Source organism: Notamacropus eugenii, chromosome 2 (assembly GCF_028372415.1).
Source record: "Notamacropus eugenii isolate mMacEug1 chromosome 2, mMacEug1.pri_v2, whole genome shotgun sequence".
NCBI lineage: Eukaryota > Metazoa > Chordata > Mammalia > Diprotodontia > Macropodidae > Notamacropus > Notamacropus eugenii.
This window is the reverse complement of record NC_092873.1, coordinates 88,195,056-88,267,144: the sequence shown is the minus strand read 5'-3', so window position 1 is coordinate 88,267,144 and position 72,089 is coordinate 88,195,056. Positions and strand designations below refer to the sequence as shown.

At 38.6% G+C, this 72,089-nt stretch overlaps 2 protein-coding genes and 1 pseudogene across 4 annotated transcripts; 2 read left to right on the top strand and 1 right to left on the bottom strand.

Moving 5' to 3' along the window:
• The first annotated feature begins 38,860 nt into the window (after positions 1-38,860).
• Positions 38,861-42,312, top strand: LOC140523614 (patr class I histocompatibility antigen, A-2 alpha chain-like). The gene is made up of 8 exons (XM_072638413.1): positions 38,861-38,977; positions 39,181-39,450; positions 39,691-39,969; positions 40,310-40,585; positions 40,755-40,856; positions 41,299-41,331; positions 41,503-41,547; positions 41,742-42,312. The coding sequence occupies exons 1-8, from the start codon at positions 38,914-38,916 to the stop codon at positions 41,744-41,746; spliced, it is 1,074 nt and encodes a 357-aa protein (XP_072494514.1). The 5' UTR covers positions 38,861-38,913; the 3' UTR covers positions 41,747-42,312.
• Positions 42,313-54,015: 11,703 nt separating this feature from the next.
• Positions 54,016-64,699, top strand: LOC140525906 (antigen peptide transporter 2-like). Of its 3 annotated transcripts, none has more exons than XM_072641679.1 (13): positions 54,069-54,231; positions 54,796-55,305; positions 55,414-55,528; positions 58,914-59,044; positions 59,333-59,538; positions 59,757-59,954; positions 60,193-60,321; positions 60,518-60,706; positions 60,903-61,076; positions 61,257-61,416; positions 61,810-61,946; positions 62,342-62,565; positions 64,355-64,699. In XM_072641679.1, exons 2-12 carry the CDS (start codon positions 54,804-54,806, stop codon positions 62,528-62,530), a joined length of 2,130 nt encoding a protein of 709 aa, XP_072497780.1. In that variant the 5' UTR covers positions 54,069-54,231; positions 54,796-54,803; the 3' UTR covers positions 62,531-62,565; positions 64,355-64,699. The 3 variants fall into 3 exon arrangements, with proteins under 3 accessions (XP_072497781.1, XP_072497780.1, XP_072497779.1); XM_072641678.1 differs by having other exon boundaries at positions 62,342-62,577; XM_072641680.1 differs by lacking the exon at positions 64,355-64,699 and having other exon boundaries at positions 54,016-54,231; positions 62,342-62,798.
• Positions 64,700-71,104: 6,405 nt separating this feature from the next.
• Positions 71,105-72,089, bottom strand: part of LOC140522748 (H-2 class II histocompatibility antigen, A-S alpha chain-like) — a 14,172-nt pseudogene continuing 13,187 nt past the window's right edge.

The window sequence follows — 72,089 nt, the reverse complement described above, 5'->3', positions numbered from 1 at the left end:
AATTTACAGAGAATTGTTGTATTTTGGAATTTGTGTGGTGGTTGTGGGAAATCACTTTGGCCTTGGAAATCACTGTTTGTAATCCAACTTTCCCCCTTCCCTGCACATTGTGATATATATATATATATATATATATTACCTCCGTCTTCACTTCAGCAAGGTGCAATTCTGATCAGGAGAATTCCCAATTTGCAAATTTATTCCTCATAATGAAACTAATTAATTAAATGGCTACCTGATTACTGATACTTTATCTCTGGTCTGCTGTTTCATCTTTCTCATGTTAGAAACTGGCTCAGGAAAATTCTGTTAGGACTAATTGGTTTCAGAAGCTTTTAAGGCATGGACACAGGATAAAACTTTGAGCTCACTAGTACTGGGGAGAAGGGACAAGCAAGAATGGATTTTTACCAGGATCCCAACACACCTTGTGTAGCAGGTTCAATGCTCACTCTTGCTCCATCACAGGCTAAGCCTTTTGATCAAGTCTGCCTTTCAGTGGAGGGAATGTTCCTGGAGTCTTTCTTTGACCCAGATTACACTGGTAAGGTCTATTAGCGCACAGATTTGATTTCTTTTCTGATACAAGGTCAGCTACAGACTGCAGTTTTTCTCTTCTCTCCTCTTTTATAAACACATGCCTGAGTTATGGACTGTAGTTTTTTATTTCTGCACTTGGTAAATTTTATTTGTGAAAGAATTGCTTGTGAAGTTGGTTTTGTATGAGGTTAAACTGGTTGAAATAAACATTTTTATTGAGTACTTGATTAGAGCTATGGAATGTTTATTTCTATAATTTAAGTGAATTGTAAGCACAATATGAATTACTTTTGTTTGTGTACTTGTATTTTGTGTATTTGTGTTGTTCTGTCCCTTTATAGTGTATTTGTATTTGTGTGTTGTGTATACTCGTGAGTGAAGTGGTGTTATGATCTTTGAGTATTTAACTTTAAAATGAGACAGATGTGTGGTAAAGGGAAAGGGGAAGATACAGGAGTTCCTATTAACAACTCCCCAGTATGTGTCTTTCAAATGTATTAAAAAATATTTTAATTCATTGTCTTTAATATTGCCAGGATTGGGTTGGTTTGACTAGTGATGACCTTAAACTTTGCTGGTCCCATTAAGGCAGCTTTGATAAGACCAAATTAGAGTATTTAAGGAAGAAACTGATGAATAAGGAAACTCAGCCTCTTGAGTGGGGCAGCTATAATAAATGGTAGATAAAGGCAGAGAAAGAGAGTATAGGTCTAAATTGCAATCAGTGAAAGTAAGTATTAAATCATTTGAAAATCTCCTTAAATACCCCGCAAAGTACCCAACTACCTAAAATATAACTACCTTTATCAGAAGAAACCAACAGCTCCAGAGCTTCTGTATTCCCTTTTAAACTGCAAGCTAAAGCTCTCCCAGGGGGAAAAAAAAAGCAACCTCAGTAGAGTGGCTTGATTAGGACATGTGGTTTCAAGTCTTGGCAGCATGGAGAGCTCCAGGGTATTTCCAAGGAGTTTCCAAGCCCCATGGGAGATCCCCTATGCTTCTCTGAGCAGTTTCAACTCACCCTATGTTCATAAAGACCCAGGGATATGGATTTGTATCAATTCATGGTTGTCCCAGTTGTGAAAGGGAGACTAGAAGTTCATACCAGAAAGCACCCCAGAAAACATAGAGGGACCCTCCCCACAATTCAGATCACTCAGAATGTCTAGGATTCAGAGAGAGCTGTCAGGAGGTGTGGCAAAAGGAGAAAGATGTCCAGACGATGCTGAACATCCCCATAACTCTTGGTGGAGATGTCTCCTTGTTCGTATAGGGGCAAGAGGTGTCAGCTGTAGGTGCCACACTCAGTTTCAGATGCCTCTGCCTTCTCCATTTCCCTCTTCCAGAGTCAAGAATGTATCACATTTATTGGGATTGTTAATAAGATCATTGTAACCCATACCTCAGAAGCACTTTTCATTTTTATTGGAGAGGTCAGAGCGTTTCATACATTTGTCCTGGTCCCTGAGGCAAGTAGACACTTATTAAGATAGGCACTATTTCATTTGACTTAGGAGGGACCACTTTCTTGTATCTTTTATCCCCAACATCCTGCTTAATCCCTTCCAACCATTTGGCTCTCAAGGATCTCAACTAAGTTCACTCCAGTTTATAGGATTCCGATATTACTGTGATTGGGTCAGTAATCAGTACCCACCTATTATTGTACAGTTAGCTTGCCCATCTTATTTATTCACCTCTGAGAAAGGAGGGAATACAGTTGGTGTAAGCACATGCAATTCTGTCACCTATCTACCTCAGATGGAAAGTGAGGATGAGACTTTGGCATATGACTTTGAGATACTATGGTAACATTGGGACTATCTCACTTCCTCAGGATGTTAAAAGTTATTAGTGATCACCCTAAACTTTGCTGGTTCCATTGGGGCAGCTTTGAAAAGATTAAATTAGAGTCTTTAAGGCAGATACTGATGAATTAGGAAACTCAGCCTCTTGAGCAAGACAGTTATAATAAATGATATTCAGAGGCAAGGGCCCCTAACCAGTTAAAAATTAGAAGTCAATTTCTATCTATTAGACTGTTTATTGCTTCTCTAGGCTATAGCAGTAATCTAAATTAGAGGGCAGAATTGAGATAACAGTATTTTTGCATAAGAAATGATTTGGTTAACCGAGCAATAAAAATCATATCTTTAACTCCTCAAACTCCTGAGGGCGTGGCTCCCACAGTACAGGTCCATCATAGTACAGAAATTTTCACTTTGCACCATAAGTATGCTTTTAGTATATCCATCTCACTCTGAAGGTCTGCCTAGTACTCCTACCCTCATAAAAGAAGAGATAGCCACTGTCCAGAAAAGACTGCTTATCAAAAAGTGGGAAAAAAGTTGGAGCCAAGATGGTGGAGTGAAAGCAGGGACTAACCCGTGCTCTTATACAAATTCCCTCAGATATCTCTAAGAAGTGAATCTGAATGAATTTTGGAATGTCAGATAACACTGTGAGATGTATTGTGGTGGATATCCAGCCCAGGACAGCCCAAAACATTGCCTGGAAAGATCTGTTACACTGAAAAATCTGCTGGATCAGATGGATTTAGAAGCAAATTCCATCAGACATTTAAAGAATATTTAATTTCTATCTTATGTAGACTATTTGGGAAAATTGGGGAAGAAGTCCTAAGAAATTATTCTTATGATACAAATATGGTACTGACACCTAACTTGAGAAGAGCTAAAACATAGAAAGAAAATTATAGACTAATTTCCTTAATGAATATAGTTACAAACAATTTTAAATAAGATATTAGAAAAGAGATTACAGCAATTTCTTATAAGAATAATACACTTATATCACATAGGATTTATACCAACAATGCAGGGCTTGTTCAACAGTAGTAAAACTGTCAGTATAATTGATCATAACAACAACAAAACTTAGAGAAAGCATTTGATCATCTCAATAGATGCAGAAAAAGCTTTTGAAAAAATGCAACGCTCATTTCTATTAGAAGCACTAGCAAGCACAGCAAGACATAGAGCCTTCCATGAAATAATAAGTAGTATCTACCTAAAACCTTCAGCAAGCATTATATGAAATGGGGATAAGCTAGATGTATTTCCAATAAGACTGGGAGTGAAACAAGGATGACAATTATCATGACTTTTATTTAATACGGTGCTAGAAATATTAACTTTGTCATTAACCGAAGAAAAAGAAATTGAAGTAATTAGAATAAGCAAAGAAGAAACTATGTTACCATTCTTTGCAGATAATATGATGATATACTTAGAGAATCCTAGAGAATTAAGTAAAAAACTACTTAAAAAATAAAAACTTTAGCAAAGTTGAAGGATACAAAATAAACCCACATAAATCATCTGTGTTTCTAGATACTTCCAATAAAACTCAACAGTAAGAGATATAAAGAGAAATCCCATTTAAAGTCACTATAGACACCATGAAACATTTGGAAGTCTACCTGCCAAAACAAAATCAGGGACTTTATGAATACAATTATAAAGCACTTTTTGCACAAATGAAGTCAGATCTAAATAACTGGGAAAGCAGCAGTTGTTTGTGGGGAGGCCAAGCCAATACAATAAAAATGACAGTTCTACCTAAATTAATTTATTTATTCAGTGCCATACCAATCAAACTACAAAAAAACTGCTTCATAGATATAGAAAAAATTATATCAGTATTCATATGGAAGAAGAAAAGTCCAAAATATCAAGGAAATTAGTGAAAAGAAATGATAGGAAACATGGCCTAGCCATACCAGATCTGAAATTGTATTATAAGGGATCAATCATTAAAACCACTTGGTATTGGCTAAGAAATAGAGGGGTAGATCAGTGGAATATGTGGAGTACACATGACACATTTGTGAATGAGTATAGCAGTCTATTGTTTGATAAATCCAAGGACCCCAGCTTCTGGGACAAGAACACATTGTTTGACAAAAACTGCTGGGAAAACTGGAAAATAGAGTGGAAGGAGCTGAGCGTAGACTGATGCCTTATACTGTATACCAGAATAAAGTCCAAATGGATACATGATCCAGGTATAAAGGCTGATAGTATAACAAATTAGGGGAGCAAGGATAGTGTTATTGTCAGATTATGAAGAATGGAGAAATTTATGACTAAACAAGAGACAGAGAACATTATGAAATTCAAAATGGATAATTTTGATTACATTAAATTGAAAAGTTTTTCAGAATCAATGCAACCAAGACTGCGAAGGAAGCAGGAAGTAGGGAAAGAATTTTTACAACTAGTGTCTGTGATAAAGGCCTCATTTCTAAAATATATAGGGAACTCAGTCAAATTTTAAGAATACAATTCATTCCCCTATTGATAAATGGTCAATGGAAATGAACAGGCAGTTTTCAGAGGAAGAAATAAAAGCTATCTATAGTCATATGAAAAAATACTCTAAATCACTATTGACTAGAGAGATGCAAATCAAATCATCTCTGAGGTACCACATCACACCTATCAGACTGACTAACATGACATAACAGGAAAATGATAAATGTTGGAGAAGATGTGGGAGAGTTGGAACACTAATTCATTGTTTGTGGAGTTGTGAGTTGATACAACCATTCTGAAGTGTAATTTGGAATTATGTCTAAAGGGCTATAAATATGTGCACGCTGTTAGAGACAGCAATACCGCTTCTATGTTTGTATCCCAAAGAGATCATAAAAATGGGAAAAGGACCTATGTGTACAAAAAATATTTATAGCAGCTCTTTTTGTGGTGGTGAAGAACTGGAAATCAAGGGATTGCCCGTCAACTGGGAAATGACTGAGAAAGTTGTGGTATATGAATTCAATGGGATATTATCGTGTTATATGAAATGAGGAACAGTCAGACTTCAGAGATACCTCGATAGACTTATATGAACTGATGCTGAATGTAGACAGCAGAACCAGGAGAACATTATACACAGTAATAGCCACAGTGTGCAAAGACTGTTTTTGATATTCTTAGTCCTCTACAGCAAGGGAAGGACCTAAAACATGACAAAGCAAGAAGCAAAATGCCATCCACATCCAGAAAATGAAACATAGAGTAGGAATGCAGAATGAAGGAGACTATTTTCTTTTTTGTGATGTTTGTTTTTGTTTAGTTGTACTCATGCTTTCTCCCATTCATTTTAAATCTTCCAAGTGACATGTCTAATGTGAAGATGTGTTAAATAAGAATGCATGAGTAGATCCGTATAGGATTGCTTGACATCTTGGGGGAAGGTGGAGGAGAAAATTTTAAACTTATGGAAGTGATTATCGAAAATTGAAAACAAATAAATAAATTTGAAAAAATAGGAAAAGCTTCAAAAGGAGGGATGTGAGCTTCATAAGACTATGGGACTATGGGTCAGAGTTTTCACAGGTTGTTGTCACTGCTTATGTGTTGTGTCTCCAGAACAATGCATCCAAATCACAGAAGTCTGGTCATGAGCAGTTTCCTCTCCCAGATTGGCCCTTTGAAAACTGGCAGATTTCTTCAATCCATTTCCACCTGCCCTTGTTCAAAAATATATTTTGATAACGTTCTGTATGTTTTCCTGTTAGGTTGAAGTGTTTCCCTGTCATACTGCCACATCCTCTGATACAGCAAAATCATTCTAGGGATTTGGGGGGCTTCTTAAGTAAATGCATAGTGATAAAGGAAACCATTTCACAGGAGCTCCATTAGCTGAGCTGCTTTCATCCTGGTCAATTGCTCAGCATCTCCATTGTGCTCATCATCCCCAATCACCAGGAAATGACCGAAAAATATTAATGGGATACTTAAAACCTCCCTTCCTAAATTCTCTGAAGAGCTAATCCAAAGCCATTCTTTTCTTTAGCCCTGCTAATCCTTAGCTCTAGACCATTAGATTTCCATAAGATCAGTCCCTCTGAGACAGAAGCAGGATGCCAAATGCCTCTTTATCCATGGGTGGGAAGCATTGCAGCAGAAGGCACCTTCCGACAATTTTAGATTGGCTCAGAAAATATTAGAGACTTACCAACTTGTCTGCAGGTCCCATTTTTTTAGAAATTCTAAAGGAGACAGCCTCTGACCCAACTCAGTGACTAGATCTTTTGGAAATGTTATCTCTGAAAACACTTCTTTAGAGCCATGATGTACAGGACCCTTTGAAGTTCCACTCATCACCCCATACTGCATTCAAACTCTGGGGAATCCACCTGTTACATCTCAAAAGGACAGTACCACTGAGCTGAATTGTGGAACCCATATATGGCCAGACTCTAAAAGTTAAATAGTATCTGAAGCAGCTGGCATCTGGGGTGGACAACTATTCACAAGACCCCAGCATGAGAAGATGAGAACAGATGTAGACTACAGACTCAAGAAACTGGATGTGGCCTGAGGTTTGCAATTACTTCCTCTATGAACTAAGTGTTTTAATTCTTGCTACTATAGCAGTCTCTGGCCTCTCATTTTCCAAAATACTTGCCCTATTCCTGATCCCTTTACTCTGGTTAATGGGCTTATATGCCTTCATCTCCGTTCAGCCACCCAATCAGGAGCCAATTACAATGTTTCTCTAAAACACTCAATTTCTCTGACTATTGGGCATGTTATCGAAGGTCCCATCCTCTTGAAGCTTTAGCCCTAGTTATACCATTAGAAGACTGGATCATGAGCAAATGGAATGGTTGTATTTCTCTGAAAACGCTGCTCCTCTCTGGACTGAGAATCCACAGTCTCTGTTTGCTTCACAGAGCAGCAGTTTATGTAAAGGGAGCAGTTAGTGTCCCCTCAACAGAAGGTTTTAGGGTCCCTAGCATACCAGACCCTTACATTCGATTACACTCAGGGGTTTCCCTAGAAACACAGGTTCCACTCTGAATCCAGGGCATAAGTGGCAACATGAGCCATCACCTTGTATAATTAAATACCATGCAATGTAATTCCACCTTTATTCTGAATGTCACATGGGTTGCTTTCCTAAATGCCTCAATTGATTCCTCTGACCAGATCCTGTGGTTACAGATTTCCCTGAATGGGACTGGGTTATCTCATAACATTGCCGAAGACCCCTGTAGCAAGTGGTGTATGGGGATCTGTTCTACCAAATCAAGAATCAGACTTCTGACTTTTACCCACAACAAAGGCACTCTAAAAGCATCTATTCAATTTCACAGTTAATGAGGAAATTCAGAAAGGCCTCTTGTTCCATAAACATGCTGGAGTTAAAAACCCATGCTTGGAGGCACTGAGTTCTGTGACTCTCACTCTGCCTGGGGTTTACCATTTGATACTGTTTCCTTTGCCATTGAATTGCCCCCTCTACGGCTCCACACAATATCATGGCTTCCCCTCCTTCTGGAAAGACCTCTCTGCTTTTGTCTACAGTTTGCTCAATTTGTTCCTATTCCCAAGGAACCACATTGCTGAAATTCCTCTCTATTTAAAGTTGTCCTTCATCAACAGTGAACTCTTGCTTTCCTGCCCATCACAGCCCTGCTGGAATCCCTTTGATCCTTGATTTCTACTATAGGCACATTTGATACACTGTATCCATCTGTTGAGAACCTCTCAGCAGAACTAGCCATCAGTCTGGAGAGCACAGGGAAGCTTGTGTTCATACTCCAAATGCCACTTAATTCACTTGCCCTTGTGATATTGCAAAACCACTGGGGACTAGATGCCGTAATGACTGAGGTAGGGCCTGCCATGTCATTCTTCATGAATGATGGCTGTATGTCAACCAGTCCTCTCAAATAGAGGAAGATGTGAGTCCTCTAACTAAACAAGCATAAGCTTTATGGAATAGGAGCCAAAATATTCTGAAGCATGTTTCCCTCTCACCTTCCTTTGATCTATGACTTATAAATCATTTATTCTCACATAAAATTCAAATCATGTTTCAAACGAATGTTCCTCATCAGTTGTCAAGAGTAGTTCAGACCTTTATGAGTGAAAGGAGGGAATGTGAAGGAATTATGATTTTCAAATCAATCAATATTATGTGTGTAATGAATATAATAATAGATTAGATGTTTCAGAATTACCTATTCTAGCTGATGAGTTAGAAGCTAACAATGCAGCTTGAAATGATCAAAAACTTGACAGTGCCTATTAACTACTGACATTCTTGTGCCTGTGTCCCTAAATCAAAGAACCTGTGCCCATCACATAACTCTGGTTCTGTGTGTGTAGGTGCTTATAAACCCCAAATTTGCAGAAAATTGTATTATGGGATTTATGGTTTGGTTGTGGGAAACCACTTTAGCCCTGGAAATGATTGTTTGTCATCCACCTTTCTCCCTCTCTTCCCTTTGGGATTTATGTATATAACCTTTGTCTTCACTTCAGCAAGTTGGAATTTTGATCAGGAGAATTCCCAATTTGTAAATCTGTTACTCATATTGAAACTAATTAATTAAACAGCTATGTGATTACTGGCATATTGTCTCTGGGCTGCTATTTCATCATTCTCAGGTTAGAGATTGAATTAGTAAAATCCTGTCAACACCCTGAATGTGAATTGGATGAACTCTTCTATAAAAAAAAAAAAGTCAAGAAGAATAGAAAAAAAGATTAGAAAACAAAATATGATAATTTTTTTGTAAGAAACACAAAGTTTCACATAACTTTAAAATGTCCAGTAGAATAAAATCTATTATGGTTCTAAGGAACTGAGTAAAACAGGAGCAGCAATCATGAATTCAGTTATCTACAGTAAATAGAGACATGATAAAAAAATAAGTAGGAATATTGCATTATGCTTAAAACACCACACATAATGCATAGATATAAAATCCTTTCTATGCATTTGCATCTAACACTATAGCATTTAAAAGTTAATATAAATGGAGTGAGAAATGGATAGCAAAATTATAATAGTGGGAAATCTCAGTGTATCCTTTTCACACCAGAAAACATCTAACCAAAAGATAAGAAAGAAGTTGTGGACCTGAACAGGACCTTAGAAATATAAAAGATGATAGATCTGCAGTGATTACTAACTGTGGAAAAAGGAATTACCATATTTCTCAGCTGCATATGGGAACAGTATAAATATTGACCATGTACTGGACATCAAGACATCACCAAAAAATACAGGAAAACAAAAGTAATTAAATATATTATACTGAAAACAACACAATAAAATTATGTGTAATCGAAAGTTCTAAAATATTTGAAGTTTAGTGTTATATTAAATAACATAATTCTGGAGAATGAGTGGGTCAAAGAAAAATTATGGAAACAATAGAAAAAATAATCAAGGAAAATAAAAATACTAAGATGACATAGCAAAATTTATAAAACTACCTAAAGTGGTTCTTAGAGGAAAAGTATGCTTTTCTAGGACTGAGTCAGGATCACAGAGTAGAAACAGGAACTCTCTTGACCACCCCTCTTGCACATCTCACACAGTGAACTTCATGATAACCCTATGGAAAATCAGAAAGACTTCATTTGTTCTCTGCCTTGGCACATACCAGCCAGCATAAACCAGGTAAGCTGCAGCATTCTAGCTTCTAGCTCAAACAACAAGAGGCCACAACACACAAAACCTTAAGTTCTCAGCACAAGAAACATGGGACACAGTCCCCTGTGTCCCAGAAGCAGAGATCCACTTTAAAAGATGGAAAAAAGCCAGTCATCATGAGGAAGAAGCAAACCAGAAAAGCAAAGGCTGTAGAATCTTACTATGGGGACAAAAACCAAAATATGAATTCAGAAGAGGTCAACATGTAAACTGTACTCACATATGAAACCTCAGAAGGGAATATGAATTGGTCTCAATCCCAAACAGCATTCCTGAAAGATATCAAGAAGAATTTGTAAAGACAAATTAGAGAGGCAGAAGAAAAAAATGACCAATGATTTTAAAATTACAAAGAAAGAATTCACTGAAGAATTAAAAAGGAAAATGGGACAAATGGATAAAGAGACACAAAACCTAACTGGAAAAAATTGGAAAAAATGGAAAAGGAGATGCAAAAGTTAACTGAATAAAACAATTTATTATAAATTACAATTAGGCAAGTAGAAGCTCATGACTCTATGACTCATCAAAAGTCAGTCAAACAAAATCTAAAGACTGAAAAAATAGAAGAGAATGTAGAATATGGCATTGGAAAAGCAACTGACCTAGAAAACAGATCCAGGAGAGAAAATCTAGGAATTATTGGTCTACCATGATAAAAAAAAGAGCCTGGACAATATCTTCCAAGAAATCATCAAAGAAAACTGCCTTGAGGTCCCAGACACAGAGGGCAAAATAGTAACTAAAAGAATCCACCAATCACCTCCTAAAGAGATCCCAAATTAAGACAATAAGGAATATAATTTCTAAATTTCAGAACTATCAAGCAAAGGATAAAATACTGCAAGCAGCCAAAAAGAAACAATTCCCATGTCGAGGAACTACAGTCAGGATCACATAGGACCTTGCAGCTTCTACATTAAAAGATCTGAGTGATTGCATTATGATATTTCATAAGGCAAAGGAGCTTGGACTACAAGCAAGGATCAATTAACCAGAAAAAAATGAGCATAATATATCAAGCAAGGAGATGGACATTAAATGTAAAAAGGAATTTCAAGACCTTCTGATGAAAAGGTCAAAGCTCGATGGAAAATTTCATCTTCAAATACAAGACTCAAGAGAGGCATGAGAAAGTAAACAGGGAAAAAAGCCACACTTGTTATCCAATAGGGGCAACCTGTTTACATCCTTATATGGAAAAAAAGATACTTGTTAATCTCAAGAAGAGCATATTTATTATAACATTTAAAAGGGAAATGCATAGATATAAGGAATGGGTAAAAATAAACTGATGTGGTGATAAAGACATAATTAAAAAGTGTAAAGGGATTGTAACAGGAGAAGAGAAAAGAAGGCAGAAAAAGGTAAAATGCATCCCAGTAAGAGGCACAAAAACATATTATAGTAGATGGAAAGAGGGGAGGGAGATGAGAACTGTTTGAGGTTTATTCCCATCTGATTTGGTTCAAGGAGGAAACAACATACCCACTTAAGTATAGAAATCTAACTTGCCCTATAGGCAGTAGGAGGGAAAAAGGGAAAGAAATGGGAGGGAAGATTAAAAGGGAGGAAAGAAGTAGTAAGGGGAAAAGGAGAATAAAAGGGAGGGGGGGCTGATAAAAGAGAGGGAAGACTGAGGGAGGCAGTGATCAAAATAAAACTATTGTGAATGGCAAGGGAGACAAGAGAAATAAAAGCATCAATGAGGGAGATAGGATGGAGAGAAAGACAGATAGTAATCTTAACTTTGAATGTAAATGGAGGTGGAAAGCAGAATGGATTTAAAAAATATAATCCTACAGTACGTTGTTTACAAGAAACACATTTGAAACAGGAGGATGCACACAGGGTATAAGTAAAAGGTTGGAGCAGAATATATTATGCTTCAACAGATGTAAAAAAAGAAGTAGAAATAGCAACTCGAATCTCAGACAAAGCAAAAGCAAAAATAGATCTAATCAAAAGAGTGAAAAAAGGAAACTATATCCTGCTAAAAGCCACCATAGATAATGAAATAATATCATTACTAAATATATATGCACCAAATGGTATAGCATCCACATTCTTAGAGGAGAAGTTAAGGGAATTACATGAAGAAATAGACAGCAAAACCATACTTGTGGGGGACCTCAACCTCTCCCTCTCTGAATCTGATGAATCTAACCTCAAAATTAACAAGAAAGAAGTTAAGGAGGTGAATAGAATTCTGGATAAGGTAGATATGATAGATCTCTGCAGAAAGGTGAATTGGGATAGAAAGGAATATACATTTTTGTCAGTGGTATATGGTACATACACACAAATTGACTATATCCTAGGGCATAAATGCTTCACAATCTGGTGCAGAAGGCAGAGAGAGTCAACATATCCTTCTCAGATCATAATGCAATAAAAAATTACATATAACAAAAAGCCATGAAAAGATAGAACAAAAAATTAATTGGAAACAAAATAATCTTATCCTAAAGAATGAGTGGGTTAAACAACAAATCATAGGAGCAATCAGTAACTTCATTCAATAGAATAACAATAAGACAGCCTACCAAAACTTATGGGATGTTGTTAAAGCAGTTGTAAGGGGAAGTTTTATATTATTGAACGCCTACATGAATAAAATAGACAAAAAAGAGATCAATGAATTGGTTTTGGAACTGAAAAAGCTAGAAAAAGAACAAATTGGAAATCCCCAAGTAAATGTCAAAGTAGAAATACTGAAAACCAAAGGAGAGATTAATAAAACTGATATTAAGAAAATTATCGAGCAAATAAATAAAACTAAGACTTACTTTTATGAAAAGACCAATAAAATTGATAAACCTTTGGTCAATTTGATTTTAAAAAAGGAAAGAACAAAACCAAATTACCAGCATCAAAAATGAAAAGGGTGAACTCACCTCCAACAAGGAGGAAATTAAAATAAAAATTAGAAATTACTTTGCCCAACTGTATACCATGAAATTGAAAATCTAAGTGAAATGGATGAATATATTTAAAAAATATAAATTGCCCACATTAACAGAAAAGTAAGTTAAATACTTAAATAAACCCATCCCAGAAAAAAGAAATTGAAGAAGCCTTCAATGAGCTCCACACGAAAAATTCTTCAGGGCCATATGTGTTTACAAGTGAATTCAATCAAACATACAGAGAATAGTTAGTTCAAATACTAGATAGACTATTCAGGAAAACTGGCAAAGAAGGAGTCCAATCAAATTCTTTTTGTGATACAAATGTGGTTTTTATACCTAAACTGGGAAGAGCCAAAACTGAGAAAGAAAACTACAGATAAATTTCCCTAATGAATATAGATCCAAAAATTTTAAATAAGATACTAGAAAAAAGAATACAGCAGTTTATCACAAGAATAATACATTATGATCAAGGAGGATTTATGGCAGGAATGAAGGGCTGGTTCAATATTAGGAAAACTATTAGCATTATTGATCATATCAACAACAAAACTAACAGAAACTGCATGATTATCTCAATAGATGCAGAAAGAAACATTTTGAAAAAATACAACACCCATTCCTATTGAAAACACTGGAAAGCATGGGAATAAATGGAGTCTTCCACAAAGTAATAAGTAGTATCTATCTAAAACCAGCAGCAAGCATTATATGTAATGGGGACAAACTAGGTGCATTTCCAGTAACAACAGAGATGAAACAAGGTATCATCAAGGATGATCGGGATATAAATGCTGATACTATAAATAAATTAGAGGAGCAGGGGATAGTGTTTTTGTAAGATTTATGGAGAATTAAGAAATTTATGACCAATCGTGAGATAAAGAATATTCTGAAGTGCAAAATGGATGGTTTTGATTACACTGAATTGAAAAGGTTTTGCAATCAAGATTAGGAGTGAAGCAGAAAACTGGGAAAGAATTTTTAAAACTAGTGTCTGTGATAAAAGTCTCATTTTTAAATATATTGGGAACTGAGTCAAATTTATAAGAATTCACATCTTTCTCCAACTGATAAATGTTCAAAGATATAAATAGGCCATTTTCAAAGGTAGAAAATAAAGCTAGTTATAGTCATAAGAAAAAATGCTCTGAATCACTATTGACTATACAGATGGAAATCTAAATAACTCTGAGGTACGGCATCATACTTAACAGTAGGGCTAACATGACAAAACAGGGAAATGATAAATGTTGGAGAAGATGTGGGAAGTTGGAATACTAATTCATTGTTTGTGGAGCTGTGAGCTGATCCAACCATTCTGGAGAACAATTTGGAACTAAGTCTAAAGGGCTAAAAAATGTGCATATCCTTTGACCCAGCAGTATCACTTCTAGGACTATATCCCCAAGAGATCATAAATATAGGAAAGGGTCCCACATGTACAAAAATATTTATAGTAACACTCTTTGTGGTGCCCAAAAACTGGAAATCAAGGGGATGCCCATCAACTGGGGAATGGTTGAAAAAATTATGGTTTATGAATGTAGTGGAATATTACTGTGTTATAAGAAATGATGAACAGTCAGACTTCAGAAAAGCCTGGAAACACTTATATGAAGTGATGCTGAGTGTAGAGGGCAGAACCAGGAGAATATTATATACCACAGTGTGCTAGGACTGTTTTTGATAGACTTAGTCCTCCACAGCAACGCAAGGAACTAAAACATTTCCAAAGCCTGAAGAAAAATGCCATCCACATCTAGAGAAAGAACAATTGAATTGGAATGCAGAATGAAGCAGAGCACTTTCTCTTGTGTTATATTGTGTTTTGCTTTGTTTTTTTTTCTTATGGTTTATCCCATTTGTTTTAATTCTTCTATACAACACGACAAATGTGAAGATATATTTGATGGGAATGTATGGGTAGAACCTATATAATATTGCATGCTATCTCAGGAAGGGAGGAAAAAGGGAGGAGAAAATTTAAGACTTATGGAAGTGATTGCTGAAAACTGAAAACATATAAATGAAATTAAACAAAACTTACTCTGGTGATAAGGAAGATTAAGACACAACTCAGAAGAAGCAATAATATAAAAACAACTACAAGAAAATCCTCAAAGTAAAACATGTGGATTGTACACAAACCCAACAAGAATTCCTGGAAGAGTTCAAAAAGATTTTTAAAGATTAAATTAAATTAAATTAAAGAGGAAAAAATGAGAAAAGAAATGAGAATGATGGAAGAAAATTAAACAAAAGTAATTTAAAAGTTTTTAAAAGTGGTATCAAAAATACATTGAAGAAAATAACACCTTAAAAATAAATTTGGCTTAATGATAAAAGAGACACAAATATTCACTGAAGAAAAGAAGTCCTGGAAAAGAAGAATAGGCCAAATGAAACAGAAATATAAAAACTCACTGAAGAAAACAATTCTTTAAAAATTATAATTTGGAGAATGAAAGCTAAGTATTAACTGAGGCATCAAATGCCATTTTAAAAAATGTCACAGAATGAAAAAAACTAGAAGGAAATGTCGGATACCTCATTCCAAAAGCAGGTGACTTGCAAAAATAGATTGAGCAGAGATATTTCAAGGATTATTGAACTATTAAAGAAGGTAACATAGAAAACTGTTTCTGTATCTCAAAGGATGCAGAGGGTAAAATAGAAACTGAAAGAAACCACTGATCATCTCCTGAAATGGAAACTCCCAGGAATATTATAGCCAAAATCCAGGACTGTCAGGTCAAGAAATTATGTCAGAAGGAAATAATTGATATATCATGGAGTCACATTCAGGATTTAGTACAGATATAGCAGTTTCTGCATTCAAGGATCAGAGGGGTTGGAATATGCCAGAAGGCAAAGCAGCTAGGATTAGAGAAAAGAATAACTCACTCACCAAAACTGAGTAAAATCCTTCAGGTGAAAAAATAGATTTTTGAATAGAGCATTTTCCAACATTCCTTATGAAAAGAGCAGAGTTGACCATAAAGTTTACTTTTAATTACAAGACTCAAGAGAATCATGAAAAGACAAACAAGAAAGAGAAATCATAAGGGGTTTATCTTCCTATATGTGAAGAAAATTTTAACTCATAAAAATTTGTCATTATTGGAGCAGTTATGAGCATACATAGACAGAAGGGATGGGTGTGAGTTAAATATGATGGGGTGACTTCAAAAAAGTAAAATTAATGGATGAGAAAGAGAGATGTACTGGGAAAAAGGAGAAGGGAGAGGAGAACGTGAAAAATTATCTCACATAAAAGAGGCACGCAAGAAAGAGTGGAACAGAAAATAGGGAAGGGCTGAAGGTCAATGCTCAAACCTTACTGTCAGCAAAAATGGCTTAAAGAGGGTATAATGTGCATTATTGAGCATAGGAATCTATCATACCTTACATAAAAGCCAGAGAGGAAGGGCATAAGAGATTTTGATAGATAGGGGAGTGGATTAAGGGAGGCAATGATCAGAACCAAAACAGATTTTCAAATAGGATAGGGCAAATAAAGAGAAAAAAAATAAATGACAAAATCAGATTAAGGGAAACACACAACCATCATAATGTTAATACGAATGGAATGAACTTGCTTAAAAACACAAGCAGATAGAAAGAATTAAAAATCAGATTCCAACAATATGTTGTTTACAAGAAAGTTACTTGACACAGATACATGAACATACAGTAAAAATAAAGGACTGAAGCAAAACCTGTTATGCTTCTGTTGAGGGAAAAAATGAAACAAGGGTATCAGTCAAGATCTCTGAGAAACCAAAAGTAAAATTTGACCTGATTAAAAGAGATAAGGAAGAAAACTAAATTTTTCAAAAGGGTGCTACAGAAAATTCAGTTACATAATACTAAACATACATGTAACAAATGATATAGCATCCAAATTCTTTTTTTTTTAATTAAATGAGTTACCGGAGGAAGTAGACTGTAAAACTATACTAGTAAAGGATCTTAATTTTCCCCTATCAGAGTTAGATAAATCTAACCACAAAATGAGAAAGAAGTTCAGAAGACAAATAGAATTTTAGAACAGTTAGTTATGATAAAACTCTGGAAAAAATTGAATGGGAATAGAAAGTAGTATACATTTTCCTCAGACATAAATGCATCTCCTCAAAACTGATCATATGTTAGTGCACAACAACCTTACAATCAAATGCAGAAAAGCAGAAGTACTAAATATATCCTTTTCAGACAGAAATGTGTTAAAAAATTACATTCAATAAAGAGCCATGGAGATATGGATGAAAATTTAATTGGAAACAAAATAATATAATCTTAAAGAACGAGTAGGTCAAAGATCAAATCATGGAAATAATTCATAATTTATTAAATGATAAGGACAACAATGAGACAATATAACAGAATTTAGGGAACATGGCCAAAGCAGTACAATGGAGAACTTCTATGCCACTAAATGCTTGAATCAATTGAATAGAAGAAGAGTAGATCAATAAAGTGGTTGTGTAATTAAAAAAAAAACTAATAGATGAATTAAAAAAGCTAAAAAAGCAAATAGGAAATTCCCAAAATCAAAGGACAAATGAAGAAAATTAAAAGCAAGAAAATGATTGAAATAATAAATAAAAATTGGTTTTGCTTAAAATCCATAAAACTGTTTTTTTTATGTTTAGTTATTTACTTTTAGTTTTCAACATTCATTTCCACAAAATTTTGATTTCCAAATTTTCTCCCCATATCTTTCCTCCTCCCATCCTATTATGCCTAACATTCTGATCACCCCTTCCCTCCATATGCCTTCTCTTCTACCACACCGCTACCTTCATTTATCTCCATCTTCTCTCTTTTCTTGTAGGGCAAGATAAGATTTCTATACTCCATTACCTGTATTTCTTATTTCCTTGTCGTATGCAAAAACAAATTCTCAACATTCATTCCTAAAATTTGGAGTTCCAATTTCTCTCCCTTCCTCCTTCCCTACCCAGCCTCACTGAGAAGGCAAGCAATTCAATATAGGCTATATATGTGTCTATATATGTCTTTTTGCAAAAGACTTTCATGATAGTCAAGTTGTGTAAGACTAACTATATTTCCCTCCATCCTAACCTACCCCCATTTATTCTATTCTCTCTTTGGACCTTGTCTCTCTCCAAAAGTGCTTACTTTTACTTACTCTCTCCTCCCATTTGTCCTCCCTGCCATCATCTCTCCCTCCCCCACTTGTCCTCTTGTCCCCTACTTTCCTGTAGTGTAAGCTAGGCTTCATACCAAATTGAGTGAGCATGTTAGTCCCTCCTGAAGCCAAAAGGAAAAGAGTGTAAACTTCACTTTTCTCCTCTCACCTCCTCCCTTTTCTCCTCCATTGGAAAAGCTTTTTCTTGCTTCCTTTATGGGAGATAATTTGCCCCATTCCATTTCCCCCTTTCTCCTCCCAATATATTCCTCTCTCACCCCTTAATTTTATTTTTTTAGATATCATCCCTTCTTCAACTCACACTATGCTGTGTGTGTGTGTGTGTGTGTGTGTGTAATTCCTCCAACTACCCAAATACTGAGAAAAGACTTAAGAGTTACAGATATTATCTTTCCATGTAGGAATGTAAACAGTAAAACTTTAGAAAGTCCCTTATGATTTCTCTTTTCTGTTTTCCTTTTCATGCTTCTCTTGATTCTTGTGTTTGAAAGTCAAATTTTCTATTTGGTTCTGATCTTTTCATCAAGAATGCTTGAAAGTCCTCTATTTCATTGAATGATCATTTTTTCTGCTGAAATATTATACTCAGTTTTGCTGGGTAGGTGATTCTTGATTTCAATTCTAGTTCTTTTGACCTCTGGAATATCATATCCTCCCTTTGATCCCTTAAACTTCTAGATCTTGTGTCATCCTGATTGTATTTCCACAGTACTCAAATTGTTTCTTTCTAACTGCTTGCAATAATTTCTCCTTGACCTGGGAATTCTGGAATTTGGCTTCAACATGCCTAGGAGTTTCTTTTTACGTATCTCTTTCAGGAGGTGATCTGCAACTTCTTTCAATATTTATTTTGCCCTCTTTTTCTAGAATATCAGGGAAGTTTTCCTTGATAATTTCGTGAAAGATGATGTCTAGACTCTTCTTTTGATCATGGCTTTAAGGTAGTCCCATAATTTTTAAATTGTATCTCCTGGATCTATTTTCCAGGTCAGTTATTTTTCCAATGAGATATTCCACATTATCTTCTGTTTTGTCATTCTTTTGATTTTGTTTTTTAATTTCTTGGTTTCTCATACAGTCATTAGTTTCTATCTGCTCCATTCATTCTAATTTTTAAAGAACTGTTTTCTTCAGTGAACTTTTGAACCTCCTTTACCATTTGGCTAATTCTGGTTTTTGAAGCATTCTTCTTACTAGCTTTTTGGACCTTTTTTGCCAATTAAGTTAGCCTATTTTTACAGGCATTATTTTCTTCGGCATTTTGGGGGGGTCTCCTTTAGCAAGCTGTTCACTTGCTTTTTATGATTTTCTTGCATGGCTCTCCTTTCTCTTCCCAATATTTCCTCCACCTCTCTTACTTGATTTTTGAAAATCCTTTTTGAGCTCTTACATGGACTATTGCATATTTATTTTGGAGGTTTTGCATACAGAAGCCTTGACTTCCTCTGACAGTATACATTGTTCTTCCTCATCCAAAAGAATGGAAGAAAATACTTGTTCACCAAGAAAATACCCTTCTATAGTCTTATTTTTTCCCCTTTGGAGGATATTTTTCCAGTAAGTTGCTTGACTTTTGAGTCCTTTGTCAAGAGGAGATATACTCTGGGGACTTGTAAGTTCTCAGTTCCTCCAAGGTGTCACAAACAAGGGAGAGGGATTTACACCTCTCCTGGCCTGCATGCTGGTCTAGGAGCAGCAAAGTAAGCACTTTTGGGGAGGGACAATGTCAAAAGAGAGAATAGAATAAATGGGGGACAGGATAAGATGAAGGAAAATATAATTAGTCTTTCACTACATGACTTTTATGGAAGTCTTTTGCATAACTACACATGTATAACCTATATTGAATTGTCTGCCTTCTATGTGGGAGTTGGGGGGGAGGAAGGGTAAGAAGTTGGAACTCAAAGTTTTAAAAAAGGAATGTTAAAAATTATTTTACATGCAACTGCGAAATAAGGAATACAGGTAATGGGCTGTAGAAATCTATCTTGCCCTACAAGAAAATAAAGGAGATGGGGAAAAGGGGAGGGAGAGGTGTGATGGACAGGTGGACAGATTGGGGAGAAGGGGTAATCAGAATGCTTTGGGTTTGGGATTGCTGGGAGGGAAGAGATGGGGAGAAAATTTAGAACTCAAAATCTTATGGAAATGAATGTTGAAAACTAAAAATAAAAAAAATAACAATTTACAAACACTCACTTTTTCTTAACTTTAGTTGTCCTTGACAGTCTCAGCTGATTCCGAGTTTAGCATTCCTGACACATTGTTGCTGGACAATGAGATCCAATCCTGTTCACCCTCTCTTACTTTCTCTTAGTTTCATTTTCTGCACATAACTTTTTAAAATTTATTAAATGTAGGCAGTTTGTTGAGTAATATTTCCACTTTGATCTCTTTAGATAACAGTCTTATACCCACTTTTTCCTTTTTATAATTGTTTCTCTTTGTGTCTTCAGAATTTCTAGTGTGAGAGATGTCCCAAACTCTCCATTGCACCTGCCCATGTGTCTTTGTTGATAGCTGTATCTGGTGGGGGGTGAGGAGATGTATTTCCAATCCTGAGATGAATACAGACATAGATTTTGCTTCTCCTTGTTGCTTTTCTTGCAGAGCTATTTGAAGATAGTTTATGAAACATTGCTCATTTGTCATAGAGAAAAGCAGGAGACAGTAAAATAGAAAGAGAGGAAACAAGAGTGTCCCTCTGAACCTAAAAGACTCAGTTAAAGGTGTTGACTGAAATGGAAGGAGGTAAATAGTTAAAGACTAAGCATATATCAACACAGAGTGAGATACTCTCTTTTTGTAACACATGAATTGTAGAACCTGATTAATAAAAATAGAAAATTTAAACAGATTAAAGACAATTCATGATTCATGGCAGGAAGAAATTATTGCACTCTCAACTCAAGTTGTGTGGTGACTTCACAATCTGAGATGCTCAAGAAGTAGACCTTATTAAGTGAGAATGGAAAACAGCTCAGAATGGAAAATGGCATCACTGTCATAAAGGATCCAATATGCCTGCCAAGAGATGTCTAGTTATAGAGGAAAAAGAACAACACAGATGAGACAGAATCAGGGTTCCCACATTTCCTCAGAATAAGGATCATTTTTCCTTAAACACCAATAATGTTTCTCCTCAGATTTAATTAGCTCCTACTTCCTTGGCTTTATTTTATTTTATTTTGAATTCATGGAATAAAACAAGCCTTTTCATGAAACAGTGTAATAAAAAGATGAGTACACATGAACCTGTGAATTTATCATTTATAACTTGCTATCCGTTTTAAATATATAATAAAGCTATAAGGTGAATTCCTTTTTTATTTGTTTTTTCTTCCCTTCCCCTTCCCTAATGCAGAGATGGCTACTATCACAAAAAATGAGTATTTGTGTATATAGACATAAATATATATGTATATGAAATATACATATATGTATATATGTATCTATACACGCATATATGTATATGCATACATATACATGTATATAAACAAACACACACATATATATATTACACACATATATAGTGTATATATTTATATATTCTATACAAACTTTTATTTATCAGCTCTTTCTCTGGATGCCAATAGCGCATGTTTTTTGTTGTTAATTTGTATATTTGTAATAGCCAAAGTGACTTATTTGCTCAAAGTTCTTCTTAAAAAATTATTGCTGTATACAATGTCCTCTTTATTCTGTACATTTCTTTATTTTAGGCAAATCCATCCATGTTTTTCTAGGATCACTAAATTCATAAAGTCTTATAATGCGGTAGTATTTTATCACAATCAAATACCACAATTGTTCAGCCATTCCCCAATCGATGGAAATCCCCACAGTTTCTAGGTTTTTGCTACCACAAAGAAAGTTATATTTTCAGAGATATAGTTTCTTTTCTTTTTCCCCAATCATCTTTGTATACAGACCTAGAGGTGGTATTTCCCTGCTGTGATGTTAATTAGATCTTTCCTGCTCATTAATAGGTCTCAGGTACCTTTTGTTCATTTCTATTGAGGCACTGGGTGAGAGGGTCATGTCCTCTAGTCCTGAAAATTGTATAAATACTCTGAGGTGAGGTAATACTTTGAGGCTTAGTTTTTGGAAGAAACTTTGTGTGCCAGATGAGACTCTGGGAAGCTACTAAGGAGCCTCCCCCTAAACCACGCCCCCACCTACCCCCTTCCCCTGTTTTGAAATCCCAGATGTTGGTGTTTCTCTCTCTGATAACTCTGTAAGTATTTCATATGATCAGACACCTGAAAGCCCTATCTGTTGATCTTTGTTTCCCTGTTTGTATTTTCTCTGAAGTTCAGGGTGCTGACATTTTTCCCTTCACTAAGTGAACGATATATGTGCTTGACTAAAGTGATCATTGACTTTTCAAAAGTTGCTTTCCTTTTCAAAATGTAGATCTAAGAACCTGTACAGTAGGCCATCATGGTGCTTGCTGAAAAACCTGCATCCTTAGATATAGCTTCCTAGTCACCTAAGGACATAAAAGTTTCACATTTGTAGAGTTGGACTCTTGTGGACATGATGGACGTCTGAAGAACAGATAAGTCACCATATGGTATTCGGCTAACCAGATGTGTTTCCATATGGAGACAAAAGAGATGAGTTGAGAGAAGGTGTCTCTATGAATCCTTGTTGTATTTTGTTGATGTACTTAGGCAAAGTAAACTTCATTTTGTTAACTGTGCAATGACTTTTTGATCACCTCATTGTATCCCAGCATAAAACCTGAGTTAACAGGCTGTTGTTGGTAGGTCAGTCCCTAATTGTGTTTAAAAAAATTGTAAAAGAACCTGTTCGCAAAATAACAAAAGAATTCAGAGTGCTAACATGATGAAAATAAGCCTGGCTTGTTTTGGAGCTTCAATTAACACAAAGAATTTAAGAAAAAGTGTGTGTTTACAAACATGGGAGAGGGATGAAAGATAGTGGTCAATAGGAAAGGTATATTGGATGTGGGTGAGAAGAGGACTACAGTGGAGCTCTGGCTTCAGCACAGTCCTTGCCCCAGTAAACAGCTCTTGGGAGTGACTGAATCATTAGTGCTGGCGAAGCAGCTGCTTCCAAAGATCTCAGCCCGCAGATGATAAGGGCATTGAAGAACTGATGAGAAGGAGATTACAGGGGTCTCTGTGCTAGCACTAAGACAGGACTATTTTGCTTTGGATCTGGGTTGCAGTCCTGGGGTGAGGAGAAACACTGGCATAGTAGAACTTGTGGCAGAAGGGGAGGAGGAACACTTCTCACAGTTCCAGAACAGAAAAGAGTGCTTGTGGTCACTCCTACATGAGAATACTGGCCAGGAGAGGAATAAACATATCTCCTAAGATCACACCACATAAGGAGAACTGAAAACTTACAAGTTCCTAGAAATATCTCTGAAAACAGATACACAAAACCCCTAAAGCTTGGAACATTATACCCTCCACACTGGAATCAGAGACCTACCTTAACAAAGAGTTAAAAAGCTAAGTAGCTGTCTGGCAAAATGAACAAGTAACAGAAAAAAACTCAGACTGTTAGAAATTTACTTTGGTGACAAGGAAGGTCAAAACATACAACCAGAAGAAGACAACAAAGTCAACACTCCTGCATTCAAAGCCTCCAAGAAAAATATGAATTGGTCTCAGGACATAGAAGGGTTCGAAAAGAATTTTGAAAATCAAGGAAGAGAAGTAGAGGAAATTTTGGGAAGAGAAATTAGAGTGATGCAAGAATATCATGAAAAATTGATCAAAAGTTTGATAAAGGAAAAAAATTCTGAGGAAAATAATACCTTTAAATATAGTAGGCCAAATGGCAAAATAGGTTCAAAAATCCAATGAGGAGAAGAATACCTAAAAAGCAGAATTGTCCCAATGGAAAAAGAGGTCTTAAAGTTCACTGAAAAAAAATTCCTTAAAAACAAGAATGGAGAAAATGGAAACTAATGAATCAATGAGAAATCAAGAAAACAGAAAAACAAAACCAAAAGAGTGAAAAAATCAAAGACAATGTAAAATATCTCTCTGGAAAAACAACTGACCTGGAAAATAAATAGAGGAGACAAAATTTAAAAATTTTTGAACTACCTTAAAGCCATGATTAAAAAAAAAAAAAGCCCTGACAAAATTACCAAGAAAAACTGTGCTGATATTCTACAACCAGAAGGTGAAGTAGAACTTCAAAAAATCCACTGATCACCTCCTGAAAGAGATCCTAAAATGAAAACTCTCAGAAATATTATCACCAAATTCTGGAGTTTTTAGGTCAAGGACAAAATATTGCAAGCAGCCAGAAAGACACAATTCAAATATTATGGAATCACAATCAGGATAGGACAAGATTTGCCATCATCTTCATTAAGGGATCAGAGAGCTTGGAATATGACATTCTAGGCATCAAAGGAGCTATTATTAAAACCAAGAATCATCTTCACCCTGCAAAACTGAATGTAATCCATGAGGGGGAAAATTGGCATTCATTGAGGTAGAGGAATTTCCTGCATTCTTGAGCAAAGACCAGATTAAAATAGAGAATTTGACAAGACTCAAGAGAAGTATTCTGGTAAATAGGAAAGAGAAGGCACAAGGGACTTAAAAAAGTTGAACTTTCCTACGTGGAAAGTTGATATTTGTAACTAACGAGACCTTTCTCATTACTAGGGTAGTTGTACAGAATATATACACACACACGCATGCACATACACACACACACACACTGAGGGTATAGGGTGAGTTGAAAATGAAGGGATCATATCAAAAAATTGAAATTAAAGGATGAGAGAGGAATGTTCTGGGAGAAGGAAAAAAGAAGAGGTAGGAGGGGGTAAATTACCTCACATAAAAGAGGTAAGCAAAAGCTTTGCAATGTGTGGGACAAGGGGTGAGACGAGAGGGAATGGGTGAACCTTACTCCTATCAGAATTGACTTACTGCAGAATAACATATACACTCAATTGGGTATGGAAATATATCTCACCCTACAGGAGAATGGGAAGGAGGGGAATGGGGTGGGGTGATAGAACGGAGGCTATATTGTGGTAGGAGGTGATCTGCAGCAAATCTTTTTGAGAAGGGGCAGGGAGCAAGGAGAGAATAGAATAAATGGGTAATGGGATAGGATGGAGGGAAACAGTCTTTCACTACAATGGAATATTACTCTTATAGCAATGTTTTTCATGATCACACATGTGTAAGCTGTATCAAATGGTTTGCCTTTTCAATGAAAGTAGGTGGGAAGGGAGGAACAGGGGGAATTTGGAACTCAAAGTTTTAAAAACTAATTTAAAAATTGTTTTTACATGTAACTGGGAAATATGATACACAAGCAATAGGGTATAGAAATATGTCTTAGCCTACAGAAAAATATAAGGGGAAGTGTATAAGAGGGAGGAAGTGATTGTAGGGAGGGCATATTAAAAGAAAGAGTAATCAGAAGTGAAACACTCTTGAGGAGGGACAGGGTGAAAGAAGAGAACAAATACAGTAAACTGTGGCAGGAAGAGTAGAATGGAGGGAAAATACAGTCATCAATAATAGCTGAAAAAGATAGAAGCAAGTTTCTCTGACAAAGTCCCCCTGTATCTAATATATGGAGAATTATGTCAAATTTATAAAGATAAGAGCGACTCTCCAATTCATAAGTGAACAAAAGATATGATCAGTTTTCAGATGAAGTAATTACAGCTACCTATAGTCATGAAAAAAATATTCTAACTCACTATTGATTGGAGAAATGAAAGTTAAAACAGTTCTGAGGTACTATCTTATACTAATTAGATTAGATACTAGTATGGAAAAACTAAATGACAAATGTTGGAGGGGATGTGGGAAAGATGAGACATCAATGTCCTGTTGTCAGAGTTGTGAATTAATTAAACCACTCTACAGGGAAATTTGGAACTATGTCCAAAGGACTACAAGACCAAGCACACCCTTTGACACAGCAATACCACTCCTGCATCTATATCCTGAAAGATATCACAACCATAAAGTCATTGGCCTCCAGCTGTTCCATTCTAATTTTGGAAGAACTATTTTCTTCCGTGAGCTTTTGAATCTCCTTTCCCATTTCGCTAATTCTGCTTTTGAAAGCATTCTTCTCCTCATTGGCTTTTTGAACCTCTTTTGCCAATTGAGTTAGGCTAGTTTTCAAGGTGTTATTTTCTTCAACATTTTTTTGGGTCTCCTTTAGCAGGGTGTTGACTTGTTTTTCATGCTTTGACTGCATGTCACTCATTTCTCTTCCCAGTTTTTCCTCCACCTCTCTAACTTGATTTTCAAAGTCCTTTTTGAGCTCTTCCATGGCCTGAGCCCATTGAGTGGGCTGGGATACAGAAGCCTTGACTTCTGTGTCTTTGCCTGATGGTAAGCATTGTTCTTCCTCATCAGAAAGGAAGGGAGGAAATGCCTGTTCACCAAGAAAGTAACCTTCTATAGTCTTATTTTTTTTTCCCTTTTCTAGGCATTTTCCCAGACAGTGACTTGACTTCTGAGTGTCCTCTTCACCCCCACCTCACCTCCAGATCCACCCAGCCAGCACTTGGGGTCTGAGATTCAAATGCTGCTTCCCAGCCTTAGGGCTTTGGGTGGGGGCAGGGCTGCTATTCAGTGTGAGATTAAATTCAGGTGCTCAGGTCAGGGCAGGGCCGCCTCACAGGCTCAGTTCCCTCAGGGGGTTTATGCAGAGACCTTCAATAATGGATCTGGGCTCCTGCCTGCTTGGGGAGCCCTGGTCTGCTCCCGCCTCCACTGCTGCCTCCCAAGGGGGCCTGAGTTATGGGGGCACCCCACACCCCTCTCGACCTGCCGAAGAGACCTTCTCACTGACCCTTGTCACCTGTGGGTGGGGGACCCGCGGGGCTGCTGGAGATTCTGTCCCTGAAGCCTGCTCGGATCCACTCCTTTCCATGCTGCGCCACAGAGGTAAGGTTGGGCTCTGCTCTGGGTCCAGGGCGCCAGGTACCTTTTGCGAGAGGTTTTCAGGCTCTCTGGAGCAGAAATCTCCAGAGATTGTTCTGTGGCTTCTGCTGCTCCAGAATTCGCCAGTGGTTCTTTTTTTACAGATATTTTATGGGCAGTGGGTTCGGAGGTAGCGTATGTGCGTCTTTCTACTCCGCCATCTTGGCTCCACCCCCAGGAATGGTCTTCAAGATATCACAACCAAAAAGAACCTATATGCACAGAAATATTTATAGCAGCTCTTTTCTGGGGGTAAAGAATGAAAAATTGGAGATGCATGTCAACTGGAGAATGGATGAAGAAGTTGTGGTATGCAATTAAGAGGACTATAAGAAATGATGAGCAGGATGCTGTTGGAAAAACCTAGGAAGATATAGTGAAATGTACAGGGTACAATGTAATATCAATATTATAAGATTATCAGTTGTGAATGACTTAGCTATTCTCAGCAATCCATGACAACTCTGAAGGAATTAAGGTGAACTATTCCATCCATCCCCAGAAAAAGAACTAATGGTATCTGAATACAGATTAAAACAGCTTTTTTCCCTTTATTTTTCTTGAGGGGTTTTAATTTTGTCTGTGTTTTCTTTCACAACATGACTAACACATAAATAACCTTTGTGGAATTGCCTGCCTTCTCAATGGGGGTGGGAGGAGGGAGAAGGAGAGAATTTAGAACTGAAAGTTTTACAGAAGTGTTAAAAATAGTTTTTATGTGTAACTGGGGAAAAATTAAATATTAAATAAATACCAAAAAATCCCCTGTGTGTCATAGGGATGATATAGCTTCCTTGGAGAAGGGTGATACACTTGGAAAGGGATGTCACTTGACTTTCTCAGTTAAAAGACGAATCTTTTCTATATCCATGGCTTTATAAATGAAGTATTTCAAAGTTTTATAGCCTTGTGAGCAAAGAAGGTATTTTGTGGCTATCCTTAAGGAAGTGCTAGTATGGAAGTTCCCAAGTTCCAGTTGAGTGGTGACAATGAGTCAAATAAGCAAGAGGTCCATAAAGTACATGTCTGGCCTTTGTGTCAGAAAAAGCCCCTCTACCCTAAATTTTATATCTGTATAGAGGTTCCTTTTAGTTTCTGGAAACCAAACCGTTTCCTGATAAATTTATGTCACATGCTTTTTTCTCCCAATCTGCTTCTTTTCCTTCTTTACTTTACAGATTTTGCTTTCTATTAAATAAAGCCTTTTTCATCAATATCCTCAAAAATCAATTATGCCTGTGTCTTGTCATAGTTTAGAAGTGACTTTGGGTCCTTGAAGACTAGACCAAGAAAGTGAAAACAGATTGACGGAAAAATATGGGTGGAAGAAAGGAATGAAAATCATTCTACACCAGTGGGATAAAATTCAAATAGAATTCCTGCAGGATGATTATCGACTTAAAGAAACTCATATTAATAATCTTTGTGTTTTATTGTATTTTTATGTATTTCATTAAATATTTGCCAATTACATTTTGTTTTAATCAGGAATGTTGCCAACTGTGAGCAGAATGTTTGACACCTCTGCCTTATACAAGGAGGGAAAAGAGAAAACTGTGAGGTTATATATCTCATTAACACTTAGACTAAATTCTCCTCATCAACAAAAATCCTCATTACACAGGGGAAATGGAGAATATTCCCCTGACTGAGAGAACCCCATTTAATCGGAGTTAGAGCTAGTTGAGAAAGTTTTTTTCAATACTTTAGAAGGGAAATGATGAAGGCCTGACAAAGTGGTAACTATGTGAGTGAAAAGAAGAGATCACGTGCAAAGAAGCAGACAGAGAAATTGCAAGATTTGACAGTTGATTTTATGTGTTGGGTGAATGAGTACAAGAAATTAAGGATAATGGTGAGATTTAAAACCTCAGTGGGTGGAAAGATTGTTATGTCCCCGACAGTAAGAGGGAAATTTGGAATTGGAATGAAATTAGGGGGAGAAATAGGAAATAATCTCTGATACAGGTTTGAAAAACCTGGGTCTCCACTGAACGTACTTTCTGCACCAAGTATAATGTAGAATAAGACCACGATGTGGAAATTGGTCAGGGTTATAATACTGAACAATATTTATTGCCAGGGAAAATGGAGAAATTGCACCAGTGTATGTGAATGCGAATTCCTGGAGTTTGAGATGGGGAGGAAAATGCCACATTCCTAGAATCACAAAATCCTGAAATTGAAATGAACCTCAGAAGTCTATTTCAACTCTTCCATAAAGGATCCCCTCCACAGTATCACCAGCAAGGGCTCAATCAGCCTTCATTTGAAGATGTTTTTTGGAATGGAACTACTTCTCTTTAACAGTCACCATACACCTAGAAAGCTATGCTTATATTGAACTGAAATCTAGGGACCTTCTTTACTTACCACATATTGCTCCTAGGTATACCAAGATAGGAGTAGGGAGGAATGCAAGGAAAATAAATATAATCTTTCTTCTACACAGCAACCTTCAACTATTTGACAATATTGGTTCTTTCCCCCAAACCTTTTATTTTATAGTGAAATATCACTAGATCTTACAAACAATACTAACATAATGTGTCTTTAAGACTTTTCAGTATCTAGTGACTCTCCTCAGGATTTACTCCAGCTTGTGGCTTGTGGGGAAGGATGATACTACTTCCCCAAATGTGGTTTCTGAGAACTCTCAATGTGGTCAATCCAATGCAGTGGACAAGTACCCTATTTATTTTCTTCACTTCCTTCACTCCTTCACAACATTATAATGTTAACATGGCCTAAATTTGTGGGGTAGTACAGTAGAAGATCTCAGAGACAGAAACAACCAAGTTCAAATCCTGTCTATGGTAAATCCTGGCTGGATGGCACTGGGCTAGTAATCTAACTTCTCAGTATCCCAGAAAACTAAAAAAAATGATGATGATGAGTTGCAGAATTACAGAATTATATTATATTTATTATATAATAATAATATTGTAGAATTATACCCTGATAAAAGGGGTTTCCTCAATGGGAGTTCCTAATTCCAGTGAAATCATAACTTAGAGAAAAAAATAAATTAGGCCTTATCCCAATCATACCAGTAACTTGCATTGACTTTAAAGTCCAACAGAACCACAGACTCCAAGAGGTGGAAAAAACCTCACAAGCTAACTCCTCCAACTACATCAAGAATTCCTACTACAATATTCACAACCTGAATTTATCTGACTTCTCTTGAAGACCTCTCATGAGGACAGACCTCCTTCCCTCTTGAAGCAGTCCAATTTTGTGATCTCTAAAACTGTTAGGTTTTTTTTCTTATATCAAGTTTACATCTGCCTCTCCAGTTCCCACCCATTATTCCTAATTTTTCCCTCTGGAGTCAAGAAGAACAAGCATTTTCCATATGACAGACTATTACATAATTCAAGACAAGATTCATGGACCCAAAAGTCTTGCTTAATCCAGACTGAACAACTAGAGTTCCTTCAACTGACCTTGATACAATGATTTCACAATTCTGTTCACCATCTCCTGGAAAAACTCTAATTTGTCTATGTCTTTCCTAAAAGAAGTCAAGATGTGGCCTACCAGAGCAGAGAATAAAGGAACTTTTACTTTCTTGATAAATGGGATTATCATTTAGTCCACTAAAGTCTTGAGATGCAAATTTTCATGGTGACTATAGATGAGGCACAGCTTCCCACTCTTGTAATTTATGATATTGACTCTTTGACTGCAGACATAGAATCTATAATCAATCTCAATTAAAGTTTAAGTAGCTTGGCATATTGTCCTAGTGAGTTGATATCCCTTCCCATTCTCATTCAAAATGTTTTCTATCTCTTCAAGCACAGTATCATTTATAAATTTGATGAGCATGTTATTTATGGTTATATCCAAGTTATTGATAAAAAATACTGACTAGCACAAGGCCCTGGACAGTTCCTTGGGGTCCTCTCTTAGAGACCTGTCTCCAGATTGATGTCTACTCAGGAATGACTGAACCTACTCATTGAGTTCAGTCATTCAACCACTTCTTTTTCTAATTTTTAAAATTTAAAACAAAATTAATATTTTCCCAGGTGCATGGAAAAACAATTTTAACATTCTCTTTTCAAATTTTAAGTTCCAAATTCTCTCATTCCCCCGCATTGAGAAGGCAAGCAATTTGACATAGATCACACATGTGTAGTTATGCAAAATGCCTCCATATAAGCCATGCTGTGAAAGAAAACACAGACAAAAACCCCAAGAAGAACAAAGTAAAGAAAAGTATTCCAGATCTGCATTCAGGCACCACCTGTTCTTTTTCTGGAAATGGACAGCATCTTTCATCATAAATCCTTTAGAATTTCCATGTATCACAGAATTGCTGAGAATAGTTAAGTTATTCAGGGTAGATCATCATCACACACTATTGCTGTTACTGTCTACAATAGTCTGCTTTTGCTTATTTCACTTTATGTCAACTCATGTAAGTCTTTCCAGATTTTTCTGAGAGCATACTGCTCATCGTTTCTTATAGCACAATACTATTCCATCACAATCACATGCAGCAATTTATTCAGGCAGTCTTTGAGTGATAAGCATTCCCTTGATTTCCAATTCTTTGCTACCACTAAAAGACTTGCTATAAATATTTTTGTGCATATAAGTACTTTACATTTTTGTTTTTTCTCTATTTAGGTTAAAGATCTAGTAATGGTATTGCTCGGTGAAAGGATTTCATAGCCCTCTGGTCATAATTCTAAATGGCTCTCCAGACTGGTTGAATCTATGTGTAACTTCAATAACAGTGCATTAGTGTTTTAATCTCCTCATATCTCCTCCAACATTTGTCACTTTCCTTTTCTGTCATGTTAGCTGATCTGATAGTTGCATGGTGGTAGCTCACAATTGTTTTAATTTGCATTTCCCTAATCAGTAGTGATTTGGAACATTTTTTCATATAACTACAGATAGCTTTGATTACTTTTTCTGAAAACTGTCTGTTTGTATTCTTTGACCATTTATCAATTGAAGGATGGCTCTGATTTCTATAAATTTGATTCATTGTTCTATATATTTGAGAAATTAGGTCTTTGTCAGAGAAACTTGCTTTAATTATTTTCACAATAATGATTACCAATGATGTACTTTCTTCCATCCTAGTCTCCCCATTTATCTTTCTCTGTGTTCTTTAATCCTGTTCACAAGTCTTTGTTTCTGATTTTTCCCTTCCTCAATTGGCACTCCCTTCTATCAGCCCCAACTCCCTTCTCTTATCCCCTCCCTCTCCTACTTTCTTGTATGATAAGATAGTTTTTTACATTCAACTAAATATGTACGTGTATGTGTGTTATTCAGTCTTTGAGCCAATTTTTCCCATGTAGGAATGTAGACACTTTAACCTTATTGAATTCTTTATGATTTTTCTTTCCTGTTTACCTTTTCATGCTTCTTTTGAGTCTTGTATTTTCTATTCAGCTCTCTTTTTTTTAAACAATGATGCTTGAAAGTCCTCTGTTTCACTGAATATTTATTTTCCCGTGAAAGATTATACTCAGTTTTGCTGGGTATGTAATTCTTGTATGTAATTGTGTGTAAAAAGTCACTTTTGCCCTCCAGAATATCACATTCCAAGCACTCTGATTCTTTAATGTAGGAACTGCTAAATCTTGTGTTATACTGACTGTAATTCCACAATACTTGAGCTGCTACTTTCTAGATGCTTACAATATTTTCTCTTTGACTAAGAGCTCTGGAATTTTGCCATAATATTCTTGTTTTCTTTTTAGGATCTTTCTCAAGAGGTGATTGATAGATTATTCCAGTTTGTATTTTACCCCCTGGTACTAGAATATCAAGGCAGTTTTCCATGATAATTTCTTGAAATCCCCAGATTTGAAAACCCAGATGTTAGTGCTTCTCTCCCTGGTAACTATGTATATATGTAATGATCAGACAGTCAGAAGCCATGTTTGTTGCTCTTTCTGCTTGTAATTTCTGTTTGTATTTTTTCTGAAGCCCAGGGTGCTGAATTTCCCCCTTAAACTAAGTTAATGATATATGTTCTTGATTAAAGTAGATTGGTGACCTCTCAAAAGTTGCTTTCTTTTAAAAAACAGATCTAAAGACCTGTACAACAGACCCTCCTGTGTAGGCAGGGTCTTGCTGATACAGGGGGAGGGAGACAGAAAAGGGATGGAAGAAGAGAAGGAGGGAGGAAGAGAGAATATGTTCAGAGTCAATGGTGAACTTTCAAACTGTATTCAAAAATAAATTTTAGCCCTCATCATAAACCATTTTCTTACTCTACTCCAAATTGCAAAGGAGCAGAGTAGAGTTATAATGGGGAGATTGCTTCGAATCTCCCTTGCATAGAACTCCTCATGTTCTATGAAAATCATAGAGGCTGGGCTGGACAGTAAAGACCAAAAAGAACTGGTAAACTTTACTCCACCTTTCCAGTTGTTTTCTGTTAATTTTTGTTTTCTGTTTTTTTTTTTTGTTGTTGTTACTTATTACATTTTGTGCTGCATTATGGACGACACAAAACAACTTCTGGACTACATCAAAACCATCTGATTGTGCCCACAAATATATGAATCAAATACCTGTAATTCCCTTCATCTTTTAAGTAATGCTTTTTCTACTTCTGTAGTTACTGAAGTGGCATTTTCGAGACTTTAAATCACTTATGTGGAAGCAAATATTTCAACATCTCATGAGAGGGAAGTGTTGCCTTCTTTGGATAAAGATTTTCTAAAGGGTGGTTAGAGAAATTCCCAGAAAGACGTTATCAGACGTAATCATCCAGAAGAATCTGAAATCAGGTTTCACTCCCAATTCCATTTTGGTCTTGCCAGAAAGGTTAACTGACTCTTGCCACTTCCCTGATTCTCTTCCCCTTAACTTCGATTGAAAATGTACCAATAGAACCTCTACCAGATGAGACCTCCAGCCCAGAATTTGGGCCAAAATGGAACAGATAAAGCTTATATGCATGGGCAAGGAAGAAGGGAAATCTTAGATCATTTTAGGGGCTAAAAATGTCTGTGGTTAGATCATTGTGAATGAACATCATGTTTGATCTGTGGTCTGCATCCACACTGTAGTAATTTCTCCTGGTATTATAAGGAAAGAAACTTCTCAACAACATCTTACCATTTGGGTATTTCCCTTCTAGTCTTTATCATTTATTTATAAATAGTTTGAATTAAAGTGGTGAATGAAAAGTAAGAAAAGCTGGCCTGTTTGGCACAATGGTAAAACACAGGGCCTAGAGCCAAAAAGACTTTAGTTCAAATCTGGACTAAGACACTTAGTAGCTGCATGATCCTGGACGAATTACAAAAACCTCTGTCTGCCTCAGTTTCCTCAACTGTAAAATGGTATTAATAATAATAGTAGTAGTATTAATGATGATGATGATGTTGATGACGCTTTCTCTGGGGGTTATCATGAAGATCAAATGAGATATTATTTTTAAAACATTTACCACAGGGCTTGGCATATAAGAGGGACTTGGTAAATACTTTTTCACTTCCTCCCTATACAAAGCAAAATTCTGTGCCTATTTATTCTTCCTTTTCCTTTAGTATTTCCAGATAGCTTGATGTCTATATGGCCCTAACTGCCTCTGTGGACAACTGCCCACAGAGGTTAACTGTCTATGACAACTCAGATAAGGGAGTAATGAACTAGGAACAAGACAAGTACCGGGACCTGGGGTTTGTGGAGGAATAAGGTAGAAGCAAGTGGTTTTTATGCTAGATAAAGTATTTTTCTATAGTTACTTTAGGCAATTCATACAAAGGGGACATTAGGCATAGTAAAAAAAAAATGCTGTATTTGGATTCCCAGAACCTGGGTCTAAATCCTAGCACTTCTACTTCTTAACACTGAAGAAGTCATTTATTTTCTCTTAGCCCCAATTTTCTCATGCATATAGTGAAGGATTTGAATTAGATGACCTTTGTGATCTCTATCAACTTTAAAATTATAATCCTATGAGTTGTAAATGTATAGATTAGAAAAGTTGATTGAGGCCAGAACATAAAAGTCCTGAAAGCTAGACTGAGTGTTCACTATGTTCTACTCAATCTAGATTGCTAGGTGTTCTCCAAATAGTGTCTTCACTTCTGTCTCCTTACTTGTGCACATGTTGTTATCAGTATTCCTGGAAGGAACTTCCCTCCATCTCCACCTACTGAAATTCTTGCTTTCATTCACTTAGATTTGACCTTCTTCAGAAAGTCATCCCTCACGCTCACAATTGAACAAAATCTTTCCCTCTTCCAATTTCCTGGAATACTTTTCTTAGATATTTTCTTTGTCCTTACCACCTTCTTCCTTATTATCATACCTGATTTTGACATGTTAAATAGCTATATTGGGAATGTGACCTCCTGGATGGAAGAAAGTGAGGAGCCTTTTCATTTTCATATTCCCATGGTATAACTGCCTCATTGAAAAGTAAAATTATTTTATTTTATTTTATTTTCATTAAAAAGCATTTCCATAGCATAATATAACAAATAAAAAGATGATTGTCCATGAAACTGTAAATCTACATGTGCAACTTTATATTCCTTTCAAATATGAAACAAAATTATCATCTAAATTTCTTTTTCTTCTTTCCTCTTCCACCCTCTCTGTAGAGATGGATAACTATTCTATATATACTTCTATTTATCAGTTCTTTCTTCAGATAAAGACAGCATCTTTATTCATATGTCCTTCATAGTTAATATGAATATTGTAATAATCAAAATAACTTAGTCATTCTTAAAAACAATATTACCTTTAATGTGTACAATGCTCTTTAACAAACAAAAAAAATCTACTTTAAAAAAATAGCAAAATACTTGAAGAAAGAAAGAAACAGAAAACATATGACTGGGGAAAAGTCCAGGAGAGTAAATAATTTGGCTCCCTAAGGAAAAGGAACTTATAGATCATAACAAAAAGGATACCTAAAAACAGGCATCTTTAGATAAAATAAAGGCTCTGACACCTCAGGCTTAGCATCATGTTTGTTTTCCTGAAATACCCTTTCCTTGATATATTAGTGTCCTGCACAGAGGAGGTGATGAATATACCTTTATTGAATTGAATTAAACTTTATTTGTAAGCAAGACAATTTTTGAAGCTTTTTTTTTAGTAGGGGACAGACATGTTCTGATCTCTAGGTTCTTTTTTCTGAGGGAATCAATTCACTGACTCTCCCTCTCTTTTTTCCCCCAGCAAGAGGTATTTCACCTCCTCCTCTTCTTTTTCATTAGTTTTTTTTTTGTTTCTCAGAAATTTTTGAAAAAAATCATTTTATGTTCAAATTAACAAACATTTTTTTCCTTTCTTTCCTATGCCTCTCCACCCAAATAGAAAAAAGGGGGGGGGGTAGAGAAGGAAAGGAAAAGGAAGGGAAAAGAACTTAGCAAATGGCCAGTGAGGCAAAGCAAATTTTCAAACTGGCCCTACACCAAAATAAATGTCTCATTCCTCATCTTGTATCTGATACCTCTCTGACGGGAGGTAGTCTTCTTCATTTTCAATCCTCTGGAATTATTTTTGGTTGTTATATAGTTAAAACAGCTTTTTAAAAATTACACAAATAGCATACTTTCTAGAGTCTTTTTTCTGTTACAAAAAGAGTTGTAAATATTTTTGTGCATCTGTTCCTTTTCCTCTTTTTTGTTCTCTTTACAGTGACTCTGGGTTTAAAAAGTGTGCACCATTAGTGACTTTTGCGGCAATTGCTTTCCAGAATGACTGTGTTCTCTAAGTATTTTTTCCCAGATGAAAAGAATTTGACTATTTCTCTCCCAGCACTTTCTGGGCTCATTTTTTACCTTTTTCTATCTTATATCCAAGGGATATCAATGATTGGCTTGGCTCCCTGCATCCTTCTGGTTCCTTTAGCTAAAGCCATTGAACACTATCTTTTGTCTTAGTCCTATGATTGTTATTACTCAGGATATATGCACTTATGTATGTGCATATGTATTTTTATATGTGTGTACATACTAGGTACTAGGATAGCTTCCACTCCTTTTTCTCTACTCTTCTCTCATTTGAATGAGTGAGAAGAAGAAATCATGTTTTCAACTAAAAGCATGAGTGCCAATGTCTAAGGCTGTTAATTCAGTCACAGACTCTAAGACCTGGAAGAGGCCTTAGATTACATCTAGTCCAGCCTGTATCTGAACACTTTCCCCTTCGACAATGGCCCTTAAGTAATGATTTGATCTTAGCTTAAGGACTTCCTAAGAAGGAGAATCTTTTATCCACAGAGAAAGCCTATTTTGGAGAGCTGTAATTGTTAGGAAGCTTTCCCTTCCCTCCAGAAGAAACTGGTCCTTCTATAGCTTTCACTCATGGTTTCTAGATGTGTTCTTATGAACATAGATCTAGTTCAGCTTCCAAATGGGAGCCTTTCAAACACTTGAAGATGCCTATCATATCGCTACTGTATCTTCACTTCTCCTCATGAAACCCCCCAGATTCCTTTGATTGATTCTCTTCAGCTTTCCTCTAGTCCTCTCATCACCTAATCTCTCTGTTCTTGATATACTCCAAAATGTTCAGGGTGTTTCCTAAAATGTCCCAAACTGAACATGTTACTCTAGACATTAATCAAGACAGAGTGGAGCAGAACTATCACTTGCAGGAGATTGGCAAAACAAGATAAAAAATAAAACAAAGTAAGCAAAGAAACAAATGAAAAGTGAGAATCAAAGAGGAAAATGAGAACGGCAAGGACTCAGAATAAATTATCCTCTTCTTTCATAGTGTCAATGTCACTGGAAAAATTAGAAATTTGTCTTGATTTTTTAGTATAAGTGTACCCACTGTCCCAATTCAGTCTGTCCTCAGTGTGTGCAGCAAAGACCTAAGTGCCAGGGAGCAAATCCATCTCAGCCTTCTGGACATTGTCTCCAGGAAGGTGAGGGTGACGAGAGTTTTTTTAAAGCTATATTGTGATCAAAAGAAAGATCAAAGATAGGATAGAACTATTGCTTGGGGTGAACAGGGAAGAAAAGAGAATAAACATTTATGTAGCACCTCCTATATGGTAGGTATGGTGCTAAACACTTTACAAATATTATTTCATTTGATCTTTACAACAACCCTTTGAGGTAGGTGCTGTTTTTCCCCCATTTTGCAGTTATGATTTTTTAAAAAAATTTTTACTTCCCTCTTACATGTAAAAACATTTTTAACTTCTTTTTTTAACTTTTGAGTTCCAAATTCTCTCCCTCTCCCTCCCTCCCTCCCACTCTCATTGAGAAGGCAAATACTTTGATATAGGTTATACATGTGCAAATATGAAAAACGTTTTATGTTAACCATGTAAAAGAAAACAAAGAAAAAAAGAAAAATACAGGAAGTAAATAAAAAGTATGCTTCAATCTGCATTCAGATTCCATCTATTATTTCTGTGGAGACATATAGCATTTTTCATCTTAAATCCTGCAAAATTGTTTTAGATTATTGCATTTCAGAGAGCAACTAATCATTCACAGAGGGCCAAGCTGAGGAGGAAAGTAGATTGGCAGACCATGGAAGAAGGAGAAGATATTGGAAAAATGTTTGAGGAACTGGGAGGGTAGTTCTTCCAAGATCAAAGCACAGGACCTGTGTGTGGAGGGTGTTCGAAGAAAAGTGGGTATATTCAGTAGACACCTGAGAATGGTGACTCATCCTAATGCTGGGGATTCCCTCAGAATCTGTTCCAGTTTTCTTCCTACAACCTATCTTTACTCTGACCATCCACACATGACGCTTTTCTATTTTCATTTGCCATTGGATGACAAAACTTCACTGCATCCAGTTAGAATTAAGCCTCTGTTTTTATATACCCCTCCTTTGACTTGGTCACAAGGTTTTATGATTATTGATCATGGAAATGTATATGCTGTCTCTACTTTTGTTGGGTGTCCTGAGCCTTAGAGACACCTGGGCTGGTAAGCGTAGCTTAAGGTTAAACATGTTCCTGGAGAAAATGTCCAGAGGGCCGGGATAGATTTGCTTCGGGTCAACTTGGTCTTTGCCACAGATACGGAGGACAGACTGGGACGGGGAGGTGGCAGGAGACGGGGTTCTGAAACTCTCAAGAACAAGTCCCGACTCTGAACCTAGACCAAGTTCTCCGATGTTCCCGACTCAGGCTCTCATTCCCTGAAGTATTTCTACGCCGCCATGTCTCAACCCGGGCTAGCAAAACCAAGGTTCATCGCTGTAACCTACGTGGACGATCAGCAAGTATTGAGCTTCGACAGCGACCGCGAGAGCCAGAGCACTGAGCCCAGGACGCCGTGGATCGAGCAAGAGATACCAGATTACTGGGAACGGGAGACGCGCATCTCCAGGGAAGCCACGCAGCGTTATCGAATGTGCCTGCAGAAAGTGTCCTCATATTACAACCATAGTGAGGGAGGTGAGTGACTAGAGGGACCTCGGGTAACCTGTCGGAGTGGGTGAGTACAGTTACCGCCTACACATAAAGTAAAACAGAGGCCAGGGGGCTGGGGGCGGAACCAGGAGAGGAGAGGAAGCCGCCTCAGCGTGAGGGGTGCGAGATTTCTGACCCCGTAGTTGGTCTTGGGGGTCCAGAAGTTATGTAATCTTGGTGCGATACCGCCCTCTGGGGCATGTTGAATTTTCTTGGGGATCTCAGGGGTTCACACATACCAGCGACTGTCGGGCTGCGAGGTGTTCTCCAACAGGAGCTTCAGCCGCGGCTTCGTGCAATACGCCTACGACGGAATGGACTACCTGGCGCTGGATACTGAGACTCTAAGTTGGATCGCTGGGAACGCAGGGGCCCTGAACAATAAACGCAAGTGGGAAGCGGATCAAAGAATTGCGAAATATTGGAAGGGTTATATGGAGGAAGAGTGCGTGTACTGGCTTCAAAGATACCTAGAGAACGGAAAAGAGACACTACTTCGGATAGGTACCTTTCCCGCCGTCGCATCCTCTTCACTCCTCTGCTACCTGCTTGGCTTCCTCACCCAGAGGACATGACCCTAGCCTGAGTATGCTTCGGACCGAAGTGAGGCTCAGCTTCCCTGTCCCTGAATGGGGGACTGGGGGGTGGTGGCGGAGAATTGGATCTATATCCTCTGCCTCCCCTGCAGCCGCAGTCTTAGGGTCCACTCTCCCAGGAATCTGGCCAGGCCGGGACTCTGAGTCCTCTCCCTGTGTCCACTTAATCCTTGTCTACCTGGAAGATTAGCCTCTGAAAGAACGAGCAAAAGGCGACCCTGAACATGCCTCTTACCTTGACCCCACAGATCCGCCTTCAGTACGAGTGACCCGACACACAAGTTCTGACGGGGAAGTGACCCTGAGGTGCCGAGCCCAAAGTTTTTACCCGGCGGAAATTTCCCTGACTTGGCTGATGGATGGAGAAGAACAGCTCCAGGAGACCGAGCTCATTGAGACCAGACCTGCGGGAGATGGGACCTTCCAGAAGTGGGCAGCTGTGGGGATGCTCTCTGGAAGTGAACAGAAATATACCTGCCGAGTGCGGCATGAGGGACTACCTGAGCCGCTGTTCCTGAAATGGGGTGAGGACAGTGTGGTGGCGCTTGGGGGAGCTCTCTGCACCTCCCAGCTTCCAGGGGCAGAAGGATCTGGAGCTATTCTTAAGTAGGGGAGAATGGGACAGTATTTGGAGAGAGATACACCTGAGTCCAAAGAGGGGGCAAGGTCTCTCACTTGGCGTTTTCCTTATAGAGCCACAGTCCTCAGTCATAGGGCTCTCTGCAGGGATCATCACTGCTCTCCTCCTCGCTGCAGTCATCGTCGGAGTTGTGATCTGGAGGAGAAATACTTCAGGTAGGGAAAGGACAAGGGGGCTGCAGCAGGCATGATGGGAATTATGGGTTGTCCCATCCTGTATCTGTCCCACCCTACAAGTCTCCTATTCTTCATAGTAAGACTGAGAATAAGACCCGCACGGAGCTGTAGATGAACAAGCTAATGAAGGAATAGCATTTTAACAGACGGTCTATTTCTGGTACAACAGGGTCAGAGAGCACGATAATTCAAACAGACCACAAATAGATCTAAAAATTTAGGTCAAAAGAATCGAGTGCGAGCCCAGAGGGGACCAGGTCTAAAATCTTTCTTCTCTTCCTGTTGGATTATGATTCTCTACTAGTTAAAGAATCACAGTCACAGGAATTTGTCCTAGGTAAATGACTGACCAATTGAATCTCAAGGGTACTTTCTTCTCCTGAAATTTCCCACTGAATTATTTTTATTATCTTCCTTCCAGATGGAAAAAGAGGGAGGTATACTACAACTGCAAGTAAGTAAATGGTCACTATGGAGATAAATGCGAAGGATTGGTTCATTTAAACCTTAGCACATGGGAAAATGGAACCCAGAGTCGTTCTTCTCTCTACACTTCTCTCCAACTTTTCCCATTCTCCTGTTCTAAGCAATATATTCCTAAGTTATCTCTCTCCTGTTTTTCCAGGTACTGATAGTGCCCAGGGATCAGATGTCTCTCTCACAGCAAAAGGTGAGAGTCTGTTGATTCTAGAGAAGGCCTGGTTTAAAGGTGGCAAATGCAATGGTGATGAGTATGTCAGTGGTTGGGGTTAAGGAAGTCCATGATTTTGGAGGGGTGGTGAGACAAACTGTTCAAAGTAATGAAGGACTTGGTGGTAAAATTGACTTTTTCATGTCTTTTCTTAATCTTTTTCCTTTTTTCAGGCTAAGGAAGTTACAACAAAACAGAAGCATTTACTTCTCCATTTCCTTTCTCATTTTTGTTACCCTGCCCCCAAATTCACTTCTTGTACTAGCCTCTGTGATCAATTCCATTTGTCTACCAGACAAAATTTATGATAAAGAGCATCGGTGCTCTCACTCTGTTATTTTCTGCCTTCTCCTCATCCACCTGCTCTCTCTCTCTGTTCCTCTAGACTTTGCAGAGAGAAAATTAGAGTGGGTGGGGGCAGAGAGATTTTAGAATTTCTCTTTCTCCCCAGTTGTTACTGAAGTCTGATCTTTTTCTTTAGAAAAACAACATTTCCCCTAAGTACTGTTTTGACTGCATCCCATAAATTTTGGCATGCTATCTCATTGCTGTGAATCTCTTTAATGAAATTATTGATTATTTCTTTGGTTTCTTCTTTGGCCCACTTATTTTTTAGTATTATTTTTTTTCTGGACGTTTGCTTAATGAAAGAAAATTCATTCTGAATAATTTTTCTTGATGCCTTGAGACTCCCCCCTGCCCCTACACTTAAATCAAAGAAATTAAAGACTTGAAGACTTTTAATAATTGTCTTGTTGGCTGTGCTGAGTCTGTGGTTGCAAGTAGGGATGGGGACTGGGTTAAGGAGGTAGGGGACACAAGGGATGACAACTTTTATATATTAACTAGTCAAATATTTGTTTTATTTTTGTTTAGTCATTTCTCCCCAATGAAGTTTTTTTTTTTCTGTTAGTATGCATATGTGGTATAACTGGCTTTTTCCAGGAATTCAGAAAGATCCCAGGTTACTCTAGTCATACAATGACAGCCTCATCAGGTCACAAATATTTCAATAGCAAAATGGACCTGGCCCTGGAGTCAGGAAGATTCATCTCCTAGAGTTCAAATATGGCCTCATTCATTTCCTAGCTATATAACCTGGAGCAAGTCACTTAAAACTGTGCTTCTGCACCTATAAAATGAGCTAGAGAAGGAAATGGCAAACCACTCCAGTATCTTTGCCAAAAATACCCCAGATAGGGGCACAAAGAGTTGGCATGACTGCACAACTGCTTCAAGTGATAACAGGTGTATAGCTAGAATGCTAAAGTCTATATAGTCAGACCCTTATATTTTACTGAGATAGGAAAGTGGCATAGTGGACTTGGCTTTAGGAGAAATTTGAAATGCCAGCTCTAACTCTTACTACTTGGATGAACCTGAGTAAATTAGTTAACCACTCTTGAACTCAGTTACATCACTTGTAAAATAGGTGCAGTAATAGCACCTACTTCATAGGTTTGTTGTGAGGTTCTATCTGTAGAATGATTTTTAACAGTTCTGAGGGGAAAGTCAAACAGTTGCCTAGATGAGAGAGTCTAAAAATTGCCTTAGTCAGTCCATGTGATTTTCTTGCCAAGAAGAAAAGGCAATTAAGAACAACATTGGTTCAAACTATAAATTAATTTGTGTAATTGCGTAGAGAAGGATAGTAGATGATTATTGGCACTACTTTCTCATAAAATAGGAAGAGTAGAAGGAAGAACAAGTTCAAAGGTCTGTTGTTTATCAGAGTCAAGGAGGTAGGGGAGACTGAGGACAATGCCTTATACATAGTAACTATTCAAAGTTTTGTTTTTTATTTAGTCATTTCTCCCCCATGTTGTCCATTCTCTTAGTCTGCATATGTGATATAGCTGACATTTTCCTAGGAATTCCTAACTCTCCCTTGGCATCTCCCTCCTCCTCAGCACAAGTTTAAGAATTCCAAGATCTGACCTTCTAGAGAGGAAAGAGGATTTCCTGGTGCAGTGTGTTCCTTGGGGAAGGAAGATGATTGTAACTGTTGTTCTTGAGCAGCGTACGTCTTATAGATCTTATATAAAAGGGAGGGGGAAAAGAAAGGAGGGACAAAGTAATAAGGGGGAATGGAAAGAAAAGGGAGGGAATTAATAGAAGGGAAGGCAGTTTGAGGAAGCTGGTGGTCCAAAGCAAAACTCTAGTCAGGAGGGAAAGGGAGAAAGGAAAAAGCAAAGGGGGAGATGGGATGGAGAGAAAGACACGGAGTGTAATCATAACTGTGGAATTGAATTTGATGAACTCTCTCATAAAGCAGAAGTGGATAGCAAAATGGATAAAAAAAACCATAATTCTATAATATATTGTTTACAAGAAACATTCTTGGAACGGATGGATGCACCCAATTGGTAAAGGTAGAAGACTGGAGTAAAATACATTTTACTTCAGCTGAAGTTCAAAAAATAAAGCAGGGATAGCAATTCTGATCACAGACAAAGCAAAGGCAAAATTAGATCTAATTAAAGGAGTTAAGGAAGCAAACTACATCCTGCTAAAGAGAACCGTAGACAATGAAGTAATATCTTTACATATAAACATATATGCACAAAGTGATTTGGCATCCGCATTCTTAGAGAAGTTAAATGAGTTATGAGAAACAATAGACAGAAAAACTCTCCTACTGGGTGACCTCAATGTCCCTCTCTTCTGAAGAAGAGCAACCTAACCATAGAATAAAGAAGAAAAAAAATAAAGGAGGTAAATAGAAGTTTAGAAAATTTATAGATGATAGAGCTCTGGAGAAAACTGAATGGGGATAGAAAGGAATATACTTCTTTCTCAGCATTACATGGAACCTTCACAAAAATTGATCATGTGCTAGTCCATAAAAACCTCACAGTACAATGGAGAAAGGCAGAAATAATAAATGCATTCTTTTTAGATCATAGTGCTATGCAATAAAGAGATAGAGTAAAAATTAATTGAAAATTAAATAATCTAATCCTAAAGAATAAGTGGGTCAAACAAATCATAGAAGCAATCAATAACTTCATCCAAGAGAATAAAATCATGAGACAACATACAAAACTTATGGGATGCCGTGAAAGCAGTTCTTAGGGAAAGCTTTATATCTCTGAATGTCTGCATGAATAAAATAGAGAAAGAGGAGATCAATAAAATGGGTATGCAACTAAAAAGACTATAAAAAGAACAAATTTAAAAACTCCAATTAAATGCCAAATTAGCAATACTGAAAAACAAAAGAGAGATGAATAAAATGGAAATTAAGAAAACTATTGGACTGATAAATAAAACTAAGAACTGATTTATAAAAAAACCAATAAAATAGATAAACCTTTGGTTAATTTGAAGAAAAAAAAGCCAAATTACAAGTGTCAGAAATGTAAAGGGTGAATTCACCACCACCAGTAAACAGGACATTAAAACAATAATTAGGAAATATTTTGCCCAACTATATATTTCAATATCTTTGACAAATTATTGAAATGCATCCACATTTACCAAAATAATAATTGCCCCAGAGTAAAAGAAAATAAAATACTTAAATAACCCCATCTTAGAAAAAGAATTGAATAAGCCATCAGTAAACACCTTCAGAAAAAAATCTCGAGGGCCTGATGGTTTTATAAGCAAATTCTATCAAACATTTGAAGAACAATTAATTCCAATACTATATAAACTATTTGGGAAAGTAGGAGAAGAAGTTGTTCCAAATTCTTCTTATGACACAAATAAGGTACTGATACCTTTAATCAGAAAGAGGCAAAATAGAGAAAGAAAATTATAGATCAATTTTCCTAATGAATACAGATGCAAAAAATTTTAATAAAATATTAGCAAAGACATTACAGCAACTTATCACAAGAATAATACACTGTGATCAAATAGCATTTATACCAGGATTGCAGGAATAGTTCAATATTAGTAATACTATCAGCATAATTGACCATATCAACAACAATACTAACAGAAATTATATGATTATCTGAATAGATGCAGAAAAAACTTTTGAAAAATGCAATAACCATTCTTAATAAAAATAGTAGAGAGCATAGAAATCATGGAGTTTTCCTTAAAATGATAAGTAGCAACTACCTAGAACCATCAGCAGCTACTCTATATAATGGAGATAAGCTAGAAACATTTTCAATAAGATCAGAGGTGAAACAAGGATGTCTATTATCACCACTGTAATTCAATGTGGTTCTAGGAATGTTAGCTTTAGCAATAAGAGAAGGAAAAAGAAATGGAAGGAATTAGAATAGGCAGAGAAGAAGCAAAGTATCACTCTTTGGAGATGCTATGATGATATATGTAGAGAATCAACTACTTTAAATAATTAACAATTTCATCAAAGTTTCAGGATATAAAACAAACTCACATAAATCATCAGCATTTCTATATATTGCTAACAGAATCCAACATCAAGAGTTACAAAGATAAATTCCATTTAAAGTTACTATGAGAATTATAAAATACTTGAAAGTCTACCTGCCAAAGCAAATCTAGGAACTGTATGAGCAATATTATAAAACACTTTTCACACAAATAAAGTCACATCTAAATGATTGGAAAAAAAAATCAGTTGCTCATGGATAGACTGAGGTAATAAAATAAAAATGACAATTCCACCTAAACTAATTAACTTATTCAGTGCCATACCAATCAAACTACCAAAAAAATTGATAGAAGTAGAAAAAATAATAGCAAAACTCATCTGGAAGAACAAAAGGTCCAGCATATCAAGGTAATTAATAAAAAGAAATGCCAGAAAAGGTGGCCAAGCCAAACCAGATCTTAAACTGTATTGTAAAGTAGCAATCATCACAAGTACTTGGTAGGACTAAGAAATGGAGTAGTGTATCAGTGTAATAGGTTGGGTACACAAGATACAGTAGTCAATGATCATATGGCTTGATAAACCCAAGCACTCCAGCTTCTGGGACAAGAACTCACTATTTGACAAAACTGTGGGGAAAACTGGAAAATACTATGGCAGAAACTAGGCATAGGCCAACATCTTACACCATATACCAAGATAAAGTCAAAATGGTTAGATGATTTAGATATAAAAGCTGAGACTATGAGCAAACTGGAAGTAGGGAATAGTTTACTTGTCAGATTTACAGAGAACAAAATTTGTGATCAAACAAGAGATAGAGAGTAGTATGAATTGTGAAATGGATGTTTTTGATTACATTAAAATGAAAAGATTTTGCATGCACTAAAGCCAACGCAACCAAGATGAGGAGGAAAGCAGAAAACTGGGAAAGAATTTTTACAGTCAATGTCTCTGATAAAGGCCTCATTTCTAAAATATTTAGGGATTTGGGTCAAATTTATGAGAATGCTAGTCATTCTGCAGTTGATAAATGCTCCAAGGATATGAACAGACAGTTTCAGAGGAAGAAATCAAAGGTATGTATCATCTTATAAAAAATGCCCTAAATCACTTTTTATTAGAGAAATGCAAATCAAAACAATTCTGAGGTGTCACATCACACCTATCTGATTGGTAATACTACAAAACAGGAAAATGTAAATGTTGGAGATTTGGGAAAATTAGAATACTAATGCATTCTGAGTGAAGTTTTGAACTGATCTACTATTCTGGAGAGTCATTTGTAATTATGCCCAAAGGACTAGAGCAGATGGATACTTAGCCCCATTCTCTTGTGTCCCTGTTGATCCCCCTTATTTTGAAAACTTCCTCAAAAGGTTTTTGGGGTTATGGAGTTCCTAAACAATAGACTTGGCTTGCTGAGAATTTACAAATATATAGAAATTATCTCTAAAGACTGGTTTTTATACCAGGACACATGTAAATTTGAGACATTAGTCCTGGTGAATTTTTCCTTAAGCTGTGGTTAGGGAAACTTGCCGTTTGAGATAAAAACTTATGGGACCATAAATGATTTTATTTTGAGTTGTCTAATGGATCACAATATTTCATCCATAATTAATAGTCAATAATCTACCATGTGAGAGAAATGCCACTAGCTACTCAGAGAGAGTGGGAGGTTCACATCTGGAGATGTTGAGAGGACACTTTTATCCTCAGTCTAAGATAGGATCCTCCTGGCACAATTTTCCCATTGTGTTCCTTTGAAAAGAAATATTACCCATCTAGCTATGCCTAAATCTGGCTATGAGGTGAAATCAACCAATATTGTGCCTGCTTTATCATTCTATAGTGAATTTCTATAATCAGAGCATGTGGTTAGTAAAATATATAAGCACTATACAAGTGTGTGAGATCTTGTTGTTTTGACCTGAATGTGTAGTAATGTGTAGAATGCCATATCTCAAAACTACTGAAATTAAATCAGAAGTATCTTCAGATTTGTTTGGGAAGAGAATTTCAGTGCTATCACTTTTATTAGAGGGAGGTAATCTATTTGATCTAGTCATTAATTAAGTGTCCCCCTGATGGGGTTAGGACTCTAAGGGCCTCCTTGAGCTCCCCTTCCATCTTCCCACTTGATCCTGCCTTTCTTACTCAAAATCTCATCTTCCCATTTGTTCCAGCAGTCTCTGGAAGCCCATGGGTTTTTGTTATCTCTGTGCCCACGTCTCTGTTGCACTCCCCACCCTTGATCCTATCAAAACCTCATTTCCCCAGGCTGCTGACCCCTCCTATCAAGATCCTCCCTAGGGTCTATCTACATTCACTCCAAGGTACCAGTCATTCCCATACTGCCCCTATCAAGACTATCCCTGGGGTCTCAGACTAGGTGGCAGCAGCTGGATTCTTCTGTCAGTCTTTTTCTGTATTTAAGCTCCATCTGCCTCCATGAAGGTGCTCAGATTCAATCCAGGTCATACTCTGTCTAGCTGAGATTCTATCTGGTCCGCTTGTGAATACAAGCATTACAAATGCTCAGACTCCTTAAGAGTCAACCTAATGTGGTGAATCTTTAATAAACTTTGTTTTTCTTTGGCTTTAAGAGGGTTTGAGTTGAATTCATTTGAGCAGGACCTGGAATGTTGGTATATAGGAGTCCCCAGCACCCCTGAACCTCAATGCTCCCAAGTCTTTTGTTATAATTGGGGTAAAAGTCAGTGTCTGCCAAATTCATTTGTGTAACTATTGAACCCAGGGGTGGAAACTGTCTACCTGCAAAAGTATTGTTACTCCCCAATAGCATCTGATGCTCCTAAAGGAATTGGAACCAAAGTATAAGCTTAGGAAAGTAACAAGATCAGATAACCCTGTATGTCATTTGTAAATAATTCCACTGAGACTCTTGCTTTCTTTTTTTGTTTCTCCCCATTCTGACATCACTTTTACTGCTCACACTTGCTTGTCAGATTTTTGTCTTCCAGACTACAGACCATTAACCTATAGTTGGTAGCAAACAAATTACAGTTATTATTATAAAAATCATAACTCCCTTCACAGGCATGTCATATTTTCAGAATGTAGTAAAATGCCATTTGTATTCTAGACACAGAGAGAATGTAAGGAAAAACAAACTACAGATTGATCACCTTTGTGGAGAAAGAATAAGAGGGAATGGGCAGCCATTTATCCTGAGTGTGCTGGTGCCTGTGGGATTTTGGTTAATGCTGGGCTGGCTAACAAGCTTTGGGGTAGCAAGATGCTGAGAGCACTAGGAACTGCTTAGCTTTCTATAGTGTTAAAACATTTCTGCTAATCGTCAGAAATTTTTTTCTGCACATACAAGAGGCTACACAAGTTTATCAAATCAAGTAGTAACTGGCAACTCCCAGACAGACTAGATTCCCATGTCCCCAAGGTACAGAGTCAAGAAGACAATCTCCACATCTAGAGAGCCCCATTCTTTACAATGTTATAAACTAAAAGTCTCCTTACTCACCTAAATGATGAGATATAAGACTTAAAGTGGACTCCAGAAGTTACCTGGTACTCTTCATGCAGGTATGGGACATTCAGTAATAATCTCCAGCAATGAGGAGAAATTACCATACAACTGGCCCCTTGAGCCAAAGGTTAACACAGTTAAGCTAGAAAGGTCCCCATCTACTTCCTCATATCCTACTCAATCTTAACACTCTCTTAGACTGGCTTTGGTCACTATTCCTCAACTTAAACTGCTCTGTTCAAGACATCTAAAGATGGTTGAATTGCCTAGGTGATCTTCTCAGATCACATGGGTTTAACTATGCTCTGCAGATGATTCTCCAGATCTTCAGGTTCAGCCATCTTCTCTCTTCTGAGCTCTGCTCCCCATTCAAGAACTGCCTTTTGGACACTCCCACCTGGATATCCAATAGACATACTCAAAATAGAACTCATCCTTCTCCCTAAACCCATCTTACTCTAACCTTCCTGATTTCTCTTGAGGTCATCACAATTTTTGACTTACCCAATTTCACAAATTCACAGCCATCTTTCTACCTCCACTCACCCTTGCCACCTTCCATAACCAATGAGTGGCAAGTCTTTCCAAGTCTAACTCCATAGCACCTCTACTGTCCATCTGCTCCTTTTGACTCAGAGGACTACCACATTATTTAAACCATCATCCCCTTTTGCCTGGATTGTTGTGATAATTCCCCATTATGTTCTTCCTATTTCCAGTCTCTGGCTCTAAAATCCATCCTTAATATAGATGCTAAAATATTCTTCCTAAAGCAGAAGGTGGAATCCTGTCATTTCCCTGTTCAAGAATCTTCAGTGGCTTCCTATTCATTCTATGACAAAATGTAAATTCCCCTGTTTTGCATTGAAAGTACCAACCTTTTTGAGACATTTCACTTTTCTACACTATATTTGCTCTAGCTTTTAGTCAGATTGGCCTTCTTGCTGCTTCCTGATCGTGATATTCAGTGTCCCACCTCCATTCTTTTATAGAAACTGAACTCCGTATTTCCAATGTTCTTTTTTGTATTAAATTTTATTTATTTTCAGTGTTCTACAATCATTACCATGTAACTCAGATATTTTCCCCTCCCCTCCTTCCCCCCTTCCTCTTCCCTCCCTTCCCGAGATGGCATACAGTTCTACACATACATTCCCATTAAGAACATTTTCACCATACTCAAGTTGCATAGGAGAACTTAAATGAATGGGAAAAATCATGCAACTAACCAAAACTTAACACAAAAGAAAATGATTTGCTACATTCTGTGACTGAATTCCATAGTTCTTTCTCTGGATGTGGAAGGCATTTTGCCTTAAAAGAAAGACCATTGGGAATTTTTTAAGTCCTTGCATTGCAATGAAATTCTAAGTCTACCAGAAAAAATCCTCGCATATTGTGGTTGTTGCTATGTACAAAGTTCTCCTGGCTCTGCTCCTTTCTCTCAGCATCAAATCATATAAGTCTTTCCAGGCCTCTCTGAAGTCTTCCTGTTCATTTCTTATAGCACAATGGTAGTCCATCACATTCATATACAACAATTTATTCAGCCATTCCCCAATTGATGGACACTCTTGATTTCCAGTTTTGGCCACCACAGAGTGCTGCTATAAATATTTTTGTACATATGGGACCCTTTCCCATTTTTATGATCTCTTGGGGATATAGTCCTAGAAGTGGCATTACTGGGTCAAAGGGTATGCACATTTTTGTAGCCCTTTGGGCATAGTTCCAAATTTCTCTCCAGAATGGCTGGATGAGTTCACAGCTCCACCAACAATGAATACTGTTCCAACTCTCCCACATCTTCTCCAACATTTATCATCTTCTTGTTTCGCCATATTAGCCAATGTAATAGGTGTGATGTGGTATCTCAGAGTTGTTTCATTTGCATTTCTCTAATCAATAGTGATTTAGAACATTTTTTCATATGACTATAGATATCTTTAATTTCTTCCTCTGAAAACTGCCTGTTCATATCCTTTGACTATTTATCAATTGGGGAATGACTTGTATTCTTGTAAATGTGACTCAGTTCTCTACACATTTTAGAAATGAGGCCTTTATCACAGACACTATTTGTAAAAATTTTTTTCCAGTTTTCTGCTTCCCTCCTAATCTTCATTGCATTGGGTTTAGTTGTGCAAAAGCTTTTCAGTTCAATGTTCTTTTGATACCCCCTCCACCTTCTAAACCATTTTGCTTCTTTCAAGTTTCAGCTCAGGAACCATCTTCTTTGGGAACCCTCCCCTGCTTCCCCTGCTTGTTAGAGTTCTCTTCCTTCTTAAGCAGCATCCCCTAATTACATGTAAGTTTCTTATAGGCTGAGGTGTTTTTTTTTCTTTGTAATTTCAGCCCATTGCCCTGGCCCACAGTAGGACTTTAAAAGTGAATATTCAATGAAATTGTAGGGGTAAGAGTCCTGGATTTGGATTCAGGGAACTGTTCCTCTTCATGGACATTAGCTTCTTTCTCTATAAAATGGATTAAATGATATTTAGGACCCCTTTAACTGTAAGTCCTCTGAGTTCCCTCTGTAAAATGGAAATAATGCTTGCACATCGTAGGGTTCTTGAGAGGAATGAATAAGATAGTTTACATGAAGACCAAAAGTATAAGTAAGAGGAAACTGCTGTTGCTTCTGCTGCCACTGTTATCACCATCACCACTGGTAGATGTGAATGAATGTGAGAGAGCTTTGTAAACTGTCAGGGTGTAGGCAAATGTAGGTATGGTTTATCATGGTTACCTTTCCACTACAGGCCTTATAACTATCCTGGCAGTCCCCCTCCCATTTCTTTCCTTCTCTCTCCTCCTCACTTATTCCCAGGGGAGGTATACCTAGTGCCAGCAAAGGCACCTGTAATTGTTACTCTGGAAGCAGAGACTTTTCAGTATAGGAAATTAATAAGGAGACAGGAGAGCTAAACAAGAACATGTAGCACTCAGGGTAGGAAAGACAAGTTGAACCCTTGACCAAAGCTGCCCTTTCCCCTTCTTCTCCTTTCCAAACAGTACTACTTCTTTCCTTCCTGGAGAACTTCTGAGTGACACAGGTTCCATTCACTGGACCAAGGTCCCATTGTTAGCTGCAGAGAATCTCTTTCAATCAACAAAGGCCTTTTTTCATGAAGTTTTTGGTGTTAGGCAGAGTAGAATATCACAGGTTGGAGCCCAAGATAGACTTCATGGCCTCCCCCAGTGTTTTCCCTACTTTATGTAGCAATGCCTACCTTTACCCCTTAAAAAGTCAAACTCATACCACTTACAGTTTTAGACAATAAATTTTACTGGTTGAAAATTTCAAACATTTTTCACCGTTCTCAAATTATTTCAATTTTTCTAAAGTTAAAGTTTTGTTTGGAATCCAACTTATTTTCTATACTACACAAAACAAATGATGTGAAATATAACAGATAATGTAACATGTTTTAATACCTTTTCCTTTCCTACAAAGATTAACTTTGTGCTTGCACAGAACAAATTCTAGTAGTAAGGACTGGGAAGGACAGTCTGTGTATGTCATGAGCCAATGCTGATTGAGAGTGAGGGTGATTGAACTGAATTCATTGTCAGTGGGAGAAATTTTGCTTTGTCAGCCTCAATTTTGGTGACTGGAAATTTACTTTTATATTTAAAATTTAGATTTATTTATGTCAGAGTTGTACTGAATAGCATCCAATCATTTTGGTAATTTCCTCCCTTTCTACAATCCCTCCTCCCCCGATGAAAAGAATCTCACAACCTTCCTTCCCAAGGTCAGACACAGTCTTCCATTTAGTTTGGAAAACACATCTGAAACCAACTGGCCAGAACTGGAGATGATTTGTAAGGGAAGGGGGAGAAGCATCTTAGCAGGACTGAGGGGTGGAAAAATGTACCTCTCTACAGGCTCCTTCTTCCTTTTCCCCATCTGATTTTCCATTCCCTGATGCTCTATCCTAGTAGTGGCTATACCTAGGCATAATCTCAGGATTCAATGTTATCCCTGTGCTCTTTCTAGGCCTAACTCATCACTATCCCAGTCAATATTCTCTATACCTCCCTTTAAAGCATGATGCCCTCATTCACTATCTCCACCTCCAGAAATCCCTAAAGCTTTGTAGTATCCTAACACTTAGGTCCTTCACCCCACAGTATCAGTTTCTCTGAGCTTGACCATACCATAGCTTTTTGGTGTCCTGTAGACGCTCTCCTTCTATTCACTATTAAATAATAATAATATTAATCTAATACCATACACATTTCCTATTGTATCCTTCCTCCTCCCTCTTTCCAGAAAGCCATCCTTTATAATAAAGAATAAAAAAGAGAAAAATCAGTTCAGCAGTTTTAATCACTGTATTGAACTGTATTGATTGTGATAATATTTAATGTTCCACAGCTATAATCGTCCACCTCCGCAGAAAAGCAAAAGGTGTTTTTTGGGTCTTCTTAGGGGTTAAGCTTGATAACCATAATTTAGCAGCGCAAGGGTAAAGGACGTCACAGCAGCTGCCATCAAAGTCCTTCCGGGGCGGGATAGACAGAGATGGTAATGAACACAGGAATAGGGTTAGATTTTCAGTAAAAGAATTTCCAATTCCTTGACTTAAGGATTTTGGGCTCCCCCTTGTGGACTACCCAGGTCAAGGAAATCCCCTATTTGGGGACTCAGCCCTGGGAAGTGAAAGTCAAACCCCAGGCCTGGGCTTGGGTACTGAGGGAGAAAGGAAAGACATAAAGGGGCCTGGGGACCCAGAGCAGACCCTGGAGACTCCCCGGGACGCTGCTCAGCACCCGGACCGTGTGGAGAGCTCCGCTCCAGCTGTAGCCCAGGAGTCCGTGCGGCGAGCAGGCGAGTCATAGCTGGGGCACCCGGGTGGAGTTAGGAACCGGGAAAGTGGGGAGCAGGATCACATTTGGAGGTTTAAAGAGGTGTCCCCCTCCCTTTCATCACCACCCAATATTAGGGGAATTCTCTGTCCCTCCCTCCCGAGAAGGAGCACCAAACTCTGAGCCCTGGGAAAGCGGAAAGAGCCCGGACGGTGGGGGGCTCACATCTGAGCCCCGGCTCTGCCTTGTACTGTCCGTGTGACCCTGGGCAAGCCCCTTCATTTCTCTGTGCCGCAGTTTCCTCATCTGTAAAAACGCTGAGGTTGTACTAGAATGGTCCCTATGGCCTCTAACAGCCCTGATTCCAAGAGCCCATCAATCAGGCTATGACTGGGAACCTGCTGAGGAGGTTAAGCTAGGGGTCCCTCTGGTAGGGAGGGAAGTGATCTTGGATAAGGGATAAATGGTAGACTTGACTGAAGGTGGTGCTTTTTATAATAATATCTCTCAATGTTATAATATAATTATATATTATTGTTTTATTAATAATATAATAATTGTAAAAATATTTCTCATTCTTTCACAGGCCCCAACATGCAGCTCCCTGCCCTGAGATCCTGGGCTCTTCTCCTCCTGACTGACCTGATCCTGCTTTGGTTGTTGCAGGGACTACTGGGAATTCTATTCCCTCCAGGGCTCCTTGTTCTCTGGCTGGAGGGGGCTTTTCGATTGGGAGTTCTGTGGGGGGTGCTAAGTTTATTGAGGGGGCTTGGGAAGGTAGAGGAACTACTGCCTATCTTGTGCCTGAGCACGCCCTTGTTCCTGTCCCTGAGGACCCTGATTCCAGGAGGCTTGAGTGCCCCACCTGTGCTTCTAGCCTCAGCCCCATGGACCTGGCTGCTGGTGGTTTATGGAGGAGTGAGACTGGGCTGGGCTGTGTGGAAGGTCCTGAGTCCCTCAGAAGCCCCTCCCTCAGCACAGGAGAAGGAGCAAGTCCAGGAGAATAAAGCCATGATGTGGAGGCTGCTGAGACTGTCCTGGCCTGATTTCCCTTTCCTCATTGCTGCTTTCTTCTTCTTGGCTGCTGCAGTCATAGGTAAATGGACAAGGTGGGAGTGGGGCTGGGGTAGAGCATTAATCTAAATGAACATGGAAAAGGATCATTGATGTTGCTCCCTGTCCATCTGCTCATGCCCTACCCCAGGTGAGATGTTCATCCCCCACTACACTGGTCGTGTGATTGACATCCTGGGACAGGACTTTGACCCTGATGCCTTTGTCACTGCCATCTTTTACATGTGCCTCTTCTCCTTTGGAAGGTCAGTGACTTGGTAGGGGTGGGAAGAGGTGGTGAAATCATACCTATCTCCTTTAGGGCCCTGCCACTTATTGTCTGTGTGACCTTGAGACAATTTCTTTATATTTCTGGCCCTCAGTTTCCTCATCAATAAAATGAAAGAGTTTTGATTAATTATCAACAATTCTATATCCTATGACCCTGAGGAGATTCCTCATCACCCAGACCAATGTAATATACATTGTATCTCCTAGATTCAGAATCTGCACTGCCCCCCCCCCCGAAAGGCAGGAAAAAGATCTCTCCCACTAGACTTGGATCAGGGAATGCTACTTTTTTAGATCCTCCTACTCTGAGGTAGGACCTGCCCCCTCCAGGGAGCACCCATTCTAATGAGGGGATACATTTTCCATCTCTGGAAAGTTTTTTCTTTTCTGTTAATGCAGATGAAGTAACTTGTAGTCCTAGAGCTGATGGAGGAGACAAGGGTCAGACGTTAGACAAAGGTTCAACAACATGTAAATGTACTCATTCAAGTTTTTACTCACTCAGAAGTAATTACTTAGTGTCAGAAAGTGGAATCATTATTTTTTTTGTAGTAATTTCCTGCCTTCTCTGCCGGGATAGAGAAGATGTGGTGTGTTATCTGTTCTCAGGGACCTTCCTGGCTCTTTTAGATATGCAGTTTCATTTTCCTTTCAGTGGCCTTTTAACTTAGACTATAGTAGCTGTTGTATGTATTCTTCTCTCGATTCTATTAATTTAATCTTCCAATGGTTTTCAAAAGTCTTCCATTGTTTCCCAGAACTGTATTTGTCATTTTTTACTGCACAATCTTGTTCCATTGCTTTGTTTTTCAGTCATTCCCCAGCCAGCAGGCCCTCATTGTGTTTCCAGTTACTGGTAACTATCTTAATTCATTCTAAACCCTTAGTCAGATTCATTTTCCAGGAACTAAATTTTTTATTACATCTTTCATTTCCTAATTTAAAAAAAAAAAGCAAACCTTTGATCCTACCTTTGGCTACAGAGCTCTTTTAGCTCACAGTGTGATCCCATTTTGCCTTTTCTTATGTCCTGCTTCTTCCCACTGCAAATTCTCTGCCCCAACCAGATCAGTTTCCTTACCTTCCCTTTGTTCCTTCTCACATCTGTGCCTTTCAATGAGTTAATTATTTACTTAAGCATTTATTAAGGACTTATTATGTGAGAAGCACTGTGCTAAGCAATGGGGATACAGACAGAAGAAAAAGAGTCCTTTCACTCAAAGAACTCACATTCTAATGGGAGAGACCACAGGTATAGAAGGTTTCAGCTGCAAATCAGATGGAAAGATCCTTAGATACGAATGTTTCTTCTTTAGTGTCATTTCCACTGAAAACGTTCACCTTTTGCTAATGAACCATGTGAGAGTGCCAAGGACATTGGGGGCAAGGACTTTTGCCCTTTAGTGGTTATTAGATGGCTTTAGGACCTACAGGAGCAGTTTTCCAGGCTGTCTCTCTGTCTCTCCCTCTCTCCCTCTGTCCCTCTCTCAGTGTGCCTAGCTGCTTCAGCAAGGTTAGCCTAGGCTGTGAGTAGCAGTTGTTTCTGGCCCCTTCTCTTCAGGAGTTGTGTCCCAAAATGATGGCCATGTTGACTGACCTAGAAACAGGACTGGTGGTTAGGGGTCTGATGCTTCTGTGCTCATCTGGTGGCTGTTGATCAGCCATCATTGCCGGTTGTGATGAAGAAGAGGGACCCTATCTCCATGATGATTCCTCTCTTCATGAATAACTTCAGGGAAGCTGCTCTGGTGGGTAAGAGAGAAAGCTCTTCCCAAGGCTCTTAGGTCCTTGTTCATGCTATCATTTTATCCCTGCCTTAGATGCCTTCCCCCTTTCTGTTGACCTGTCTAAATCCTGGCCACCTCAAGTCAAAATCCATTCTTATGAAATGGTTTGTGACTATCTTGGTCACCTTCTTTTCTTAATTCATTTCTTATCTAATTCATGAATTTTTGTACCATTTTGCATACAATTTGTAGTATATTGTAACTGTTTGCAAAATCCATAAATAAATTGATAAATCCTTGAAGGTAGGAATTAATTTTCTCTGGGGTTAACATGACACTTTCCCTTTCAGAAGAGAGGAAAAAATGTCCCTATATGATGTGGTATCATTTCTGGGGGATTGTTCATGAAAGTATGTAGCTCTTGATGTATGAAGATTTCTATATTGGTGTGAGGCTGACCCATTAGCCAGAAAATAGTTTAATCCTGTCACTTCTCTGTTCCTGCTCATAAGAGAGGGAAAAACTAACACTGCTAAGTGGGCTCTGGGTAGGGTTTCAATCTCTCAGGCAGGACTGAGTTGAAAGAATGCACTTGGAAATTTATGTCGTCTTAGCTCTATCAACCAGACTTACTTGAATTGAAGTTAGTTTATAGGAGCTTCTTTTCACAGAAATCATCCCATTCTGTGCTCGTTTTTGCTTTTTGTTTGTTTTGCATTTTCTTTGGCAATTAGTCTTGTTTTCTTTTAGCTTTTCACTAAAGGTTAAGATATAGTTAGGTGGTACAGTGAACAGAGAAATGAAATGAGTCTGGAGTCAGAAAGAACTAAGTTCAAATGCAGGCTTATATACTTACTAGCTGTGTGCCCTTGAAAAGTCACTTAACCTTGGTTTGCCTCAGTTTCCTTAACTGGAAAGTGGAGATAATAATGATATCTACTTCCTTCGATTGTGTTGAGGATCAATTGAGAGAATATTTGTTAAAGTACTTTACACAGTTCCTGATATAAATTAAATGCTATATGAATACTTCCTTTTATTGTCATTACTTCCTGTGAAAATCTTCGATGTCTTTGGTGAACTAACAGGAAAAAGGGTTTGTTGCCTTTTGTGTATAGAGGAGAATCTTTAGGGACATGCTGGCAGTGAATCAACCAATCTAGGACTGACAGTACCAGGAAAATTGGGGCAGAGAGTGAGAATTCAGGCAAGATAATCACATAAGTTGGGAGGAAGAGGCAGAGTCCTTTTCCCTTTCTGATGGTGCTATCTCATCAACATATTCCCTTCCCTTCTCCTAGAACCTCAACAACCTGCAATGGGTTTTTGAGCTGAACACAAAACAGGTCCTCAGCATGTCTGTGAAATTAAATTCTACTGCCCTCCTTCTTCCATTTGGGTTTCCCCTGTCATGTCTCCCCTATATCTCCATCCACCCATTTTCCTACCTGTTCTTTTTGGTGCCATTTTCCCTCTGTTTCCTTCTCCCGTGTCCTCTTTATATCTCTTCCTCACTTGTATCCCCCCTTCTCCACTTTCTCCTCTCTCCCTCATCCGTTCTTCCCATGACTTCAAAGGCTCACTCTTTCCCAACTGTATTCTTCCTCATGATTTTGTCTTACTCATCCCCCAGCTCATTATCTGCTGGCTGCAGAGGAGGCATCTTCACCTTCATCCTCTCCCGAATCAACCTGCGTATTCGGCAGATGCTTTTTTCCTCTTTGCTGTGCCAGGATCTCAGCTTCTTCCAGGAGACCAAGACAGGTGGGGTTCAGAGCCTGGATCTTTGGTTCATCTGGGCCTTTCTAACTCCTTTGGGTCCCTTTCATGTCCTACAACACTCCTCTTTCCATAGTAGAATGTACATTGAGCTGAGGCTCTGTAAGAATGAGTTGTGGTGACCTTATCTGTGTCCCTTAAGTAGTGAAGAGGAGGCGAGGGGCATAGAGGTTGTTCTTTGAGTTTTGATGACTCCAAGGGTGAGCTGCTCCAACTGTGGTTTCCAGGTCACCTGTCCTATTCTGCAGCATATCCTCATTCTTTTTTCCCCAGGGGAGTTAAACTCACGCCTGTCTTCAGACACCAACTTGATGAGTCGCTGGCTTCCTTTAAATGCCAATGTATTCCTTCGGAGCCTGGTAAAGGTCATAGGACTGTGTGGCTTCATGTTCAATCTCTCACCTCGACTCACCCTTCTCTCCCTGCTTGAAGTGCCCCTCACTATGGCTGCTGAGAAGGTCTATAATACCCGACGTCAGGTATATGGGCAGGAGCACAGCTTACAGGAGAGGCATAGCCTGGGGCTGGTGGGATGGCCTGCAGAAAGAGCCTTGGGAAAGAGAATGGGGATAAAGTTTGGCGAAAGAGAGAGCTGTGACTGAGGTGAGCAAGGTGGCTCCAATAGAGAGTCATGCTGGGCTGTGTGGTGGAGGCCTCCTTTGCCTCACTCGCCTTTCTTCTGATATCTTCTCCCCAGACAGTGCTGCGACAGATCCAGGATGCAGTGGCAGAGGCTAGACAGATTGTACGGGAAGCAGTGGGGAACCTGAAAACTGTGAGGAGCTTTGGAGCAGAGGAGGATGAGGCCCAGCGCTATGAGGAAGCCTTGGAGCACAAGCGGCAACTACAGTGGCGCCGGGACTGGGAGCGGGCAGTGTATTTGCTCTTCAGGAGGGTGAGCCAGGCAGGACAGCTTAGTGGGACGTGGCCAAGGGGGCTCAAGGAGATTAAGTACATCCCTCGGTGATGCTGCTCTCAGCCTCTGACCGCTGATGTGTGATCCTCCTTCTTCCACTGTTAATACTTTGGTCCCCCCTTTCCTAATCACTATCTTCCCCACTGGTCTCTGCTTGTAGTAAGATGGATAAAGATGGCTAGCCTCATCCTCAACCCATTTTCCCGTTCTTCCTCAGGGTCTTCATCTGGGGATGCAAATATTAATGCTGAATTGTGGGCTAAGGCAGATTTTGGCTGGGGAGCTCACCAGGGGAGGCCTTGTCTCGTTCCTGCTCTATCAGGGGGATATGGGGAGATACATGAAGGTAAGGCAACAGACTCTTGTTCTGTCTTTATTTCAGTTTCAAGTTTTTCTGGGGGTGAGGTGCCAAGTTTTGAAAGATTTGTTTCCCATATACCTGATTCTGTGTGGAGGAGCAATGGTGGCTCTGTAGCTCTGTTACTGAAGAATTAGGTCTCAGTGGCTCTAGGGTATGACTCTGTGTCATCATATTTCTCTAGGCTCTGGTGTACATCTGTGGGGACATGGTGAGCAATGTGGGTGCTGCAGAGAAAGTTTTCCAATACTTGGACCGTGAGCCTCAGATGCCTCCTCCTGGGACACTGGCCCCTCCTTCCCTTCATGGTTTTGTGGAATTCCAGGATGTCTCCTTTGTCTATCCCACTCATCCAACCAAGCCCGTCCTCCAGGTGCCTGAGATTGAGAGGAAACCCAGGGTCCAGTTTTGTGATCCTCCACTTTCTTATACTTGAAAGAGGTGGTGGGGCTGACCCTGGTCTTTAATTCTGATTTTTCTGAGTCATGAGATGGTGATTACCTCAAAGTGAGGCAGGTCTTAATCCATTTCTCTCATTGACTATTGCCTCCTTTCTGCTTTCCCTCCAGGAAATGACATTCACTCTGCACCCTGGGAAGGTGACAGCCTTAGTGGGGCCCAATGGGGCTGGGAAGAGCTCAGTGGCTGCATTGCTACAGAATCTGTATCAGCCCACAGGGGGCCAGCTGCTGCTGGATGGGAAGCCCTTGGTTGAGTACCAGCACCAATACCTGCACTCACAGGTGACCAGGGATAAGGAGGAGAGGAAGATGAAGTTGAGGAAGGAGACACTGGGAGAAGTAGGGTGGGTAGGCCTGGGGAAGAGAGAAAAAGATTTCTTCTCTTAAAAACCTGTGGAGTAGGGAAGGGTCCCTTGGGCCCCTGTCCTGGGCTAACTCACCAAATGTCCCCTTTCCACATAGGTGTCTATGGTTGGGCAGGAGCCTGTGCTGTTTTCAGGGTCTGTAAGAGACAACATTGCTTATGGACTGGAGAGCTGTGAGGATGATAAGGTGAAGGCAGCTGCTCAGGCAGCTTGTGCTGATGGATTCATTGCCAATATGGAGCATGGACTGGACACAGGTACCTTCATCAGTCTTCAAGACTGTGACAATGACTGTCTAGATAGAAAGGAATTTGACCATTTCCTAATGAGATCATTAGGGTGCTCATGGGCACTAACTCTAAAATTGGCATTGTTCCATGTCTTTCCTTCTATTCCGCGTCTTCTTATTTACATAAAAGTATTTTGGGCTTACTCACCCAGATTTTTTGCCTAGAAGACCACATTATTTGCATGAAATGTGATGCCACCTCTCCCTGGATGGCACCATTGAGCATATATCCCTATGACTGTTAATCTGATATGAGGAGAAATGGCAAAGGGTAAGAGTGCAGACAAAAGAATGTTTCTTCTATGAATGAATAATCGTAGGACCCCATCTTTGAGGAAAGGTATATTCTCTGTCTCTTCAGCTGTGGGGGAAAAGGGAAGCCAGTTGTCTGCAGGACAGAAGCAGTGTGTGGCCATCGCTCGGGCCCTGGTGCGGAATCCCTGTGTCCTCATTCTGGATGAGGCCACTAGTGCCCTAGACATGGAGTGTGAGCGGGAGGTAAGGATAGGTCCTGGGGAAGGGTCAGAACTCTCAAGGCAAATGAGGTCAAGGCCTGAGCCACATATGGTAGTGGTGTTAGGGATAGGCAGAGCTGACAAGGGCTGTGGGGGGAAAGGGAGATGGGGAAAAGTAAGCCTAGGTCAGCTGTCTCCAGGATTTAGGATGATAATGGAACTGGAAAATGAGGATAGTAGGGAAATTGGGAGTATTCTGGGGGGATGTTGAATATTGGTGGTTGTGTCTCTATGGTTCTGTCCCTTTTATCTTTGAAATCCTGCCCTATTCACTGGCTGTCACATTTTCTTTATTATCTTAGGTCCAGTAAATAGTGCTGGGTTAGGCATGGAGGTTTTAATGTTTGTTTCTCTAATGCCCAGCCTTCCTTCCCTCAGCTTCAAGAGAGGATGCTGCAGGGGAATAGGACAGTGCTGATGATTGCACACCGCCTGCAGACAGTGCAGGCTGCTGACCACATCCTGGTGCTGGAGAAAGGGAAGGTGGTGGAGCAGGGAACCCACAATGAGCTCATGGTCCAGAGAGGCCTCTATTATCGCCTGGTGCAGCGACAGCTTGAAGATTGAGTCCCTGGTGGAAGGGGGTGGAGCTTTTTATACAGGTTTGGAATTGGGTCAGTGTCTCTATGATACAGGGAGATCCTTGCTCTGAATGACTGTAGCTTGGTCTCTTGTATAATAGCCACTGTAGCTGGGGAGATGATAGGGCCTTGGACAAGAGACACCCCCAGGAATATCCCTTTCAAGAAACAATGTTGCTTACCTACTTCTGTTGAGAGTCCTGCATATCTGTGTGTGGGCATGCCAGTCAATAAAACATTTTTCTATGGATGAACATGATGATGAGGAGAATTAATGATGTTAATGGCAGGCTCTGTACTCTTTTGGAGAGATGATCTGAATTGGTCTTGCTGAGCTTTCTTATGGTATTAAGAGTTGTTTTTATTGCAGGTTCTCAGAGAAAACTCAATGTAGGGTCCTCCAAGCTGTCAGTGCTCTCAAAGTGGTCTCATCAAGGGCAAAAATTGTTGCCCCCTCATCATAGCTATGTAATTTCCTGACATGGGGTTGAATCTGAGTCACATAAACAAAATTCAGTTTGGAAAATAAAAACTCAAGAACATATTGGACAATAATCAAGGAAGTGAGCCTAGTAGAAACAGGTCTCAGACTATACTACAAAACTGTAATCATCAAAGGTGATTTTGTACTGGTTCCGTCAGAAGGACAGATTAGGTACAAAACAAGATAAGCTCCAGATAAGCCTTAGACATAAAGGGTGGCCTCATAAACAATGAGAGGATCAAGGAAAAAAAAATTACTTTCTGATGTATGGAAAGGGAAAGAGTTCCTGACTAAACAATGGATGGAGAGGATCACAGGAGGTTAAACAGATAGTTTTCATTGTATGATGTTAGGAAGTTTTTGCCTATGTAAAATCTCTGCAACTAAAAAATTGAAAAGGAAGGAAGTAATTGGGGAAAATTGTCATGTCATTTTTTTTTCTGAAGAGTGTTATTTCCAGGATATATAAAGAACTTATTCAAATTTATTAAATTAAGAACCATCCCAACCTATAAATGGTCAAAGGATATGAATGACCAGTTTTTAAAGGAAGAAATCCAAGCTCTCAATAGCCATATGATCCTAATTATTATTAATCAGATCAATTAAAATTAAAACATTTCTGTGGTTCTACTGCTCTTCCATGCAACTGGCAAAGGTAGTAGAAAAGGAAAGTGAAAAATGTTGGAGAGGCTGCAGCTAAGTAGGTGCAGCAATGCACTGCAGGTGTAGCTGAATGTTATACAGCCCCTCTGGAAAGTCATTTGGTAATGCGATGAAAAAAAATCGTTAAACTCTATACCTTTTGAACCAGCAACACCACACATGTGCACATATCCTAAAGACTTCAAAGAAAGAGGAATAGATCCTATATGTACAAAAAAATTTGCAATAACTCTTTTTTGTGTAGTAGCAAGAACTTGAAATAGAAGAGATGCCCATCAGGGAATGGTTGAAAAAAATTGTGACGTGTTAATATGATGCAATGCTCTATTATAATTACAACGAATTAATACATGCATATGTAGCTATAATTGCAATATAATTACAAAGTATTAAAATGCATTTAATACCGATAAGAAAACTTAGACCTGAGAAACTGAACTAATTCTCTACTCACACAACAAGGCGGCATAAAGGAAACTAGACTCCAGATTCCTGAATACCAGCCCAGAAATCTTGCCTTTACAACAGGCTGTCTCTCTTGGGCAGTATTTTACTTTGATCCTTTTTAAACAGCCAGCAAACCAAAGAGGCAGAGCTGACATCCAGGAGTGGGGGAAGGATATATTTCTAATTTAACTATGTATGTTTGATCTATTCTAGAGTTTTTACCCACGCATAAGCCTCACCCAATGAGACTACGAGATGCTGAAACGTCAATGGTTACTGAGCCATCTGCTTCTTGAAGGTTCCTATTCTGGGAAAAAGAAATTCATGCTTTCTTTCAAAACCAGGGACTTCCCAATCGTGGCCAGTCCTGGGATCTGAGTCCACCTGAGATCCCACAGATCTTGGAATTTTCTTAGCCCTGATCAAGAGGAGGCAGGGAAAGAAGGGAAACTAGAGAAGGGGTGCTTAATCTTTTTGGTGTTCTTGTGGTTATGGCAGTCTGATGACCTTTTGGAAATGCTTTAAAACTCTCAAATAAAATAGAGAATTACAAAGAAATCCAAACATATACAAGGATGTGATTTCCCACACCCACCTCCTCCCCACCCCCCATCCACCTGCCAACCCCAACTGGTTCCTGTTACCAGTGCCCCTCATTGAGGGGTAAGTCATTTATCTCCAGGCGTCATTCCTAATCCAACTTTGCGAGATCGCGCCCGTCTATACCGGTTGGTTTGTAAAAAGGTCCCGGGACCCTTTGAGGAAAGGAGCCAGACTTGGAAATCAAGGGAGGGGGCAGTGGCTTTGGGATCTTCAAGGCATAGGTAAACTTGTGTCTGAGGATATATGTGGGGCTGGAACTGAGGAAGGGGGACCAAGCCTCATTATTAAACAGAAAAGGTTCAGAAGTAATGTTTCCTTGTTCAGCCCATTTCCCGTCCTCCGCTTTCTTTTCCCACTTCTCCGGGACTCTTGAGCTTAGGGTCTTCTGGGATAAAATGTACAGATCAAGGAGTTTGTCAAAGACACGGGGTAGCTGCGGGCTGTGAAGTCGAGAATACCGCTTTCCCCGAGATTTTCTTCATGTTTCTGGTAAGCACCTCCTTCTCCTGACATTTCCCTCTCTCCCCACCTTTCTGTTTCTCTTTATTTCCCTACCCTGCTTCTCCCGCAGAATCACAGCCTGTTAGATTCTGTTTTACAGGTGAGGTAACTGCGGCTCAGAGAAACGAATTACCCTTCCCAAGGTCACACAGCAATGACCTAAGGAGTCCCCTGCCTCCACGTGCACTGTACTTTCCTCTCTAATTCGCTTCTCTCCTTTCCTGACTTTTCTTGTTAGAAGAGGGAGGCTTTTCAGTTACATGAGGGAAGGAGGGAGGGAGAAAGAGGTGAATGTCTTTCAGCTAATGACTTTACCGAACTTCCACTCCCTAAAGAAAGTAAAAACTTGAATTCTTGATCTTTCTTGTCCTACGATAGGATAAGGAGAGGGCTAAGCTGGTTGGGAAACAGTACATTGAATCTTGTCAAGTTTAAAGGCTATGGAGCAGACAATGGTTTGAATTTGGTGCCCTCTGCTGGTCAAACAAAACCTACTGTTTGGACCTCTGTTCAGACAAAGTTCATGTCTTTGAAAGAGGATCGTTGGGCCTCTGTTTCCAGAGACAGAAGGGAAAGTACCTGTAGTGAGACCAAAAAATGTTTAGCTTCTTAGCCTTTATGCCTTAATTTTGCTTGGGCAGAAGTTTTTCTGTCTCCCCCTTTCCCTTGTTTGGTAAAGATTTCATCTCCTCTCAGGGTCTTTGAAACAAATTCTCTCTCTCTCCTCTCTCTCTCTCTCTCTCTCTCTCTGTCTCTCTCTCTCTCTCTCTGTCTCTCTCTCTCTCTGTCTCTGTCTCTGTCTATCTCTGTCTCTGTCTCTGTCTCTCTGTCTCTGTCCCTGTCTGTCTGTTTGTCTTTCTGTCTGTCTCTCTTGTCCAAGTGAAAAAAAAGATATACTCTTTAGTATTCAGGTCAGTCCTTTTTGACTTACTGTGGAATGTGTAAGCTGTAGGTCTAAGACTTATTTCTGCTAGACTTCTGTCTACTTTTCCAAGCACTTCTTATCAAATATGGCATTTGTTCCTAATTAATGTATGTTTTTAGGTTGATCAAACATTGAAATATTGAGCCCTTTTCCTCAGGGAGTTTACATTCTAGTAGGAAAACTAACATGTATCATCAACTTGTGGATAACACATAGCTGGGAAGGATAATTAATACTGCCCATGTCAGAATTAGAATTCAAAATTGTCTTGACTGACTAAAATATAGGGGTTTAGAAAATTAATTTTATAAGCCTATAAGATGGGAAGACAAACCTGGATAATGGTTCATCTGAAAAAAAAAATATCTGGAAGTCTTAGTGAACTGACTTCCAGCTTAATGTGAGACAGCTGTGTGCTAGGATAGCCAGAAAAGTTGATGCAAACTTGGACTGTGCTCACAGGGACAAAGCATTTGGGAAATGGGGAGGGATGGCTCTGCTGTCCTCTACTCTGGCCAGACTGCATCTGTCTTACTACATCTTACTCTAGATACCACATTTAGGAAGGACATATGTAAGCTGGAGATCATCGAGCCAAGGGTGACCAGAATAGGTGAAGGGCATTGAGTTCATGCCATATGAGGCCTGGTTTGAAGGGCTATTTTCTTGTCCTTCCGCATTGTTCTCCATACAGCATCCAGTGGTCAGCCCCATGATTGCTCTTCACCCAAGAATAAGTTGTCAGAAGAGAGATCTTGAACTAATGATGTAATAGACTCTTGAAACAACAGTTTCAAAACAAAACAACAGTTTGGTCATGTTCCCGATTACCAGGCTCTTCCTCTCAGAACCAAGTTCCATGAAGAGTTGCCTAGGGAGGGAAAGTGAATAGACATTATATAGCACTTAATATATGCCAACAGTGCAAAGGGTGTTTTATAGTTGGGTTCGTATAATTCCTGCATTCATCTCAGTAGATTTATCATTTCTGTAGCTATTTGAATGCAATTCCTTTTTTCTGGCTCTTCCTACTGGAATTTGTTGGTACAATAGTGAAAAACTGATGGTTTACATAGATTGAGTCTATACCTTTTGCTGAGTTTACTAATTGTTTCAATTAATTTTTGGTTGAATCTTTATAGTTTTCTAAGTAAATCATCATCACATCATCTGCAAAAGTGAGCATTTTATATTCTTTTTGCTTATTTCTTTGATTTTTCTTTCTTATTTTATTGCTATAGCTAGTATTTCTAGCACTACGTATAATAGTAGCAATGATAATGAGCATCATTGCTTTATATTATGTGAAAGGCCTCTAATTTTCTTATTTTCTCTATTACACTTAATATTAACTCTTGGATATAGTCAAATATTGGGTACCTAGGTGGCACAATAGATAGAGCACCAGGTATGGAATCAGGAAGACCTGAGTTCAAATCTGGCCTCAGAAACTTACTAGTTGAATCAGTTAGGACAATTAATCCCATTTGTCTTAGTTCCTCATCAGTAAAATGATATCAAAGAGGAAATAACAAACCATTCCAGTATCTTTTCCAAGAAAACCCCAAATGGGTTCATAAAGGGTTGGACATGGCTGAAATGACTGAACAACAATATAGACAAATATTGTTTACTATAATCAAGAAAGGTTTATTAATTTATTTTCTTGAATTATATGTAGAATAAATAGAAACAGGTACTAGATTTTGTCAAAAAGTCTTTTGATCATCTATTAATGTAATAATGTTTATTTATATTATTGGTTTATTCTTTTTATAGTGTTTCTAATGTAGAATCAGCACTTTATTTCTGATATACAGAATAGAGGTGTCAAACTTTCAGTATCTATTATGCCCCAAACAAGATTACAACATAATTGAAAAATGTTTAATGAAATTAAAACAACAAACCAGTACAACATAGATAATATTAATTTGTGGTTTTTAAGGAACCAACTAGTTGACAACATGGATAGAGCACTGGATTTGGAGTCAGGAAGACCTGAGTTAAAAGTCCAGCCTCAAACACTCACTAACTGTGTGATTCTGATCAAGTCATTTAACCTCTGTTTGTTTCAGTTTCCTCATCTGTAGAATAAGGATCATAATAGTTCCTACCTCTCCGGGTTGTTGTGAAGATCAAATGAAGTAGCAATCGTGAAGCATTTCAGACTGTGCTTGACACATAGCAGGTGCTATATAAATATTAGGGGCAATTATTGGTAGTTTGACTTCACTGATATAGAGGGCATGATGCTTGACTATATCTCTTCTTTTTAGCTTGTCTCCCTAGAGACCTTAGGGAAATTCCCTTTGGGTGAGAACAATAACTCCCTTGGATGGGTGGAGATATCTTACATCCAATGTGAGAGTTCATGCACTCCATATCTTATCTGATATATTCTAATTGTTATAACTTTTCTGAGTAATATTTACTGTCTTCTTGGATAATTCAGCTTACTCACTATTTCACTATTTGTGAATAGTGAGTCTTATGTATAGCTGGCATTTTATGGGAAGTAAATTAAGGTTTTGTACATAATCTTGAGACACTCCTTGCCCTTTAAAGAAAAAATCCACCAGAACCTCAAAATAATTTCCTCCAGGCTGATAATATATATTCAGAATATATAATTCTAGTCCTATACATCCTCTCTAAGTATATCAGAATAGCTAGTCTCATGACCCAATTCCTTTGATCTCCCCTAGGTGGAAATCAAAGTCTCTGTTGTTGAGAGGGGTAGGTCAGAGTCAAGAGATTCCCTCTACCTGGATCCCATAAGCCATGTTTAGATAATCTTATATGGATACACATATAATCTGTGGAGCAACACACACACACTCTAAACATGTTCCAAAAAGAGGGAAGGAAATGGTCCTGAGAAAACTGCATGCTCTCACATTGGTAGCCATTATAAGGTAGAGGGGCTGTTTCACAAGCACCTGGCATATGGAAGGCACTGTGAAAAGTACTTGAGATTACAAAAATGAAAGTGAATAGTTCCTGCCCTCAAGGAACTTACATTTTCCTGGGGGTAATACAAGATGTTCACAGTGAACTCTAGCAGCCCACATGGAAGGGAACAGGCTTGAACAGGGACTAGGAAAGATAGATAGACTATTTTGATTTTGGTATTGTGTATGATAGAACTTAATTTTTTTGGATTAATTTGGTTCTTTAAGCAGGGGTGTGTGTGTGTGTGTGTGTGTGTGTGTGTGTGTGTGTGTGTGTGTGTGTGTGTGTGTGTGTGTGTGTTTTCTAGGACAATTCCAAGTACTATACTAGCCTGTTCTGGAGCACAGTAAATTGGTAGTCATTCCTATTGCTGGTGGTAAATTCTTACAACTAGTAGGACAATGGAGTACTAACAAGAAAAGAAGATATGATTACTCCCACTCAAGTACTGATAATTCTAACCTGTGAGGTGACAATATCATAGACTAAGATCATGACTTGGATTTTACCATAAACATGATAAAAGAACTTTGGGAGATTCTGTTACCTTAAAATTTCACAAAGCCTCACATCTATAATTTATTGTTTTATCATCCAAATTTATCCAAACAAATGATGTTCATGAGTTGTACCTTGAAGTATGAACTTCATTGAGAAATGAGAATAATTTGAAGGTGGAAGCATGTCCTTCTGAAGATAACATCCTTTTCCATAGATTACTATTGCTGCAAGGCTTGTGTTTGCCCTCAAAAAGTAAGAACTGGCAGCAGAAATGTCATTGCAATATGGACACCCTGTCCTCAGTTTCTCTGCTCCTTCACTGGAGACAAGGTCTGAAAAGAGACCCCAGGTTTCCATCTAGACCTGAACCTAAAGAGGAAATCACCACTGAGACAGGTGTTTGGGAGAATTTATTAATTCATTACTCAGGTTTGATCCATCAGAAATGGCTTGTAAGGTGTTCTAGAAAATGTAAAACAGAGACTGTAAGAATAATTATAACCATAACTAATATTTCAAAAAGGAAGAGATGAACAGAAATAGACTATGAAGACCTGGGTGCCTAGAAACAAAGTCCATCCATGCTTGATTCCCCAGAGATGCCTCACAAGTATTTGGAGGTAGAGTGTGTTATGTATCACAGGATCAAAAAAAAAAAAAACACAACCCATCCCACTTTCATAGTCCTAGTTTAGAAAGACCATATATAATCACGTGGATCCAAAGATATTACTTTGTTAGTAGTAATGTTAGGGGTTTAATGAGCTGGAGTCTATGGGAATAGGAAGCCTTACTCAAATTTATTAGAAGCCAGGATCTTAGAACTCTATCTGCCACATATTGCATTCTTAAGACAGAACAGAAGTTGTATAGCATTCTGAGTTCTATGGGTGAAGTAGCATCTTCTCAATGTTGAATAAGTAAGCAGTCATCTGCCATGCATAAAGCACCTTGAATGATACTTGAGACACAAAGATAAAAGTGAACAAACAGTTCCGGCCCTCAAGGAACTTACATTTTACTGGGGGTAGTACAAAATAGTCACAGTGAACTCCAGCAGCCCACAGAGAAGGAAAGAAGAGAAATTTAAACTATAGGAAGAAATAATAAAGCTCAGCAAAGAAGGTTAGGGCTTGGTGAGCTCAGAGGGACTGATACCGTAATTAATAACCATGCAGGGTTAGGGGAAGAAACAAGGAAGAAATGGACAACACTAACTTGGAGCTGTGATCAGAGGCCATGACTTATTAGGAAATTAAATCCCAGAGCAAGAACCTGTTATTTCTTGCCCATTGTGTCTCTTTCTTGAGAAGGGTTATTATTGCCTCGAGTAGGAAATAGCAGGAGACTGTTGGAACCAAGACTCTCCTAAATCTCTGACCTTCCCCCTCCCTGCTCTCCACGCACCTCTGTTCACTGCTATCTCAGTTCAGTTTCTTTTTTCTCCTTTCAGTAAGTGCTCCTGTTCCCTCCATCTCCTAACATTCTCTGAAATATCCTCTAATGCCAAGTGGTGACTCACAGGAGTTATTGAAGCCAGGAGAGGGAGACACTGCCCCAAGCATGCACCTGGAAGTAAGGATGGTGCCCACAATGATGCCCAACAGACTCACAGTCAGGCCTAGGGCACGGATGAGAATGTTTGCTTTCTCCAGCAGTGCAGCTGATATCAGGGACTCTGGGAAGAAAGACAGGCCTGGGGTGAGAGGGCACAACAGTGTACATGGTAAAAAGGATCAAGGAAGGGAGAATTTTTCATAATCAGGCCTTGTTAGTTTTGGAAAAAGGGTAGAATTTAGGGTTTCCTGCTTATTAGGTGCTGAAGGAATGATACATAACAGACAATTAGGAGGTCAACTGAGTAAAGGATTCCTTACCCCAGTGGTGAAGGAGTGACTTCTCTAGGTCCCAGAGTACTTCCTTGCAGTCATAGACACCTTCAGTGGAAGGGATGAAGGTGAGGTAACTCACTTTCTGAAAAGAATAGTCTGCCTGAGGATAGAAGTAGGTCTTCATTACCTCTGTGGTGACTATTTGCCCACTATACAGTCATGTGTTGTTGATCACAGGTGGGAAGATGTTGTCCACAAGACAGATGGGTGTGTTTGCCTAGCCTGGCTCCATGGGAGTTCTTGAGAACACAGTCACTGCAGGAACTTCTAGAGTGGGGATATAACTTTGTTGAGAATTTCCCTCAATGGGTCCCTATCACTGAACCGAATCCCAAAGCAAGCATTCCCTGCAATCCTCCAAATATCCCCAAGATTATGAGAGGGAAGGTCTCTGATATTCTCTATCATTTCCTCCACCCCCACCAAAGTATCCTAGTTCTGATACTGGTGATAACTTTACTCAGTTGACCTCCCAATGGTCTCCCTTCCCCTACCTCCAAAAAACTATGTATCTTTCCTTCATCCCCTAAGAGATAAACAGCCTATGCTAAATTATATCCTTTTCTGGTTT

Excerpts from the sequence above, each read along its gene's own strand:
- LOC140523614 (XM_072638413.1), top strand. The coding sequence starts at position 38,914 with ATGGAAATGTATATGCTGTCTCTACTTTTGTTGGGTGTCCTGAGCCTT. Across the intron at positions 39,970-40,309 it reads AGAGACACTACTTCGGATAG|ATCCGCCTTCAGTACGAGTG; the intron begins GTACCTTTCCCG and ends TTGACCCCACAG. Across the intron at positions 41,332-41,502 it reads GAGGTATACTACAACTGCAA|GTACTGATAGTGCCCAGGGA; the intron begins GTAAGTAAATGG and ends CTGTTTTTCCAG.
- LOC140525906 (XM_072641679.1), top strand. The coding sequence starts at position 54,804 with ATGCAGCTCCCTGCCCTGAGATCCTGGGCTCTTCTCCTCCTGACTGAC. Across the intron at positions 59,045-59,332 it reads CTTCCAGGAGACCAAGACAG|GGGAGTTAAACTCACGCCTG; the intron begins GTGGGGTTCAGA and ends TTTTTTCCCCAG. Across the intron at positions 61,077-61,256 it reads ACCAATACCTGCACTCACAG|GTGTCTATGGTTGGGCAGGA; the intron begins GTGACCAGGGAT and ends CTTTCCACATAG.